The 72,089-nt window shown below is 37.2% G+C and overlaps 3 protein-coding genes across 5 annotated transcripts; 2 read left to right on the forward strand and 1 right to left on the reverse strand.

Moving 5' to 3' along the window:
- Positions 1-11,480: 11,480 nt before the first annotated feature.
- Positions 11,481-16,872, forward strand: LOC111898193 (probable sulfate transporter 3.3). The gene is made up of 13 exons (XM_023894118.2): positions 11,481-12,066; positions 12,167-12,215; positions 12,581-12,788; positions 13,048-13,219; positions 13,315-13,380; positions 14,058-14,171; positions 14,334-14,450; positions 14,536-14,662; positions 14,838-15,124; positions 15,355-15,545; positions 16,062-16,150; positions 16,285-16,361; positions 16,483-16,872. Exons 1-13 carry the CDS (start codon positions 11,740-11,742, stop codon positions 16,639-16,641), a joined length of 1,983 nt encoding a protein of 660 aa, XP_023749886.1. The 5' UTR covers positions 11,481-11,739; the 3' UTR covers positions 16,642-16,872.
- Positions 16,873-17,883: 1,011 nt separating this feature from the next.
- On the reverse strand, positions 17,884-24,027 carry LOC111898192 (uncharacterized). Of its 3 annotated transcripts, none has more exons than XM_023894117.3 (23): positions 23,668-24,027; positions 23,011-23,123; positions 22,789-22,915; positions 22,602-22,700; positions 22,451-22,519; positions 22,239-22,373; positions 22,087-22,155; positions 21,935-21,990; positions 21,696-21,855; positions 21,441-21,605; positions 21,054-21,363; positions 20,864-20,964; positions 20,549-20,749; positions 19,815-19,994; positions 19,564-19,707; positions 19,402-19,476; positions 19,154-19,333; positions 18,990-19,075; positions 18,847-18,901; positions 18,648-18,773; positions 18,443-18,556; positions 18,232-18,357; positions 17,884-18,151 (listed from the first exon to the last, which is right to left on the reverse strand). In XM_023894117.3, the coding sequence occupies exons 1-23, from the start codon at positions 23,779-23,781 to the stop codon at positions 18,086-18,088; spliced, it is 2,871 nt and encodes a 956-aa protein (XP_023749885.2). In that variant the 5' UTR covers positions 23,782-24,027; the 3' UTR covers positions 17,884-18,085. The 3 variants fall into 3 exon arrangements, with proteins under 3 accessions (XP_023749885.2, XP_023749884.2, XP_023749883.2); XM_023894116.3 differs by having other exon boundaries at positions 18,232-18,354; positions 22,590-22,700; XM_023894115.3 differs by having other exon boundaries at positions 22,590-22,700.
- A 2,002-nt stretch (positions 24,028-26,029) lies between these two features.
- On the forward strand, positions 26,030-26,998 carry LOC111898196 (uncharacterized). Its single transcript, XM_023894122.1, has one exon. The coding sequence runs from the start codon at positions 26,030-26,032 to the stop codon at positions 26,996-26,998; it is 969 nt and encodes a 322-aa protein (XP_023749890.1).
- The last annotated feature ends 45,091 nt before the right edge of the window (positions 26,999-72,089 follow it).

Raw genomic sequence — 72,089 nt, forward strand, 5'->3', positions numbered from 1 at the left:
TTGGAAAATTAGGCCACTAGTGGGCCTTTGTGGATCTTTTGGTTTTGGACCTATTGGTTATTGAAATTGGGCCTTAGTTTTGGTTCATGTTGGGTCGGGGGTAAAATAGTCATTTTACCCCAACTATGGATGGTGGGCCTTAGAACAAAACCCAATTGCTAATTGGGTGATATTTTGATCTGCCAGATTGGAGGTATCGTTGGTGCAGCAGCTAAGGATTCTTGTAGTGAACTTCAATATTCGAGGTGAGTTTTCCTCGTTGTACTTGTGAGTCGAAGGCACCAAGACCGGCCCACTAGATTGTTATCTTGGTTTATCGTATGATGGTGTACTGTAGTGATCTGTTAGAACTATATCCTGATATGTAGGATGCTGCTATGCTTAGTGATCTGTTAGAACTGCATGTTATCTGCTCTGGCTATATGTTTACCGATTGCATATGTTGATGTAGTGTAGTTGGGTTGAGACTGTACTGCTTTGTGTTGCCAGTCAACAAACCCGGTAATATTTCTATCGATATTTTATATGTATGCTTATTTGTTATGTATATGTCAACATGGTTATGTGTGGTTGGGTTGAAGCGGACCTACATTGTGCTGAAGGCCAACAGACCTATAACACCTATTCCCTGGCACCCTAGATATTCATCAGGCATGTATCCCTAGGATTTACCCGTGTTTCTGTGCGTTTTGGGGCTGAACGTTCCTAGCTGAGTTGTCCTCTTGAAGACGATTCTTAGATCCCATCGTGCATTGGTTCTATCTTTCTTCTCTAGGGGCGAGTGTTTTTCTTTTCCTAACTGTGTTCGCCTTATCACAACTCTCAGACCTCCCCGTGTGTCATTGTTTAGGGATTGCATGGGTTTGTCTCGTATGGATGGTGATCTAAGTGCGATTTGAACCAGTCGGAGATTTCTGTGGCCTTGGCGATTTTTTTGTGTTGATTTATTTTTTGGTTTGCTTGTTGAACGATTTTGTGTCGGCGTTCGTAATTTCCACTTGGGGAGCTTGTTCGACCTTGGGATCCCTACATGTGTGTGTCAATCTTTTCTTTGTGTCTCAGTGACTCCGGACCTTCTGGTTTTTAGACTTGTGGGTGAGAGGGGGTCCACTAAGGGTCGTCAAGCATCTTACTTCAACTTCTTGTTCTTTTCAAGGGTTCGTCCCAAGCTTTTCTTCGTTTTTTGTGTTACTCGTTGGGTATGGTTCTTGGACCTTGGTCTGTGTTCTTGCCAGATCTAGGGGGTCTTTTGGTGTTGCAGGGTGTTGCGTCCTCGCTCGAGATGGGGTGACTGATACATTCCTGCTGCCACCCATTGTGGCTTCTTACTGCTGGATGGTGTGTAAGTAAGCTTAAGGAGATCAAACTCTGGTGAGTGTTCACGCTAACTGTCTTTACGACTTCTGACATAGTTGTGTTGCTGCTATTGTGCCTTTCCCCCTTATTTTCTTTGACCAGAGCGTTTTCTCACCTGCCGTCTCAGACTCGTATGATAGTCGTCGTGATTAGATGCTTCTTCATGCAGCGGCTCGTTCTTCGTTTCTTTGGAACCTGCGATGTTCCCATTGTAACGATGGCTTGGTGACACTATGTGTGGGGTTTGAAGGCAACGATTGTGGATGACCTTGTACTTGTACTAAACTTCACCATGCCATGAATTGTTGATGGTATGGCCTGGATCTAGAAGAGTGTCGGTCGTCCGAGGAGCATATCATCGTCAGTTAGGCGACGTACTACCGAGAACTCTATTACTATTGTGGTTTTTTCCTTTCCTTCATGGATGACTAGGGTGAGTGGAAGGTTTATAATACCTAACGGCCATAAATGATGTCCTATGAACCCGACAAGTGGACCTCTGGTGGAGGGTTTTAGGCCTTCTTTCCAGGGTCTGGGAGCTGGCGGAAACAGTGCATATAAAGAATGTCGGTGCTACTATCATTATCGATTAGTAATCAGTGAATTTTCTATTGGTGTACGAAAGGCAGTTATCACGATTGGATCCTTGTGGTTCCAGTTGGGCATTCGTGGATCTTTTTACGAGAAGCTAATATTGAGGATGTTTTTAGGTATTACCTCGATATTTTCATCTGTTTCTTGGCGCTTGCTCCCTTCATGGGGCCCCATGATGGTGAAGGTTTCTTCCTTCTTAGGCCTTATTTGATAAGCTTTTTACTGGTTCCAATAAGAGGTTATGTCTGAGCCGGTCCAAGTCATAATGTTTGATAATGCCCCCTTAAACCTCTTACTCGATCCACACATCACTTACCAATTCATCCAAAAATTATTGTTGACTGGGAAATTAGACCTCGTTGCCCCTGCTACGCCTCTCTTCTCTTTGCTCTACTCTTCTTCCTATAGATGCTAAAATCATCTTGAGCTAATGGACACGATCTGAAATCATCTTAACCTTGGCAACACTATCTGAAATCGATTATGAAATCGCCCCTTTTCCACTACCATCTAAAATTGATGTTGAAAAGGTTTCATTATTTTCCCTTGCCTTTTTAGTTAGATATGATCCATATCTTTATCCATGTGCGCGTGTGTTTAATTCCCTATGTATCGGTTTGTGTTACAAATGATATTCGTCCCCTGAAGACGATGGTAAAAATTAATTTTATGTTTTTTGTATAATATGAGTGATTTTGGGTGTTTAATTCATTAGTTTCTTACAAATGGAACAAGTTCTATTTAGGTTTTTAGGGTTTTCAAGTTGTATCTTCAATAATCCATTTATAATGACTAATTTCTTCTTGTTGTTATTCAATAATCCCAATTTTACTATGATCTATTGTATGAACTTCATACAATGCTAGAAGTAGACCCTGAATTTTTTCTTTAGATACCAAATCAGATCCATAACTCTTGGAACTAAAGCATGAAACAAGAAGCAATAAGAGTGAACCAATGGTAGATTCTGCCACAGCTGAAACAAGAAGCTGATAAAGTATTTATTGTAATTGATGAGTGCAAGTGACAGTAAAGATGTGGAAGTAAACTGTTTTTGCAGTGTCCATCGAATGTACTAAAGTTGTGGAAGTAAACGTTTTTGCTTTATCCTCATTTGTTAATGTGCTGTGAATCATTGTTGTTTTTCTTTAGTTTACATAGACAATGATATATCATAGCTGGTAGTAATAAAAAATTATAATATCTATTATTGAAATATAAAATAGCAATTTTGAATTGATAATGTTGTAAATGTATGATATATATTCATTTTATATTTGGATTTGAAATGATTTATCAAAAAGATACATTTTATCACACAAAATAGAATAGAAGGGTAATGTGGTCATTTTTATTATTCAGCACAGCCAATCAGATGCATCATCAGACAAAATGGTTTCAATCAGAACAGACTCAGTCAGATCTTCTAACTCAGTCAGGCCTAACTCAATCAGCAACTATCAGACATCCCCTTAGTCGGGTGTTTGTCGGTATCCTTTTGAGCTCGAACCTATTTGTGAGCAACTTCAAACTTGGACCCTAGGTGTTTCGTAACTTCTATGAGGTTGCTTGTCAGCTGTTTTTCCTCCACTTCTCTTTTCAGTACTATGCATTTGCCGGTATTGTGTTTCTTGCTTTTGTGGTATTCGTAATATATCCCTTTTTCTTTGTCTAGCTTTAGTGGTGGTTTTTCAATAACATGCACCTCATTCCTACTGCTCCGGAGCTCATCCTTGCCGAATGGACGGAATTTTCGATATGGGAGCCTCGAGTGTCAGATATGTTTATCATTTCTCCTATCATGGAAATCCCGGTGGTTGGGGCTAGAGTGGGAGTTTGCTTCCGCTTGTTTTAAGTATGCATTCGCCATAATTTTGAGGTTATCTTCTTTTCATTCTTCTCCCTCGATTTGCCTAAAGTACTTTTCCACCTGATACTTGAGTTCATCTCTGGTCTTTGGCGCTGTTCCTTACATCTTTTTGGATAGAGGTTCGGGGAGCATCCCTTCGGTGAAGGCATCCGTAACGAGGAACTCTTTGTGGCCTGGGACACTGAGCGTTGCGAGTGTGAACCTATCGTGGTGTGCCCGTATGGACTCGCCCTCCTTTTGTTTGCATGTCATTATGGAGTTTGCATCCCCTTTCCCCTTTCTAAGATGCATGAAGTTGTTGAGAAAGAGGTATCACAGTTGTTCAAAACTTGAGATGCTCCTTGGGTGCAGCGCTTTGAACCACTTGCATGCGTTCCCTGATAACATGACAACGAAATATGTGAAAGTGAACCTCTTGTCCATTCTAAGCGATGTCATCATCCACTCATAAGTGTTGATGTGTTCATCCGATTCGGTTGTGCCATCGTATTTTGGTATGTTTGGTATCATAGCTGAATATGGTATCTAGTATTGCAGGAGCTCTTAGCAAAAGGTCGAGCTGGCACTTCCCACTGAGCTTTCCATCTGGTGGGAAAGGGAATCTGTTATATGCCATGAATTGTTGGGTCTGGTACGGACTGTTGTACCCCTGGTCATATCTATAGTTGTACCCTTGATTGTCCATGGGTGTTTGGGGGATATATGGTTATTGTAATGTGTTTGCATACATGAGCTGATGAGATTATGAGTTTAACTCCGTTTGCTCCAGTGTGTGCGAGTTCGTCCCCTACGTCGGCGTTGTTTGGGCATTGTGCCCTTACGATTGCGCAGCTTGAGGGAATGTTCCCTGGAAAAGGTGGGAGTATGGGTTGAACATCAGTTGTTGCATGAAGAACGGGATGTGTGGCATGATTTCCATAGGGGAGAACTGGTAGCCCATCATCAGCTGTTGCAAGGAAGGAAAGATGGTGCTTGGAGACCAAGTACTCATCCCCGTTTGTCATGGTGGAGGTTGAGGTCTTTTGGTAGCTAGTTGCGATTGATGGGTTGGTGTCTCTTGTGGCGCTGTTGTGGTCGTTGTGACCAAATGCTTTGTTGCGGTGGGTGGCGGACGCCATAGATTAGCTATGAATTCCGCCGCAGAACCGACTGTCGTCATCGCTGGTGTTTGAGTAGATGTTTGCCCCTCTGGTGCAAATCAACCAATGTCGTCAAGGGACAGCATGGGTCTGACTGGGTTGATTTCACCATCGTCCGACGTCACAAGTCCTCCATAAGGCATCCTTCCTAGATCCTTATCCCTAATCTAGCATGCAGTTCTCATAATCATATCATATCATAACATAACATGTATGGGTATCTTGGGGAAAACTTACTTGAGCTCGGTTGATTGCACGCATCACACACCTTGTTCCTTTCAAACTTCTTTTCTCTTTTCAAACTTCTTTTTATAAAATGATATTACTTTTGAAAAAATTTCATACGAAGTCCTTAGTTTGAGTCCATACACACCTGAAAGTATATCTGAATCCCTCAAACCAAGGCTTTGATACCAACTTGTTACATCCCAAAATTTAAGACCAAAAATTTCATTTTAATTAAGTTATTATATAAAACCAATAGTATAACATATTTATAATAATATCTCAAGTCAAAACCAAAGTGTCAATAATCAAACCACATTATCATAAAACCATATCAGAGTGTAATCCCAAAGATCTCATGTGCGGAAAACATAGTGTGATGTGCTGCGATCAAGCCGACTCCTTTTCTTTGAAAACGAGTACCTGAAACCAAAAATGTAAACCGTAAGAACGAAGCTTAGTGAGTTCCCGCATCATACCACATACCATACAACAAACATACTGTCGAGCAATTCTAGGGTGCCCGACCTACCCTGCCAGGCAGTTCTGGGGTGCCGGACCTACCCTTGTCAAGCAGTTCTGGGGTGCTTGATCTACCCATGTCAAGCAGTTCTCGGGTGCTTGACCTACCCTCCTGTTTATCTCAACCGGCTACAGGGACTATTTCACCCCTACTACTACCACACAATAACATAGCATAACATATTGTCAAGAATATCTGGGGTGCCCGACCTACCCTTCGGTCCTAACGATCGTAACACGGGGACTATTCCCCTTACTGCTACTATCACATAACATCATATCAGGCTAGCACATAAAACACATCAGGTAGTAGCAAACCTAGATAATTATCACAAAGACAATCATCTAACATACAACTCCTACTAGTGGGTCGGCATTGTGGCCGTAGACCCACCACTACTGGAAGGTAACTCACCTCACATTGCTGAAGTCCCGTAGACAAAACTCTAGCTGCTGGATGACAGGTTCTCGAACTGTCAATCATCAAAATAACACCCAGTCAGCAATTGGGTCCCAACATATCCATGAGTCCATACTTGGCGTAAAAAACTAGTTTACCCCCGTCTTAGCTTGATTCAAACTCAAGGCCCAATCTAAAGGCCCAAAAGTCTAACTATGAAAGCCCAAACCTTTACATGGTCTTATTCTAAGGCCCAACCATTTATTCCAGTCCAACATTTGGCATTCTAATGGCCCAATATCATATAATCATTAAGGCCCGAACTATGGCCCATATATGGTCCAATTTTCCAAATTGGGCCCAAATCTTCATATAGGCCTTACCCTAAAGCTCATCTAATTATTCTAGTCCATTGACTGTTCTTGGATGGCCCATTGTTGGCCCAATCACCAAAGCCCAATAGAAAGGTCCAACTCAAATCCCAAGTGAAATTAGGGTTCCACATAAAATGACGATTCGGGTTAAGTGTTTCTCACTTAACCCATTAAGGACTTAATCCATTAAGTCCATCACTCTACTAGACAAGTCATATGGTGTGATTGGGTGTAATTTACAATTCCATTCCAATGGCCCAAATGTGAGTCTCGATAAGTCCAAGGCCCATATATCCAAAATTAGGGTTTTCTAAACCCTAATTAGGGTGTCCAACCCAATCATAACCCAATAGGCCCAAAAGTTAAGTCCTTAGATCCATTAGTGTTCATTAGGCCCATTAGGGTTTTAGTCCCTTTGTCATCCCAACGAATCAATCAAAACAAGCACACCGCCACCCAACACGGCGGCTGGTGGCGGCAGGAGGTGGCAGCCACCACCTCACGGTGGTGGTTAGGGTTTCTTTTCATTATTCCAATTCCTAATTACATTTTACAATATTAAATCTCAAATAAACACACATACCCACTAAGAAACACACACACGGTTGTACATGGTGGCGGTGGCTTTTCTGGCCAACTAAACACCCACACAACACCCTCTCACTATAGAAATGAACACAAACGCACCAAAACACACACACACAGCCACCTTTCACGGTGACTGGTGGCGGAAGATTAAGGTATCATGGCGGCTGCGACGTCCTAGTGGTTGGCAGCACCCTTGGCGACCAATCTGAGCGGTGGCAGACGGTGGCTATGGCTTGGAACGAATCACCGACGAAGGGACAAGAGGGATGGTGGAACCGTGAGCGATAGAAGAGGCGTCATGAGGCGCTCCATCCTCTTCTTCAGCAGAGACGGCTATTGGCGGCTTCACCTTCTCATCGGAATTGACCATAGCGGTAGCAGCGAGGCGGCAAGGGGGTTCGGCGGCACTGGGAAGAACGACGATGTTTTTCGATGATGTAGCAGGAAGACTAGGTTGTCGGACTCAGTGATGCCAAAAAGGGTGGCTGAGGAGGGCTTCTTTGATGGTGGCGGCTACCGGAAGTGAAGAATGAGGTGGCAGCCGGTGGGAGACATAAGGGTGGAGAGTGTAAGTGATGGCTGCTATCCATATTAGGGTTAGGGTTAAGAGGGTAACAGTTATATACCCCGTCCCTTATCATATATTTTCCATAATGACGGTTCCAGCCCCTCCTCCATAAAATCTTTCCAAGATAAGTCTATAAATTACCATTTAAACCCTGCCCCTTGAATTCCTTTACAAATAAAGTCCGGACTTTACTAAACAGCCCCTCCCTCAACAAATCCTTTTCAAATTGGTCCAGAATTTACTCTTTAGCCCTCATCATTCCAAATCCATTTCAATTTAAGTCCAATGATCAAACTTCATCCATGTTAACATTTTTAGTCCCTCCTCCTCTCATTCTTTTCAACTTAAGTTCCAAAAATTACCAAGGATCCCCTGTCTTCGTAAATATTTACAACCTGAACCCGGATTTTACACTTTTAACCCCCGATCTCTAAAACCGTGACAATTAGCTCCTCGAGACCAACACCTTGCTATATAAGTATTGATTTTAGGGCTACTATATATTCATTAATTTGTTTATTTATTTATTAAATAAATGGAGTGTTACACCTAGTGGGATATGTTAACAGTGGTGCATAGCATTGGTATTTATGGCAATGAGAGCAGTAGCACCAATTTCGGCCCACTAGATTGTGTTAGGATTGATGATAGTTGTCTTTATGACCCTTGCATGTGTATGATGGGTTGGGCCTTTATCTTTATGTTTGGGTTGGGCCTATTTTTCTTAATGGGCAGGGCCCCTATATTGTGTTATGCAAGATGTTAGTTGTCTTTGTGATTATTTCATGTTATGTATGTTAGGTGGGGCCCATTATTATATTGGGTGAGGCCCGTTATGTATGTTGGGTGAGACCTGATTATATGTTGGGGGCCCGAGGTTATGTATGGTATGGGGTATTTTGGGGAACTCGCTAAGCTTTGTGCTTATGGTTTTATGTTTATTGTTTCAGGTACTTCTGGTTCCAGAGGGAAGGGCCTGGCGTGATCGCACTGCATCCCCCAGAGTTTATTCTGCATTGACTATTTGTGATTATTACTCTGATGTTTAATGTTATATTCACTTTGAATGGTTTTGGAACAATTTGTTTGTATGGTTTATGGTTTTAAAAATAAAAAGATTTCACTTTCAATTTTCAGGACGTTACATATGACCTCATCTATTTGTCCCTTTAACCTCTAACAACTTGTACAACATTCCACATCTATTCTTTCAGCAGTGATGTAGCATTAACTGACTATGTGGCTGCCTATGCAAATGTGTATGTATCGGTGACGGAGAAAATGGATCTTAATTGCCATCTAAAATCAATCTTTCAAAAATCACAAACCGGTTAAGTTAAAATCACTTGATTTCAATCAATAAAACCCTTTTTGAACTCATCATTTCAGTTGTATTCAAATTTCTAGTTTCAATTTGACAATCACAAACATGTATACATCTATTATATCTCTCCACATTACACCAACCTCTCGTTACCTTGTCCGCATTCATAAAAACCTTAAAATATCCCTCAATTTTAATGCTCGGAATCCCTCATAAGATGACAACTAGAGAAAGCAATTCATATAGAAGGATAAACTAGGCTCCAATAAGCAACCCTCATGGGATAAACTAGACTCTGATGAACCACTAACATGGGTTCGTAATGAAACCTAACAAAGTTCATCTTCATCTACTTCTGAGCTTGCATTCTTTGTTTGCTTGCTTGTCTTTGCTATCACCGTCATTGCCACTGTAATTACTAATTACTAGTACTTTGTGATTGATTTAGTGATAAAAAATTATTTGGGTTTTTTGGGTGGACGTAGGGTAGATCCGTATTTGATTATATGAATCAAAGACCTATTTTTGTAGTGTTGAATTTAGATAGCATATTTCTTTGGCTACTACTCCACTCAAATTTCATCGCCTAACACACCGGCGCACCATATCTTAGCGTCAAACAACTCAACTCCTGTTACTGACAGATTAATCTCACCCGCAACATACTTTTGTCCCTTCTTCAACAGTCTCCAATACGACCGGTTCCTTTTTGTCCGATACCCCAAAACCCTAGGCCTTGCTCTAGAACCCTTGATACCTTTACTCTCTATCTATCGTTCAATTTCATACGTGAGCTACCTCTCTTTCTTATTTGCTTTGTTTATAGCTTGGTGGTTCCAATTTTGGGAAGAACACCAAAATTTCCTTTGATTGGTGATATGGCTAGCAAGCAATTTTGAAGAACATTCATAAGGGTAATCGGTTTACACCTTCATGTTGTCCAAAATGACTATTTAGAGCGGACAAAACTCACTTTATGCCCTCATAAAATCGGTCATAATTTATGAACCATTTAAACCACAACTTAAAAATTTGATCCGAGTATAATATCATTTCCCCAAACTAATATTATATACTATACTTTTAAATGAAAAATAAAAAAAATGATTAATTATTAGGGAAAAATACAACACTTTATCATGGTCAAAAAGAAAACATGGCTCCATGGCCTACTTCCCCTAGTGATACCTGCCAAGTGCCAAGTTGCCATATCCAACCTACATGTTCATTGATAGTCCAAATCCATAACATACATGTTAATTGGTGGTTCAAAAGCAAAACTTGCCCATATTAATCCCTTTACCTTTTTGCCAAAAATTAATAGATATTATTACAAAATGATACATTAGAATCTTATAACCATAACCGTAAATTCTTGTAATTATGGAGCCGGATTCATATACAAATAAAACTGAAACAACTAAACATGTCAATTAATTTTGCCATGTAGCTAGGAACTCACTCTACTTCGGACAATTATCCTTTCTAAATCACCATTCGTATTTCTTCACTTCACTCAGAAATCGAGTAACTGATTTGGGTTTCCACGTCACACCGTACCATATTCATGGTGAGATGTCATTGCATTTATATTGTAAGAACCACCTCCCATTATTATCACATATATATTAAACGAAATCTATTTTTATGTAAACCTAAAATGAACGATGTTAATTTTTGTAAAACTAAGTTTACACTTGAATTGTATATTTTAAATGCTTTTTGCTAGCCAAAAATCATATTTCTAGAATTGGTAGGTTACCGGGTTATTCAAATAAGTCGTGTTTTGCGTGGTTTTTCTGTTTTACAATTTCTATATCAATTCGCACAAGCGAAGTTGGGAAACGGATCGCAGAGCAATGACTTAGACTCGTGTCGGAGAACTTTTGAGCGTGATCTACCACTCGTGCATCAAGTTTTGCATTGTCTACGATAAGATTAAATATTAAATTATGAAAAATATATATACAAAAATTATTTTTTCGGTTGAAACAAAAATTAGATTTAAAATAAATACAAAAGTTTTGAATGATTTCTCTAAAAAAAATGTTAGCATCACACCGTTAAAGTAAAGCAAAATCACATTCGATTCACTCTTGCCGACTTAAGTAAAGCAAAATCACATAAAAAAAAAGACATTGAATTAAAATATACCATCATCGACGTTATCAAGAACCGTCGTACCGACCATCTTATTGCGAGACAACTATCATCTCTGCGTACATCAGAATTACATTTAAACTTTCTTCAACTGCACACCATTGAAGTCATAACCAACTTAGAGAAGGGCACCATATATACAAGCATAATTAAGTAAGCAATCAAGCTAGGAACACCTAAAAGCAATCTTTTTTTTCATACCCACTTTCCACATTAATTAATCAAACATTTTCAATTATTGTTCCACTCATGCATCAAACAAACAAAAACCCTCTTGTTTTATGTCCTTTTTGAACTTGGCCAGAATCCTAAAAAGTTCCCAAGCCCTCATCCATACACTATCGTCTATACCGACCCTTCTTGAAAAATAGAGGAAAAATCAAGGAAATCTCTCTCTCTTTCTTTCACTCTCTCTCTCTTCCATTTGGAAAGTTGATGGATGTGTGGGGATGCATGTCTCATAAGATGACATACACAACACCAACCCATGATTCTTTATAAGTGCAAACACCCCCTCATGTTGATTCCATCTTCTAGTTCATCCTCTCATACAATCCTTCAATTATCTTGATCTTATAAGTCTTTGAAAAAAGATTCCATCTTTGTAAAAACAAAAAGAATGGAGGGAAAGGTCGAACAAGAGTTGGGTTCTCAAAATCATCATCATCATCATAATCATCCATGTGTAGAGATATCCATGGAGATTCACAAAGTTGAAACACCACCAAAGAGAAGTAGTTTACAGAAGTTAAAGAATAGGCTGAAAGAAACCTTCTTTCCTGATGATCCTCTTAGGCAGTTCAAAGGCCAATCCGCTAAGCAAAAATGGTTGCTTGGTTTTCAGTACATTTTCCCTATACTTCAATGGGGTCCTCATTATAATCTTAATCTACTCAAATCTGATGTTGTTTCTGGTCTCACCATTGCTAGTTTAGCCATTCCTCAGGTAAATCTTTGTCTTTTGCTATCACTCTGTTTAGTAGAGTACTATTTGTTTAGGGTTTTCTGACATATATTGTCTTTTTGGTTTTATTATTGTTTTTTAGGGTATAAGCTATGCAAAGCTTGCAAATCTCCCACCTATCGTTGGTCTATGTAAGTATTCTTTTTTCAATTCAAACTCATCAACTCTAAAAGACTAAAAGAGCTAGCTAGTTATTACTATTAGCTAGTGATTCAGTTTGTTAACCAGGTGAAGATGTCAAAAAGACACCATACTTTACACAAATGAATAACTTTTTAATTAAGAAAAATATAAATGCAAAAAGAATCTTTCTTTGCACCAACACTTTTTGTCCAAAAGATTCCACATCAAGTATCGGTTCATCATGAACTCATTTCTAGAGAAGAACGGAAGAAAAAAAGTTAACCCCACACAAATTAAATATGAATAAATTGTTGAAAATATATATATATATGTGTTTAATTAAAACATGATTTAAATGATTATATATATACAGATTCAAGTTTTGTGCCACCACTAGTATATGCTGTGCTAGGGAGTTCAAAAGATCTAGCAGTTGGACCAGTTTCAATAGCATCACTGTTAATGGGGTCAATGTTAAGACAAGAAGTGTCACCTGCTCAAGACCCTCTTTTGTTTCTTCAATTAGCCTTCACTTCTACCTTCTTTGCTGGTCTCTTTCAAGCCTCTCTTGGATTTCTAAGGTCTATTTTCTCTCTTTCTTGAAATAATTAATCAACCGTCAACAATCATCCAAAACCATTATCTAACGGCTGAAAATTGAAATCAGATCAAACATATATGTTAAATTTGATTTCAGTGGTCAGACGATGTTGACCTCTCTAAGTCTTAAAACATTCCATGGGACATGAGGTTGATGACTTTACAAGTTTTAATGCATGATGTATAAGTGATTAATTATAACATTTATAACATGGATGTATATAATATATATATATATAGGCTTGGGTTTATAATTGACTTCTTGTCAAAAGCTACACTTATTGGATTCATGGCTGGGGCAGCTATCATAGTTTCACTTCAACAATTGAAAGCTCTTCTTGGAATCACACATTTCACTAAAGAAATGGGATTGGTTCCTGTTATGTCTTCTGTTTTTCACAACACTAAAGAGGTAAAACTTATTGTAATTTTTTAATATTCTGGAGTATAATATATAGAAAGAATTACATATCTAAAATATTAATTTTAATATTTCTTTGGGTGCAGTGGTCATGGCAAACAATCTTGATGGGATTTTGTTTTCTTGTATTCCTGCTTGTGACAAGACACATTGTAAGTATCTATACGTGTACATATACGTGTATACATAAATATGTGCTCTATTGTTTATTTTTTTTTTTATTATAAATTTTCATAAAAGAATAAAATAAAGCCGCAAAAAAACACACAGGGGTGAGGGGACAACACTTCACGAGTCTCTCCAAAAAACATGTGACGCGGAAGGGTGGTACGAAAGTAGAGAGCCTTCCTACTAAAAGACATTTATCCCCACTATTTTTTTCCATGAAACAAAAATTCCTTTTTTCCTTTTGTTGTACTGTTTATACATTTTATACTAATATTTAAATTCCGTTCACATCAATATCCAGTTATCCACTAAGTAATTATTTAGCTTCATAATTATTACGAGAAAATAAAAGAATAGGGTATAATAAGTTTCAGTCTTGAAAATGATTGATAGGAATTATTTTTAACTTTACCGAGTTAAATTAAAAATTGAGCAACTGGATTCGAAAGTCGCCGATATTTTTATAAAGGTTTAGAATCTCCTTTTTTTAAAAGAAGGTTAGAATATTATGTTACTAATATAGTTTTTAAAATTATATTAAATATCCTAATCATTTACGAATTTATTTTTTTTAAATTAAAAAAAAAAAAAACGATAATCGTTATATAATTTTTCAAGATTTAATTTAATGTAACTAATAAATCCTGTTGACATGTCGCAGAGCATGAAGAAACCGAAGCTGTTTTGGGTATCAGCAGGAGCACCTCTGCTTTCAGTCGTCGTCTCTACACTTTTTGTTTTTGCTTTCAAAGCTCAACACCATGGCATCTCTGTGGTAAGTCCTATTATTATATTTTGTTTACTTAAATATTAAACGATTAAATACAAATAATAGATAACAAAAATGGACGAAAAGTATACATGCTATTATTAAAATAAAAAAAAAATTAAAAAAAAAAAACACTAACTATTAATGTTATTATTATGTGTTAAATAGATAGGAAAATTAGAACAAGGATTGAATCCACCTTCATGGAACATGTTACACTTTCATGGAAGTCATATGGGCTTAGTCTTAAAAACTGGACTCATCACTGGCATAATCTCACTCACTGTAAGTTACAACCTCAATTGCATAACATACAACTTGTTATAACCTCAACTTTCTTACAAGGGTACTTTGGTCTTTTCACAAACAGGAAGGGATTGCTGTCGGAAGAACATTTGCGGCATTAAAGAATTACCAGGTAGATGGTAATAAAGAAATGATCGCAATTGGTGTAATGAATGTCGTTGGTTCCACCACTTCTTGTTACATCACAACAGGTAAAAGACAATATATATTTTGTTTATACGAATATTCATCAATTTATGAATAAAAATTTCTTCGAAACTCTAAAATTTAATTTTCTTATTCCTTGAAGTAAGAAAAAAATAAGTTTTACAACTTGTACATCTTGAATCTTTACTTGTACTCTAACTGCTACCGTCATAATCCTAGGTGCATTTTCACGGTCCGCCGTGAACCATAATGCCGGAGCTAAGACAGCTGTCTCAAACATAATCATGGCGGTTACAGTTATGGTGACACTGCTTTTCTTGATGCCGTTATTCCAATATACACCCAACCTTGTATTGGGTGCAATCATTGTCACAGCCGTCATTGGCCTAGTTGACATCCCAGCCGCTTACCAAATATGGAAAGTCGATAAATTCGACTTCGTTGTGATGTTGTGTGCTTTCTTTGGTGTCATCTTTATTTCGGTCCAAGAAGGACTTGCACTCGCGGTAAGTGTTATCATAATGTGTTAACTTTTCACTAGTACCAGTAACTGTAACTGTAACTGTATAACTGTAATTATAACCATAACGATAACCGTATAACTGTAATTGTATAACTGTAACTGTAATTATAACTATACAGTCTCATAATTAAAATAGCTATAACTATACCTATAGAGTCTCATAATTAAAATAGCTTTGGAAAGGAAGTTAGTGATTGATTAATAAATTTTCAGGTTGGTATTTCGATATTCAAGATGGTGTTGCAGATGACAAGACCTAAAACAGTGGTGTTGGGAAACATACCTGGTACTGACATATTTAGGAATAGGCATCAGTACAAGGATGCTGTTCCTGTACCAGGTTTCTTGATTTTAAGCATCCAAGCTCCAATCAATTTTGCCAATTCCAATTATCTCAATGATAGGTATTGTATTAATTAATTAACCCTGTTTTCTTTTAGTATAACATCTATGTTTTTCTTTATTAAATATTATATATAGATAAATGATATCTATAAAAACTAAGAGAATTGACAATACTTTAGGAGAATTTAAAGGAAAAAATAAATGAATGTATAAATAAAACACTCATGTGTAACTTTCCTGATTAAGTTTAAAATCCATCAAGTTAAGATATCTATAGCATCTTCGTATCTATTTTTCAGTGATTTAGTGACTATTTAATGACTGAGTGGCAAATCTTTACTAGTTTTTAAACCATTAATAATGTATTTTGTTCCTATCTAATTAAGTAGTTGTGTATAGATGCCAAAAAAGATCATGATTTGATTGCAACGTTTAATACTTGTTTTTTGCATTTAAAATTATAGGAATGACGATTTTGTTTCTAACGATATATCAAGAACCAAGTATGTAGTATTTCCGATGTCGTTTTGCTTGACACGTGGATTTCTTTTTTCTTTTTCTATTGTTTCTTGAAGGATTTTGAGGTGGATACAAGATTATGAAGAAGAAGAAGAAAATATCAAAATGCATTCCAGTCTAAGATTTGTGGTTTTGGATCTCGCAGGTAACTTCTAATTTTTTATTTTTTTTGTATAATTAAAAAGTTATAGATGACAAATTTGATTCTTTTATGGGTACATGGGTCGATTTGACTTCCATTATCTAAAACAATTGTCTATCTTTTTGTGTAAATTTCAGCTGTAAGTGCCATCGATACAAATGGAGTGACATTTGTCCAAGAACTCAGAAGGGTTTTGGAAAAGAAGGGTGTCGAGGCAAGTTCTATTCAAGATGTTAATTCCTTTTAACAGTAAAACAGACATATATTATACTTATCTTTCTTTATCTTCTATGACATTTATAGTCATGGTTATTGTTATTTTGAATTGGTTGCAGCTTGTATTGGTGAATCCAGTTGGAGAAGTGATGGAGAAATTGCAAAAAGCAGATGGAACCCATGATCTTCTGCAACCGAATGTGCTTTTCTTGACTGTAGGAGAAGCTGTTTCATCGTTATTCTCATCAATGAAGGGTGTGTCATCAAGTCATGTTTGAAGGAATGAATGTGTGGATGGTGTTCCAATTGTGAACGTAACATAAGTAGGAAGGAAGGGGGGTGGGAAAAGAGGTTGTAAGCACTCTAAATTAATTAATCTCAAATACGTGAATGTTGTAGGGTTTTTAGGTTTTGTTAGAAACCAAATATTGTTTAAGGTTCCTGGAAGGAAATGGGATAACCCCTTGAAGTATATTTTTGGAACATCAGTATAATACTTAATTTGATCATTGTGGTCTTAATTGTTTTGGAACTTGGATTTTATGAATATAACATTTTTATTTTAAGAGTCCAATATATACATCAAAAGAAATAAACCAGAATTATGACTAAAAATCACCTTCCACACATTGTTTTGCATCGAATAGAACATATATATGGAATTCAAAAACTATATATGTGGATGATTCATTCTAGACTCTTCTAATACCGATTTTGAAAAATACAACTTAAAAGGCCAAAATGACATGTACACTTCAGTTACCAACAATTTCAAAACTATCACACAAAACTAAGAAAACTGATATCTTTAGTGACCAAATATTATTTTTAGTGACAAAATATTATTTTTGGGGCAAACCCGTGTCATTTTGACAACTAAGGTTTAAAATGCTTTGGCAAGTTGTTAACTTACTATTTATTTCGAGAATATAATATTTTTATTTTGTTAGACGTAAGAAATTAGTGAATTTTATAATTGAAGATCACATTTTGATCATATTGTTTTGTCACAGACGAAATTCACAAGCTCTAAATAAACCATTTTTTACTCAAGAAACATGTCATATCCTAAACTACTTCAATTAAAGCCGGCAAAAACTGATACGACATGTTAACCCAACACAAAATAAACAATAAACAGGTTTGGTTAAAAGATTTCAATTCATTTGATCAAACACATGACATGAAAATTAAACATGTAAAATCAACCATTAAAAATATTTATTTATATGCACATTTTTTTAATTCTTTTTAGATAAATGGATCGCTCTTACAAAACCGTATAGATTTCATTTCATTTCTTTTGTCCAAATTCACTGTGAAATTTTGTGGAGGTGAAAGGGTACCGGGTGAGACCCACCTTTGATAAATCAATAAAAGAAATACAAATGAGGACAAACTTGTCATTTTACCAAAGGTGAACGACCAAATCTAAATGACACATGAGGGGCGAAAAGTGTTGCAAAAAGTTCTATAAAAGACACAAAAGAGGCGAAATCAGTAACTTTCAGCATAACACATTGACGAAAACTGTACTTTGCCCTTAAATTAATAATTTCACTGTTTTGTAAAAGTTTCTTTCAATAAACAGAAATATTATTAAAAAAAAAAAAAAAAAAAAAATACTGCTATGTATGTAGTTAGTCTCGGGTTCTTGGTGTTAGCTTTTCAAATATGTTCATTATTTCTAAACTTTTCACCTGAAAACTTGTTAATTAAATTTTACTGATGCTTCCTTTGATATAGTGAATATCCAACAAAGGCAGACATCAGAAATGTCCATAGCACCTACACACAATCAGACGAGTAAAATTAATAAACCCATAAAAAATGATAAATGTTAAATGACCAAAATGCCCTTAACTTACTGTATTAATTGCCTGCCACCGTTCAAGTCTCTTGATTCTTGACTGCATATCTTCAATCACACCTTCAATGGGAGAAATAACCTCCCTACTTGGTGATGACTCAGATGATGAACTGCTACCCTGCTGCTTTTGATATATCAAAATAAATGAAATTATTTAACAAAATTTGATATATTTATATTTTTATTATTAAACAATTTAAAAATTAAACCTGTGATTGAATGTTTTCTACAAGTTCTTGCAACCGTGCAGCTTGTTGAGCATTGATCCCACTTGAATTTCTCTCTGATGCTGGTAATTTTTCCAGTACTATTTCAAGGTAACTCTAAAAAATGAATCAAATAATTAAATCAGAATAATAATAAAATAAATACTATAAATTAAATAAATAAATAAATAAATAAAGTAGGAAAAACCTTTGTGGTGTATGAACCATCAAGCTCAAGAGCCGAACCAGCAGCTACAACAACTTCCTTATTTGCCCCTTTAATTTGTATATATGGCCCCGGGACATCTTGCAAATGATCAACCTCCATTAAAAGCTACAAGGACAAAATGGTCATATTAAAAACCACAGGGACCAATTCTGTAATTTTACACATAAAAATCTTTTACCTTTCCATCTTGGTAGATATATGCAGATGCTTCAATGTAAGCTACAGCTTGATACCTGAAAACCATTTTAATAGATAAAATATTTATATAAAAGATAATAACTGCTTCACATAAATACAAAAATATAAAATTATGTTAAGTACCCAAGATTGAGAAGACCAGAAACTGTACTAATACTGATGTCAAAGTCCACCTTTGGTTGAATTATGAAATCCCCTTCTCTTATAGGCTGATTATTAGAAACAACAACATATATAATTTTTTAATGAAAAGAAAAAATAATTAAATATAAACTTTGACCACAGACCTCCCTTATGAGTAGTGCGAATCTGCCTTCACATATTCTCACCCGCATACAATCACTCTCTGTTAATTGTCCATTACTTGGAGGAATCCCAGAAAGCCTTAAATATATATCAATAAAATTTTGAGCAGAGCTGCAAATCTTTGTAGGATCAAGCAACTTTAGAATATCTTGATATGCCACCTGTCACATTCAATATTGAAAATATTTTATATTTTCATAATATGTAACGAGATTGAGCTTGAGCTTACTTGTTTGTTGCTTTTTAATACAAACAATGAGCTTTCAGGAGATAGCACAGGGTCAAAATCATTACGGATTTTCAGCTGCAAGATAAAAGTTTATAAATGTTAGAATTTTATTAAAAAAATAAAAATAAATAAATAAATTGTACATTAGTGTCATCTACTAACATGTGCATGAACAAGGTGGGGTTCAATGTGAAGCTGGAACATAGGAAAGACGGTTGTCATGATTTCATTTTGGGACATAAAGCATCCTGCTTTACTTTTGTCTCTTTGAACTCGAGAAATGAGATGTGAATGTACACCTCCAACCTGTATTTTTTTTTTTTTAAATATTAAAAAACATAATAATATTTTTATATAAAACCATGATTGATCATTTTACCAAAAAAAAAAAGAAAAAAGTTAATTGATCTTACAACAGCAACCCAGAGGTCGAGAGACTTTCTGATATCAGGGTGTAAAGCGTAAACACCTTCAATTATGACGACTCCACAATCTTCAGAAACTTCAAGTTCTTTAAACCCACTGCGGGCCCCACTTTCTAAATCAAATACGGGTACTTTTGCTTTCCTACCTCTTCTCATATCACCAATATTCTGCACCAAAAAAAGCATCAACATCTTTTGTCCCAGATGATGCAAATGGAAATATCACAAAATTACATTTTTGGTCCTTGAGTATAACTGAGTTTTGCAATTTTGGTCCTTATATGACATTCTTGTAACGTTTTTGGTCCCTAACTATAGCTGACTTTTGCAATTTTGGTCCAAAAAAGTTCTCTTGTAATTTTGGTCCTTATTCAAGGTTACTGTAACGTCTTTTGGTCCCTGGGTATAGCCGATTTTGCAAATTTGATCTCAAAAAAAGTTGTTACAATTTTGGTCCTTATTCAAGGTTCTTGTAAGTTGTACGTCTTTGGTCCTTGTACCAAATAAAATGACTATATTTCGGTTGAGTATAACTGATTTTTGCAATTTTGGTTCGAAAAATAGTCATTTTACTTGGAACAAGGACCCAAAAATGTTACAAACGCCTCAAATGAAGACCACAATTCAGAGAGAAAGCTTTTTGGGACCAAAATTGAAAAAGTGAGCTATACTCGGACCAAAAATGTAATTTACTGAAAAGAAAAAGATAGAATGTGTATTACCTTTGTGAGTAAAGGTAGATCAAGTGAGCGGAAGTCATCATATTTGAAGTCTTTTGATTGCTCAGATTTATAATAACTTTCAAGAGAAATAACTTCACAACCAACAATATTTGCCATTTTGCGGGCCAGACTAGTTTTCCCGGACCCACTTGGCCCTCCAATTCCAACAATGACTGGCATGCCCTTGTGCTCCAACAAAGCCTAAAACACACACACACACATACAAACAATCACTAAACCCTAATTTTAAGAAAAAAATGATTTCATCTTTCATCAGTTCATCCCCAAATCCTGTATAACTTGTAACACACTCACTTGTATTGCTTGTACAGCAAGTAACAGCCCCCTATCAAGATCAAAAGAATCAGGCATTGGAGCAAGCTGCAGTGTATGTGTATCCCTGAAAGAAGAAGGATCTGTAGATGCTTGATGAGAAGAACACCAAGACATATATCATTAAATTTAATTCTTTATTTTTTTATTTTTTTTTATTAAAATTACATACCAATTGAAGATCCATCTGATGAGATGAATTGCCATGGGGCTAAAACTGGCTCCACTTTGGACTTGGTGGGAGATCGAGTCCATGGTTGTGACATGTCATCATCCCTGTTCACAAGTTCTGGACGAATACGCAGTGGCTTTGGTGCAATTAATGGTGCTTCTTTTTGTGTAGATGAAGGTGATATTATTGTAGGTAAAAGTGGAGGTGTATTAAGGCGTGGAACACCTTTGGTGTCAAGAATCATTTCAAGATATGATCTTGTGATCCATGGTCCTGTTATCCCTAGCCTTAATGCCTCTGCTTCAACCATCTACACCCAAAAAAAAAAAAATCGGTTCTTTTTATAATTATGTTAACAAAAGAATGAGAAGTAAAGTAAGAACATACTTTTCTATCTCTGCCTCTGAGGACTAAATATGTTTCAGAAAGAGTATCGATTGTCTCCAAGGAGATTGAAAGATTGTCATAAATGATTGATTTTGATGCGCGTTTATAACTCACAACAACATTGTAACCCAAAGCCAATAACCCACCTAGGGTCATTCTTCCCACCTGTTAGGAAAACGAAAATGAAATTAATGTTAGTTAAGGTTGAATTAAAGGAAGAATCTTTTTTATGTTTATTGTTTATTGTTTATGCACCTCAAACTCGGCTTTTGGGCGAATAATGAAATTTTTGTCAACAATTCTTCGATCACCCAATGAAAGATAATATCTGATACCACTTTGTCTCACTTTAATCCAATCATTAACACGTGCTTCTTCACTTGCTGATGGAGGCCTTAAATACATCTCAATGAAACTGAAAAGGAATTTTAATCATATTTAGATTTTGAAAAGAAAAAAAAAATACCATAAGAGACAACAATTTGATGACTCACTTATCAATCTGTGCTTCCTTCTTTGGAAAAGAGTACACGGGTTGACCACTTTCTGACTGATATTCAAATTTCAACAGCTTTGACTTTTTAAAAGAATGACAATTGACATAAAATTATGCTAAGTCAAGTAAGGAAGGTTAGAGAAAACAGACCTCGCTTTTACATTTGAGCTTGTAAATTGAATCTCTAAATGATTGACCAAAACTATTGTTGATTCTGATCTGCAGCATTATAATTTATAAACAAAAGATTATCAGGAAACAAAAAAATATATAATTTAAGGTTGGAACCTTAAATGTCCTACCTGTGCATGGTGAAGATCTGGCTCAATATGTTTCCTAAACAAAGGGAAAATGCTATCAATTAGATTGTCCAATGAGCAAGACTCTCCAATATCATATTTCACTTTTGAAAGAAGACTAAAATGCACTCCGCCAACCTGTATAGATATTAGTCATTAGATATAACGGATATTTAGTTTGAATATAAGTAGGTTAGGGGTAAAATGGTAATTACCACTGCCACACGAATGTCTAGCAGCGAGCGTAGTCTTGCATGAAGAGCATAAGTGCCATCGACTATTACCTGAAACAATGTACAACATATAAGAGCAACCAGCTTAGTAAGCCTAGTCTACATGTAAGAGGGCAATTACGTCTTTACGCACCACCCCGAAAGAGGTACTCTTGATTTCTGTAGTTCCAATGCGTCTTTTTTGTTGGAAATCGAACACTGGTGTCAATATATCTTTACCCTTCAACAAATCCTATATCAAATCAAAGAGTTTCAGTAATCATTACGTAATAACTAATAAGTATCTTTTCAAGATTGATTTTAGAAAGAAATTTTTTTACCTGAAGATTCTGAACTAGAAGATCAAAATCTATTGAACTTAAATCATTTCCTTCATCAGCTCCAGTGCGATAGTTTTCCATTGATATGACACTGCAACCAATAACGGATGCCACTTTTTCTGCTAAGCTGTAGACATTATTCAATGTGCATCTTTAAGATCATTCCAAATACATTGTGAGAAAATTTATAAACAAAACATGAATTTGGAATATGAAAATTACCTTGATTTACCAGATCCACTAGGACCACCAATGCCAACAGCTACAATGCCCTCTTTTTTTGATCTAAGTTCTTGAATTGATTTCACCAACAAGTAATACCCACGATCAAAAGACTGCAGAAGTTCCAAACACCAAAATAGTTATTAGAAAAGTTATTAAGTTTATCAGTTTTTGCGTTTTCGGAAAGTAGGTATAACATTGATGCGAACTCAGTTTGACTTTTCTGTCTGAAACTTGTTTGCAGATAGAAAAGTAAGTAACAGTTTATATTAAGATCAACCTAAGATTGTTTCAAATGTGGAAACCATAGGGATTGATATGTTACAACTTACAAGTATAGCATAATGCAATGCAAGTATCAAAACTTTTCTCAAAAATTACGAAAGTTCACATTAATGACAATTTGGAAATCGAGAATTATGCCCCTTTAAGTTGAAATCTGGAAGTTTCTCTCTATATCTGAGACACGGAGAGATTAATTTACAAAACAGTCAAACTAACTATACAATCGAACTGCAAATTTCTTTTAATCGAAGTGATTGAGCAATGATCTTGTTGGTAGGGATCCAAACATAGAAAGATAAGAAATTGATTAGGTTATTTCATCAAGCACTTGGCATGCACGATGAAAACACAAAGAAGATGAAATCGGCCTACCGCATGAAGGGGAAGAGATTGGAGAATAGACGGAGACGATGAGGAAGTAGAGGGGGTTTCTTGGTAGTAATCCCGGCCACCTTGTAAAACTCGGTGCACTACATCATCATCCATGATGATAACTTGATAAGCAGCAAGAACAGGAAATTCTGAAGTGGGTTAGAATCCACCAATCTGAATTTCTTGTTGTTGCCGGAAACTAGAACTGAAGATGAGAGAGAGAAAGCGGGAGGGAATCTGATGAAGAGGGAGGATTGTTTTTTAGTAAAGGTTTTGTGTATACGCATAAACCATGTTTCTCTCTACTCCAACTGCCTTCGGCTCGCTGATCTCTGTAAACTATTTTGAGTTCTAATTTTTTGGGCCATAATAATTTTCATGGCTTCAAGATAAATGTTTTTCAAAGTGATACATATGACACAACTTTAATAGTATAACAATAGTCACATAATATAAGTTATTGATTTAAGCCCAAATGACTTATTGAAATAAAAAATAATGTCAATAATAAACTATAAAATTTGAGTCTCTTGGAGATGGGTTTTAACTTATAGGGTTTTTTGAAATATATATATATATAAAAAATATGGAGTAAATTTGTTAGTTTCATAAACTTGATGGGTGGACTATTAAGTTAGACATCACATCAACATAAAATATAATATAAAAAATAATAAATCAAAGTTATTAATCATATCCCTAAATTTCACTATAGTATAACAACGAATTTTGTAAGTTAGTTTTTTTTTATATAGCAAGAGATAACAGTTCTAATATATGTACAACTTTAATGCTAATAATATTTTATTCAATACCACAAACACTAAACAAGTATCTTTCTACTATTGCATAAAGTGTTATTATTATCTTGTAATCGAATAAACTATAGTCTAGACTTCTAATGATAACCAAAAATAGTTATTAAATTGTTTCTTGATGTTAGAAAATTACATACAAACGGTAAGCCATTTATAAATCACATCATCCATATATGCTTTTTGTACATGTATGTCAACTATTTTCCATACCTATATTTTTAGATGAATTCATATGAAACTTTACATGTATATTACCGAGTTGTCAAATACATGACTAAATTTTAGTTGATGTTAAGATATGTTTGAAAGTGACTGCTAGTATTTGAAAACCGAATACCGAAAGTAGTATTATTATTTGTATAGAAGTGTTCAAAAAAATAGTAGTATTTTTTTAGAATGTTATAAATAACAATGTAAAAAATAAAAGTTAAAAGTTTTGGAAAGTTACTAAAAATGGTTTTTGCATTGCCGATATTTTGTTTAAGGAGGTGTTTGGGATGGTTTTTTTTTTACTCTGTGGGGTGGTAAAATGAGTTGTAAAAAAATTGCATTAGCTTTTAAGTCCACAAATATATATATATATATATATATATATATATATATATATATATATATATATATATATATATATATATATATATATATATATATATATATATAATTGCAAAATGACAAAAAAATGGCATGGAAATATATATGAGGGAAGAAATAAATGAGTGGGTTCATTAAAAGATAATACAAACATTTCATCTCAAAAAGTCATAAGTTCTTTAAAAAAATAAAGAATAAGTTATTTCTTAAAAACTAATTTTTGAATAAATTAAAAAGTTGTTTTCAAAATCACTATTAAGTTTGAAAATATTTTTTTATTTATTTTCTTTTCAAAAAGCCGATAAATTAATAAGTTGTCTTGAAAAGTAATCTCAAACACACCCTAAAATAAAATATTTAAGCTCGAATAAAGGTTTTTTCTGTAATTTTTCTGTCAAAAGCTAAAAGTTCAAATTCTCAAAAACTTGTTAACAAATATACCTTTAGTAATATAATAATAAGTTTAATTTAAATTTTATATAAAATGAAATTTATAAAAATAGATTTTGGCATATTTTAAAGTTTCGAATCGACAACGCACCGTTTTAGGGGAAGGAAAGAGATTGTCTTTTAATGGAACCATTAAGAGGCTATCAGAGGCCTTAATGTTGATGGGCTAGGAGGTTATCTTTTAATTGAACCATTAAGGCCGAATGGTATACTAACCACGAGGCACTTCATGGTTGAGGTAGCCATGAACCACGCTCGTGCACACGGCCCCGGTGGTTCGTGGTAGGTCGTGGTCGTTGTCATTCATGTTCCTGACGACGGATTCAAACAAGAATGGTGATTGGTGTTCGAATTTTTTGGCCGTTGAACGGCTATTTTGGCCGTTTCTTTTTTTTTTCAAACACAATTTACTAATATAAATAACACTTCTATTATACCAAAATTTACACCCCATTCTATTCTCTAAAACCACAAAACACATACACATGGATCCCACAATACATATGGAGTTTTTAAAAAGTTTTGACTCGGATGACGATGTAGAATTCGTTGAGACATTCTTCAATGTTGTGCAACACGTTCACGCTGAAGAAAGTTCGAATGCAGCGCGTACAAGGGCGGTCATCAATCGTGATCGCCAAGCCGTACACGACTTATTGGTACGTGATTACTTTGCTGATAATTGTCTTTATAATGACGACTCATTCGAACATCGTTTCCGTCTGAATAAGGCTATATTTTTACATATTAGTAATGTTTTACAATCTCGTTATAATTTTTTCAAACAAAAACCCGACGCTAGAGGTAGAATGGGTTTTAGTAGTATACAAAAATGTGCGGTTGCTCTTAGGTATTTGGGATACGGTATAGCATTTGATGCATCTGATGAATACTTGAAAGTATCCGAGATGACCGCAGTTGAATGCGTAGATTGGTTTTCTACATGTGTTTATGAGGTTTTTCACGAAGAATATTTGCGTAAACCTACTCAACGTGATATTGAGAGATTATATTCGGCTCATGAAGAGAGGCATGGATTTCCTGGTATGCTTGGCAGTCTAGATTGTACGCATGTGGCTTGGGAAAAATGTCCAAGTGCATGGCGTGGTCAGTTCACTCGAGGAAATATAGGTGAACCAACTATCATCCTAGAAACTGTTGCATCTCAAGATTTGTGGATATGGCATGCCTTTTTTGGAGTACCGGGGTCTAACAACGACCTTAATTTTCTTGGTCAGTCTCCACTTTTCAACGATATTTGGACCGGCAAAGCACCTGATATGACGTTCACAGTAAACGGACACGCGTACAAATACGATTACTACATTGGTGATGGGATATACCCGGATTATTCTACATTGATGAAGGCATACTTGGTTCCTCGAAGTGAAAAAGCAAATTTTTTTACAAAAAAACAGGAATCGGCGAGAAAGGATATCGAGAGGGCATTTGGAGTCCTTAAGCAAACATGACATGTAGTGAAATATGTTACACGACTCTAGGATAAAGCATGAACGACGATTAGGATTTTTATATGTACGTTTGTTCGTTTTCTTATTAATGTAATGTTTTTTTCTAGATTAACTAAGTAATGTATTTTAAAGTTGTTATTTTATTTTTATAATTAATGAAAAAATAGTTTTAAAAAAATGAATGCTTTTTAATTATAAAAAATGTAATTTTATTGTAATTTTTGAATTAAAAAAAAAGTAATTTTATTGTATTTTTGAATTAAAAAAAATAAAAATAATGATGTGGAGTGGTGTGTTAGTGGTAGGTATCTCATGTTAGTGGTAGTGGAATGTGGTGCTGATGTGGCACCCACCACATATGTGGTATGTGGTGGGTATAACGGATGGTCTAATAGGGTAACAAAACAAACTGTAATCATGTGAATTCGCCATATGAGCACATACCTTAAAAGATGTTTGTAGGTGAATTCTAGGGATGTTCGTTTGGATGGATTGATTCGATTCAATCCAATCAAGTGAATCTAAATTGATTTCAGTTTTCAAACATGGTTCTGAATAGTCCAAACCAAATTCAAATCCGATATGATCCAACCAAATTTCAATTCGGTTAGATCGTTTTTGTTAATTCGGTTTCAAAAATTGAAACATTTTAAAACCACAAAAAATTAGAATATTAGTTAACTTTATAAAAGAAACTAAAATAAATTATTTAGTTATGGTTTAAAATTTGTAAGCAACTACTACAAAAATATATTATATTTTAATATTTTATAGATTAAAAAAAACTTTTGATAGAAAATGCATATTAAAGTTTTTTACTAGGCAAAACTTTTTAAATCTATTTGAAAAAATAAATAACTAAATTTATAAAGAATTATAGATATATGTTAAAAATAAATAAATAATACATTGTTATTCGGTTTTTTTGGACTATTCGGATCTTTTTTTATAAACCAAAACCATTCCAAAATAATAATTTGGTTTTGTTGATAACCAATCCAAAAATCTGAATATCCGAACCAAATAGTCTAATTCAAATTGTCTAATTGGACAATTCGATTTTATCCAAATAGTGAACAACTCTGCTGAATTCGTCCTAATATTTATGTTTGTTTATGTATTTGAACCTCTAAAATATCTTTTATTTGTTTTAAACATCTTTTCTTTGTCACTATATGTTCATTTTAACACCATCTGTTTACCAATTTTTGATGAAAATTTCAAAAATTAAAATAAAATTTGTCAAATTCCAAAATAAAAAAAATACATACTTTTATTTAGCAAATTTTGACCAAAAAAATCCAAATTCATAGGAAAATGAAACTCTACATGCAACCTTATATAAAAAGAATTTGGTCGTAACATGAATGTTTGTAAAATACAACATACATAAGTAATTGGAAAAATAAAACATTCTTGAAAGAGTTTATCTAACATGCTATAAGAAGAATCAACCGTGTTACACAAACAGTCGACCATGCTACATGAGCATGTATGATTTCAGCAACAGTGTAAAAAAAATACATATTAGTTATGGGTTTTCGACTATGCTACACAAGTGGTTGACCATGTCAAATGAGGAAGTCTAGAAACGACAATAAAAATGGGACAATAATTACTTATACCAAAATGACTATCTGTAATATGTTGTTTTGTAAAAGTGTTTATTTTGCATTTCAAAACTTCATTTTGATAAAAAACAAAATCAACTCAAAGATGGCCAATTAGTGACTTTATAAATCATTTTTTTTATACAAAACCCTTCACTTAAATGAGTAAAGATGACACAATATGAAAGTAAAACAAGACATATACTTAAAGTTGATTTTTATTGCTAAATTCAAAATGTCTATGAAAGAAGCGACATTCATAATCTTTTATTTTAATTATCTTATTGCGTTCCATAACTATCTCTTAGGTACCGTTTGGTATAACTGAATGAAGGATAAAATGGAAAATATCATTACATTCTTACTAGGAAGTCGTGTTTGGTTGATTAAAACATCCACATTGGAAAGTTCAGTGAGGGAATTATATGAGGTTGCAAGTTTGGATGTAATTTAATGTATGAAACTCTATCATTGCTATATGCCACCAGGCATTCAATGGATTTACAGTTCATTGGCTATTAAACCCTTTAATATGAAAAAATGAAATGTTTCTAATACCTAAATAAATATTTAAATATGTTTTATTGAACTTTGTAGAATTTAATGCATTGTAGGAAAAAATTAATAGAATTGTATGGAATATAGAATGACGATGTGGAAATCAACGAAACTCTATGGAGTTTAATGCACTGTGGATGATCTTATATGGAAATGAATGAAACATTTCAAAAGGAATGATGTTCCTTTAAAACACACAATTTTTATTTTAGCCACACCTTTTTTTCATTTATTCACCTCAAGGAATGATAATTCTCGATTGCACCCTTACATCGGTTCAGTTGAATCCATCGAAATCATGACCTAACAATCTCAAGTCATCGAAAGTGCAACATAGTAATCTTAATCCAATAAAATCTACACAAAATTATATATTTAATATAGACCATTTCTAGAAGTCATTCAATCAATTACAATACTAGTAGAGAATCATGCAATCAATTATAGTAAAATAATTGAATCAATTATAGTAACATAGTTGATGAATCAATTACAATAGTAACAACAACCAAATCATGTAAACTGGTTTTAGTAGTGTAAGGACACTCTTTGTTGATCATCAGTAAAGTGGAAAGGGGTAAACATCAATCTTGAGACATATATAAATTAAATGGTATGTAATGGTTTCTTTAATATTTTTTTGTCATTTAATTTCCAACACTCCATTTAGGTTAAATTGTACATGGGTGGTTTTCTTGAAAAAAATGGTCCATATTAAGTTTTTTATGGAATGGTTGAATGAAATATCTTGAAGATAAAGATATTTCTTAGGTGTTCCTTGATTTGTGTAGTAACTAGAATAGTCTTGACATGTTGAAATCTTTTTTGTTCCTTCCTTTTATTTATCTAGAGCTCATTGTAGTCTTAGTTTTTGAAAGTTTGAACGAGGATATCAATTCATCAACCTTTGCACCATTGAAATCCAAGATAATTAACTAAATTGTAATTCTCTGTTTCTATTGATGTGCACAAAAGTACCCACTAATTTTAATATTTATAACCTAACAAACTTAGACTATCTATGCACTTATTGGCAGTGTACCTAGTCAGATTACAGTATAGCTTAGGTAAGTCGGGTGTCGATCATAGGGAACGGTGGATTAATTTAATATATTTGATTATAGGTTACAGGTCACACGAAAATAATAAAGAAATATTTTAATAAATCTCAAACGAACAATCAATTAACAACTTTCGATAAACTAACAGGAAAGCAAATCTCTTCAGGTACTTTGGTTTAGATAAATTACACCTTAAAAACATTGATAATTGCATACACAAATTCATTTATTCATGTTCACCGATTTCTAAAATGATTAGATTCGCGTTCACTATAACTAATCCTTTAGCAAACAAGTCAATTCAAACAGTGATCAGTTGATTAAACTAACATGCTTCCTAGTGTTCAGTTCGTATCAAGCAAGACTTGTAAAATAGTTAATCAAATTAGTCATTCAATTAACCTCTTGTTGATGGTCATCTAACAAGGCTCACACATTAACTTACTTATTCCCAAGTTAATCCTAGTTTCACATTCGTTATTCCTAGACTTATAATCTCGATGGTCATCAAAATCATAAGAGACAAGCAATCAAGCAGTTGTTCATACAACTCAATTTACTTAACAATTAACAGCAAATAATTATCATTAATACGTAAGGATCTTTTAACAAGCTTGGCAAGATAAATTAAACATAAAAAAACAATTCAATATAGCAATTAGTCTAATAATCAAAGCTTCATTCAATCATAAACACAAAATAAAAGGTTTTTACACCCAAATCAGAAACTAAATACATAATAGTATCATAGTGGAATGCTAAGCATGGTCACGTTAACAAACCACATGATTACCGATATGAATCCGCTCTCCAATCCCTTAGATCTTTGTTCCATATCAGCTTAACGGCCCTCTGGCCGCCTTCTAGACCCTCAAAACGGCAGCTATGAAGTTTTCTTGTTGCACAAGTCGAAGTGGAATATCATAGATTATGAAAATGGTGGAATGATATGGGGTATTTATAGTTGATGGAGATGGAATTATATGGAATATTAGAGTTGTATTGGAATAAGGAAACTAATGTGGCTTAGGGATTAAGCAAATAAAGATAAGGAAAGTGGTGCTTGGGGAATAAGTAACTTGGAGGGAATTTCCGTCCAGCTTTTATGCTTCATCTTCAAGGCCGATTTTGGATAAGATAAGTGTCGAATTAGCCAAAAGTCCCTCTCACATAAGTCGTAGGAAATTTCGTCTAGTTTTCAGAACATTTTGAATCTCGTCAATTGGACTTGTGAGTCATCAGATATACCCGAAACACTAAAGAGGGGTCAATCTGCCAGCAATATCCTTTTTGCATCTTTTCAGCTCCATTCTCTTTCTTTTGCATTCCATCTCCCATTTTAACTGTAATTAAATATTTCAAAGCATATTAAGTATATTTTAGTTCTAAATAATAATAATAAAGGCTAAAATATTAAGATATGTTATACATAAATATATATATATATAAAAATACACATATCAAAATACCCCACACTTAGCCTTTGCTTGCCCCTAAGCAAATTTACTTTTAATTTTATTTTACCAATATCGCACTAAACAATCCATTTAAAACTTAGCCATTATGTCAATACCGCAACACATGCATTTTTGTCTAAAATTTTCCTAAAGTACCCCCATACTTTAAATACTCGCAATCTTCATAAACACTTGCCCACTTTTTCCGAACAATGCTCATTTTATGCAACCCTCCGAATCCATCCGCAGAAAACCTCCTAACCTCAAGATATTTTTAGTTGAGCAACCTAAGCATACATAATCTAGAATTACAACTTTTCGATACCACTATGGAGCTCTTTTGGAATTCTTCAATTCTTTGACATTTGATCTTTGATTTCTTTGAATTCACCACCTTTGTTGATTTGATTTCTGGTATCTTCAACTTTTTGGATTTCTTCAGAATTTTGATCTTTTGATCTTCACTTTATTTGCTCCAAAAATCTTCAAACTTTACTCGTAATTCTCTTTTTTTGTTTTACATGTACCTCACTTTTTTTTCACTCAAAACCTAGATGCTTAAGCAGAGGCGCTCAACCTCAACATTTATTGGTTAATGATAATAATTTTCCTGGATACATTTCAGGTTTAGGCTGCTAAACATATTGCATCCCTCAAACCAAGCGGGATTGTGTTTTTGTTCCATGATTTCACTAAAATAAGGGAGGCCACAAATGCACTATAACGTATATTGGCTCAACTAAACATTTGAGTTCTCATCGGATCATTTCATACAATATTAGCAAAATTTAAATTATCACTAGATTTTTCTAAATTAAACTATTGTTTCAAGTTTTTTAAAATTTTAAATTTCCTAAATCTAGCAATTTCCTAACTATTATTTTATTTTTTCTTATAATTTTAATTTACTTTTACCGACCCCCTACCCCACACTTATTTCATACAATGCCCTCATTGTATGCTAAAACGAATTAAGAACATAAAAAGGGAGAAAAAGGAACAGACTCCCCTGGGTAGTTGTGGCGAGATCGAATGGGGCTGCTACAAGCTGCTCTGAAAATTGTTGGAAGACTGGAAACTGGAACTGCTGCATCTGAATGTGCCGGAAAATACAAAAGAACATTGACTTCTGAAATGTGGTGCAAAAGATTGCAAATAAATGCAATGTATAGCGACCATGATGTGGGAAAGTGTCAACTACGTCGTGTCGTCGAGTGAGGAAAAATCCATATCGCGAATAATAGCATGGCCACGACGTAGTAAGTGGTGGTCACGTCGTGGTATGTAGAATAGCAACCTCCTCTCGTGATGAAAAACTCCCCCACGACATAGGAAAGTGTCAACCATGTTATGGCAGTCGGGATGATACTTCTACATTGTGTCAAAATAAAACTCCATGGTGTGGGAACAGCTTATCCATGCCATGGGAATCAATGTATAGTTAGAAACGCCACTCTTCGAAATAATAATCCCTCCAAATATCGATGCGCACCCCACACTTATTGAAAGTCATGGCTCTCAAGTGTCAACTTCAAACTCTCACACGGTTTTTTCTCTTGTGACAAATCAACATTCGACCTTAATTATTGAAATTTCTGAAAGCATCTGAAGGGTAAAAGTTTTGCAAAGATCTGAAGAATTTTAAAACCCAAATATAGGATTCTCATATTTGTGGTATAGCTAAATAAGCAGGGTATCGAACACAGGGAACGGCAAATTAAACTAAAAACTAATTTAATCTAAGTTAATTAAAAAGCAGGGGTTGTTCTCTAGTTTTACAAGACTAGAAACTTACTAATTATTAATAATTTAAGCTAGAAAATAATGACTTTGACTAGATTCAATAACGGAGAAGTACTTCTATTTAGTTCAACTTAATTGATCCTATGGTTGATTTCAAGGTAAAAGTGCAATGGATTAATTCTTTTGCTAGTTACCGATTCAATTGATTAGTTCCGTATTCACTTCATTAATCCTTAGCAAATAAATCAATTTAAACAATGGCCAGTTGTCTATTTCAATACGGGGAATGTGAGAGGGACTCGACGAATGCCTTGTGGATGAATTATTGTTTTGTTTGCCAAATGGATTCTCATATTTACCGGCCTTGGTGCTGGTAAATTCAGCTTCTTAAAGAATGAATAGGGCATCAAATTAATGCTTGCACCTGAATCAGCCAATGCTCGTGTAGAAACTTCATTACCAAATTGGCACGGAATTACTATGTTACCCGGATCACCCTTCTTCTCAGGCAGCTCACTCATCAATATCTCCGCGACTTCAGCCAAATCCTTCCTAGCAGCAAAAAGGCCTTTAAGCAAGTTAAAGTATTTAGGAGTTTGGAGCATTGTTTCCACAAATGGCATATTGACTTGTAAAAGCTTTAACATGCTCCATGAAGGTTCTATAGGCTTGAACTTTTTCTGCAGGCATGGCTCTGGTTGGGTATGGCAAAGGAGGATTGTATGGCTTTAGAAAACTGGCATTATCTTCATTCCCGACTGGACTCGTCGAGTCCATGAGAGTGACTCGGCGAGTCTGGTCGGGTTTTTCTGGTTCTGGTTTTTCTTCCTTTTCTGCCTTCTTCTTGGAGACCCTTAGTGCTTCTGTAAATTTTTCTTCACCGCTAGAGGTTATTACGCTCACGTTCTCCATTCTTGGATTGGGCTCGGTGTTGCTCGGAAGTTGACCCGGTCTTCTTTCATTCACTTGATGTGCAAGCTGTCCCAGCTGTTTCTCAATGTTGAGAATGGAAGCTTGCTGATTCCTCAACATGTTTCTGGTTTCTTGCATTGCTACATCGTGATCATTATGTCTTTTCTCGGACGCGGTTATGAACCTTGTGAGTATATCTTCTAAATTTGCCTTCTTTTCCGTCACCGGCTCTTCCTTTTGATAGAATCCCCTCTCCCTCTGTTTGTATTTCTCCTCCTTAGCCTTTTTATACTCTTCGTATGGGAGCCATTCCTTCTTTGGTTTCCTCCAGTCTTCATCGTATCTATCGCCACTGGAATAGAATACTTGAGCCTTTTTATTTCCATTCTCGTCTCGATCACAATCCTTGGTAAGATGGGGGCCGCCACAATTTTCGCATCCTACCCTAATAGCATGGATCGTTTGATCCATTTTCGTCATTCTTCGGTCTAGGCTATCGAGTTTAGCTATTACCGCTGCCATGCCATCATTCACCGAGTTTACTGCTCCACGACTCACTTCATTCCTTGGATTGTGGTATTCTCTAGAATGCTTAGAGAATTCTTCAATTAATTCCTTTATTTCCGGAGGTGGCTTTCGGGTGAGCGGGCCTTGTGAATCGAGTAGTTGCCTTGTGGTGACATTAACTCCATCATAAAAGATGGAGACCTCTTGTTGGCTATTAAGATCATGGTGTGGGCAATTTCTAAGTAGGCTCTTGTACCTTTCCCAAGCTTCATAAAGAGATTCTCCGGGTTGTTGCTCGAAGTTGGCAATGGCTTTCTTTAGCTTGGCTATCTTGGAAGGTGGGCAGAAATGGTCAATGAACACTTCTTTCATCTTGGCCCATGTGGTGACCGACCCGGGAGGAAGTGATTTTAACCAATCTTTTGCAGCGCCTTTAAACGTGACAGGAAGCATTCGAAGAAGTTGGGTCTCTCGTGGAACATTAGGCACGTTGAAGTAATCGGCCACATCATTTACTTCATCCAAATGCTTGTAAGCGTCTTCATGATCTCTCCCGTAAAAAGGGATCTCCTTGAGTTGAGCGAGAATATGGCCCTTTAGCTCAAACGTAGCGGTTGCGGGAATTGTGGGTTGCACAAGCCCCGGGCCGGTGTCATCACGCATCCTCTTCTTCCACTCCCCCATGGGGACTTCATCGATGTTAGCCATTGTGATAGCTAACTCTTCTTCGGAATCGGTTTCGTGCTCGGAAATATGCTCTTCTTTTTCCTCGGTCTCGTACTCGATATCTTCGTGAATTGGTTCTTCAATTGTTAATGAGGCACTGGATGCTCCTGATTTGCTGCCTTTCTTCTTGCTGAAAACGGATTTCAAGTTCTTGAGTGGTGAGTTCTTTGAAGTTGCGGTTTCTCCTATGACTTTTCCTTTGCTTCTCTTTAGTGCGGATTCCGGGTCTTCCAAAGGTGGTACTAGAGGTGTGTACGATCCTCTGGTCATGAAACAGCTGAAAAAAAAACGAAACAAAAGAAACGAAACGCGTAAAAGGAATAAAAACGAAATAATAAATAGGGACTAAAACTGCGATGGACTCGCCGAGTCTGCTCGAATGCACTCGGCGAGTTCAAGGCCAAAACAGAAAAGAAAATTTTCAAGTTATTCTAAAAACGGAATTTATTAAAACTAAATCTACTTACTGATTTGCTTTGTAAATAACTTTGTGTAAGATAAATCCCACACAAAGGATCGATTAAACTAGATTTTAATATTAATTTTAGAACCGTTCCCCGGCAACGGCGCCAAAAACTTGATGTGCACAAAAGTACCCACTAATTTTAATATTTATAACCTAACAAACTTAGACTATCTATGCACTTATTGGCAGTGTACCTAGTCAGATTACAGTATAGCTTAGGTAAGTCGGTGTCGATCACAGGGAACGGTGGATTAATTTAATATATTTGATTATAGGTTACAGGTCACACGAAAATAATAAAGAAATAGTTTAATAAATCTCAAACGAACAATCAATTAACAACTTTCGATAAACTAACAGGAAAGCAAATCTCTTCAGGTACTTTGGTTTAGATAAATTACACCTTAAAAACATTGATAATTGCATACACAAATTCATTTATTCATGTTCACCGATTTCTAAAATGATTAGATTCGCGTTCACTATAACTAATCCTTTAGCAAACAAGTCAATTCAAACAGTGATCAGTTGATTAAACTAACATGCTTCCTAGTGTTCAGTTCGTATCAAGCAAGACTTGTAAAATAGTTAATCAAATTAGTCATTCAATTAACCTCTTGTTGATGGTCATCTAACAAGGCTCACACATTAACTTACTTATTCCCAAGTTAATCCTAGTTTCACATTCGTTATTCCTAGACTTATAATCTCGATGGTCATCAAAATCATAAGAGACAAGCAATCAAGCAGTTGTTCATACAACTCAATTTACTTAACAATTAACAGCAAATAATTATCATTAATACATAAGGATCTTTTAACAAGCTTGGCAAGATAAATTAAACATAAAAAAACAATTCAATATAACAATTAGTCTAATAATCAAAGCTTCATTCAATCATAAACACAAAATAAAAGGTTTTTACACCCAAATCAGAAACTAAATACATAATAGTATCATAGTGGAATGCTAAGCATGGTCACGTTAACAAACCACATGATTACCGATATGAATCCTCTCTCCAATCCCTTAGATCTTTGTTCCATATCAGCTTAACGGCCCTCTGGCCGCCTTCTAGACCCTCAAAACGGCAGCTATGAAGTTTTCTTGTTGCACAAGTCGAAGTGGAATATCATAGATTATGAAAATGGTGGAATGATATGGGGTATTTATAGTTGATGGAGATGGAATTATATGGAATATTAGAGTTGTATTGGAATAAGGAAACTAATGTGGCTTAGGGATTAAGCAAATAAAGATAAGGAAAGTGGTGCTTGGGGAATAAGTAACTTGGAGGGAATTTCCGTCCAGCTTTTATGCTTCATCTTCAAGGCCGATTTTGGATAAGATAAGTGTCGAATTAGCCAAAAGTCCCTCTCACATAAGTCGTAGGAAATTTCGTCTAGTTTTCAGAACATTTTGAATCTCGTCAATTGGACTTGTGAGTCATCAGATATACCCGAAACACTAAAGAGGGGTCAATCTGCCAGCAATATCCTTTTTGCATCTTTTCAGCTCCATTCTCTTTCTTTTGCATTCCATCTCCCATTTTAACTGTAATTAAATATTTCAAAGCATATTAAGTATATTTTAGTTCTAAATAATAATAATAAAGGCTAAAATATTAAGGTATGTTATACATAAATATATATATATAAAAATACACATATCACTATCACATTGTTTGGAAACCATACCAAGAAGTTACTGCATATGTTCTTATTATAGGTCCTTGTTTAGGATGTATATCATTTCATAAAAAGTTTCATTTAACAGTACGATATTTTAACTTTTAGTTTAAACAAAACGCTCAAAATTTAAAAGTTACTTCATGTAGATTTTAAGAAGAAACTATTAAGCTTTTAGAATCAATTTCCATAATTGTCCTTATAAATATATTTATTTGTTTTTAAAACAAATTTTTTTTTATGTAATGTTACACATTTCAAAAGTTGTCACCTACTTTTTTCAAACACTCATGTAACAAATAAAAGTTACAGCTTCTAACTACCTGCCACCAACTACTAACTAGTTTTGCATGTTAGTGTATCCCATATCGGTGCGACAGTATCTTATAAGTGACTATATATGTTAGAGTTTCCCTTCTCTCCACAAGGGCTCTTTTGGAGAGACAATCTTGGGCTCCACATATATTTACATGGTATCAGAGTTGGCATACCGCACCCCTGTGGCTCTCATCCCCATGGCTCAACACATCTCGGCCTATCCTCATCGAGCCTCCGACTCTGAGGAGGAGTGTTAATGTATCCAACATCGGTACGACACGGTCTTAAAAGTGGTTATATATGTTGTAGTCTCCCTTCTCTCCACAAGGACTCTTTTAGAGAGATAAACTTGAGTTACACATATATTTACATTGTCAACACGCCCTAAGCTTTTTTCTTGATCTTTGAAGTTTTCGGTTATGTCGACAAAACCTTGAATATTTAATTGTATAAGATAATACACTAAATCTTGTGATGATTAGTACCTTAGATGTTACTGATGGGTTTTGAGCATTACAACATTCCTATTGTACACCTTATTGCTTTTGATCTAGTTTTTTCTCAAGTTATACATGCAAATCAATTATCCAAAGCAAAACCCTAGATCTAGTATATACAATTCGAAATTCATATATATATATATATATATATATATATATATATAGATATTAGGGCTAGAATATTACCTCATTTGTTATATTGTAATAACAAGAACAATCCTTGAAGTCCTTAACTCTTGAAAGCTTAGTGACCTAAGTGTTCCACCTCTAATGGAGTCACAAACACTCATCATAACAAGGATAACTTGGAGAGACAAGGATTTTCGGCCAGGGTAAGTATCATATGCTTAGATTCGAAAATCATAGGGTTTGAGGGTTTATGTATGGCTAGGTTGCTTAGTCTTGAAGCTGGAATTGAATAAGGAAACCCTAGTTCCTAACTTAAACCCGAAGCAACCCATAGACCTCCATAAGATGCCTTGGATGAAATCTTATAAGCCCAAGCTATAAATTTCATCCACTTCCATCAAGAAGTCCCTAGGCCCAGTTTCACAACTATCAATGATTTGAAAAACAACCCCCCCCCCCCTCATTATTAATCAGTTCCTTTAATCTTAAAATTAATATCAAATTAATTTCTGATTAATCACCAATCAATAATATGATTTCCAAATAATATATTAATAAAATCATTATGAGTACCAATTTATTATTCATATAACAAATCCTACTCTCTCTCTCTCTCTCTCTCTCTCTCCTCTAGTCATCCCATCAAGTTGCATGAATGAAGGCAACCTAAAAGGACCATGCTTATAATCAAATCAAGTACATACCAGATATAGTTATTGTTGGATTAGGTCTTTAGACCCATAACTATAATTGGTATGTACTTGACCCGATAGTAGCATGGTCCATTTTGGGTTGCCTTTATCAGGAAAATTTGATAGGATGGATATTTGAGAAAAGAGGTTATTTGTGATTTATTAATATATTATAAGAACAATATATTAATTGAGAAATCATATTATTTAATTAGTATTGGTCAAGAATTAATATTAAATTTATTTAGTGATCAAAAGAGACTAATTAAATTTGCAGGGACTGATTAGGTAAATCAGTAATATTTATAGTTTGGGCTAATGATCCATGTTGATTAGTGATGGGCAAATTCTATGTGAAAGTCCATGAAGATTTAGTCCAAAGGGCCTATCATATGGATCATTGGATTACCAAAGGTTTTAGGGTTTTATGTATGAAAACCTAAGGATTCCAAACTATAAATTGAACCCCTAAGCTTGTAAAATCGGCCACTAGTACTCCAAGGTTAATGCCTAGCAGATTTTGAGCTCCTAAACCTCTTTCTCATTATCCTCCACTTGTTCATGGTGTTTGTGACTTATTTGAGGCATCACACTTGAGGTGCTAAGCTCTTGAAAGACCAAGTTCTACAAGCTACTACAAAGAGGTAATCATCTAACTAGTTTTTTATGTTGTATATCTCCAATTGTATGCTAGTTGTAGGTTTCATGCTTTGGATAATATTTGTTGCATGTATAACTATAGAAAACTTATATCCAAAACATTACGGTTGTATGTGCACCATAAGAGTGTTATAGTACATAAAACCCAATAGTGGTATCACATCCATGGGTGTTTTCTGTTATATATGCAATTGTATTGTTTTCAAAGTTGAAAAATTATGATTTTTGTTGTCTGAGTGTTGGAATCAAAGAGTCCCATGAGTGGACTCGACGAGTTGACTCATATGACCATGAACTCAACGAGTCCATAGCCTGGCTCGATGAGTTGGATCATCAGTTGGCAGATTTTTCAAGTTTTTGGCTTGTTTTGGATTAGGATCATTACCACAAACTGTTTTGGCTCATAAAATTTGATTGTAAGGATATGATAATAATCATCCTCATCCAATAACATGATGATTGTCAATTTTTTAAGATAATTACTTGATTTTATGAAAAACTAATTATTTGTAGAATTTAAAATTATCTTGTCATATGAGTGTAACTAGGTCAAATTGGTAAAAGATAATATGATTATTTTGTTAGTTTTAAATTTGATCTAAATGTTTTTTAAGAGGTTACAAAATTTGTCATCAAGTTTTGGAACTCAAAGGTTTTTTTAAAGAGTTACAAAAATTGTTATCAAGTTTGGAATCCAAAAGGTTTTCAAGAGTTATAAAACTTGCCCTCAAGTTTTGGAACTTTAAAAGTCTCTTTTATTTAACATTAACTCTAGTAATTGAAAGGTTTCAAAAGGTGCAACTCTTGGGCTCATAAATTAAAAATTAATTAAATAATTTTTAAATTTGATTTTTTTTATATTTAGAACAATGATGTTTTTGAATAGTTCAATTACACTCTTATTGATTTTATTAAGTTAATTAAATGTTTAATTAAGAGAGTATTGTTAAATCCACAATCACATGGTTTAAGATTAATTAAATTAAGAGTATAATTTATTAATAGATTAAACCACCTAGTATTTTAAAAGTTTAAAATACACCCTTATACTATATAAAATTAAAAGTTTAATAAATTATATATGTATAAGTAAAAAGTTAGTCTTACCGTTAGTAGGCCTCATTCACGAAGCTGGTCTATAAGGGGTGTTTAAGGATGTGGCCTTGATCAGTGGAGGGTCGTTAGACGAACAGGTTTTACGGGACACTTAAATCCTCATTAAAATTATAATGAAATACAAAGTAACTAAACACCTTGTAGATTCTCAATCTTAGTTACTTTAGGAAAAATGTGAATTTGATGCTAACCCATGAAATTACACATTGCACCTTATTGGTCAGTCAGTGTAGCGTGTGTGGTTAACCGGCACACTAATGTGGACTAATGAAGGATAGCAATGGGTTTCTCGTAAATTATAATTGATCAATGGAGTGTGTGTGGTTAACCAGCACATTGATTAGGTGATTAATGAAATCGAGAGTACCAAGCTAATTTGCATGGTTATTCGTACCTTGTTTGTGATCCTCGGTATCCCAGTCACAAACTTGAAGGGCATAATCGAGATTAAACATGTCATTGAAAAGTTCAATGAATCTCAAAAGAATATAGGAATTTCAATTTATTTAAAACCTAATATTCATTTTCGTTTTTCATGGTGGAAATTGGTAAATCGTCATTTACCCACCTTCAAATATTTTGCAATTGGATTACGACATCCCTCTTCCAAATTGCAGAATATTATGTTGGGTCCTAGCCTTAATATTTCATTTGGGTGTTATATTAAGGAGTTAAATCAATTAACTTGAATTTATCCCTTGTAGATGTCTAGTTCTGGCAACTATGGTCTTCCCGAATCTTATGGAAAAAACTTTCCTCCAATGTTTTAAAAACCGATTTTTTAGTTGAACCGGTATGACGACCGGTTCCCGGTTCGACCGCCGAGTGAACCGGTTTTTATATTTTTCATGTTTTTTTCTATTTTCCTACACATACATACATATATAAATTATGAATTTGATGTTTACAAGTTGAAACATTAAAAATACACATAAAAATAAGTTGTAAATGAATCCAAATACATTAAAATAACACATAACCATAAGTTTTAATATTTTACATCAATCCATATACGCCAAAAAGAAAATAAAATATAATATCGAAACCAAATATATTTTAGATGAATATAACCACATAAAAAAACTTTATAACATTTACCATATGCTTTTATTTAGAGAAAACTAAATAGTTTTGAAAAATTAAAATCATCAAAGTTTATTACGTAAATGATTTTTTTTCATGTGTTTTTATTCGGTTTAACCGATTCAACCGGTTTATTTTAACCGGTTCAACCGGGTTTTTCTAAAGACCGGCCGGTTCAATCTGGTTTAGGAATCAATGTAAAACCGGTGATAGTTTAACCACTCCCTCCACCGGTTCCCGGTTCAACCGGCCGGTTTAAACCAGTTTTTAAAACATTGATTTCCTCATGAAGATGATGTTCCCAGAAATCATACTTCACTTCCTCCACCTCCTCCAATTATTCTCCACGACCCACATGTTCGTCGACTTGAAAAGTTCAAGGTCACTCAAACCCTATTGGTAAGCGAACACCAAGATGGAAGGTCTGTGTGTGCACATGTCTTGGAGATGAAGTCACACATTGACAGGCTAGGAGTGTTAGGTGTCGTTGTGTTGAGGAAGTTGGTTGTTGACTTGCTTCTTCAATCACTTCCTGAGTCATATAGTGAGTTCATTAAAGACTACTATATGACAGATAACGATGTGGCCCTTATTTATCTAATATATTTGCTTGTTGCTGCTGAATCAGCAATGAATTAGCGCACTGGTAAAGCAAATTTGAATAGAAGATCCACTTCCCAAACTTCCATCGACACTGACCATATGGTAAAGAGAAATGCTAAATCTGAGATAGTCTCGTGTACCATTCCCAAAGATTCCACATGTTTCTATTGCCAAGAGAAGGGGCATTGGATGCTAAGCTGTTGTATCTACCTGAAGGATCGCAAGGATGGTAAAGTCAAAATGTATGGCTCTAGTTCAGGTAAATTTATTATCTAACTCTATTAAGTACCTATTCATGAGATTCTTAATACATGATGTGATAAGATTGCATTTTTATGTTTTGCAGGATCGAAGAAAAGAAAGGAAGTTTAAAGGAAGAATAAGTTGAGTTTGATCATGAAGAGATGGATGTCGATCGCATGGTTCGATGATCAGATTTTTAAGTTGTTGCTAAGGAATTATGATATGCTTATGAATAGATAGCAACATAGTTTTCATTTGTAATTGCATTGTAAGGACAAGTTTTTCTTCACTTTTTTTTATAAATAAAGAAAAATTTTGAGTTTTCTTGTGTTATGTTTCCTTGCAATGGCATTTGTGAAAATTGTTGTTTATATATGTTTCCATTAATATCAATGTTAAAAATGGTTTGATTCTTAGCTATATCAATTGTGGTAGTGTCGTAAATTTCTAAGTAAGGAAATATTTGTTGGAATAGTGTCTAAGGCTGCAACTATATTAGGCAAGTATTTAATTCGGTTGTGCATGGTCCTTTTGGGTTGCCTTCACCATAGCAACTTGATAGGATGATTTATTAAGAGAGAATAAATATTATTAATATATTATGGGAATAATATAATGAATAATATATTTGTTATTTGATTAATATAAGTCATAGAATTAATTAGAATTAATTTGGTGACTTAAAGAGATTAATTAAATAAAGGGGTATAAACTGTCAATTGTTTGATAGTTAAGCTTTAAACTGTAAATCCATTTGGATATACTATGGACGAATTCTAAAAGAATTAGGATAGCTAAAATCGTCCATTAGAGTTATCTAGGAATGGATTTGGATAGCCTTAAGAGAAGATTATCTGATAGGGACTTATCTGTAATCCTTAAGGAGTCTACAAGTATAAATAGACCCCATGGCTGATGGAATTCGACACTTCTGAAAAAGCAAGAGAACTCTGGTCGAATTCCTCCCCTCTCCTCTCTCCTAAATCATTCTTATTGCTATTGGTGTTTGTAAGCCATTAGAGGAGTGACACTTGTGACTCTAGAAGCTCCAAGACCTCAAGATCAACAAGGAACTCAAAGGTATGATTCTAGATCTGTTTCAGTGTTGTTATTTAACCTAGTTAGTCATTAGAAGACTTGGATTCAATGCATGTTTATTAGAAAGCCTAGATCCAAGCATTAGGGTTTTGCATGCGCACATAGGAAAGTTCTTATGGCTAAAACCCATCAGTGGTATCAGAGCCTTGCTTGGTTTTCTGTAAATTGTTGCTTGATTAACTGAAAAAAACCTGCAAAATTCGAATTTTTGGTTTCTGAGTCATGGACTCGGCGAGTCTCAAAGTGGACTCGGCGAGTAGGCCTGACTCGGCGAGTCCATTTGTGCACTCGGCGAGTCCAGGCGTCAGGAATGGCCAGATTCGGGATTTCTTTGTGTTTATCTTATCTTAACTTACCATAAACTAATTAGATCAACATGAATTCGTTTTTCTGATAAATATAACTATTATCTTGATCTAGTTAAGGGTAATTATCAACTAATTAAATATTTAATTTCCTTATATGATAATTAATTAATTATTTTAATTATTTTGGTAATTATCTTAAAAGAAATCTTGAATAAATCAAATATAGATAATTAGGATATTAATTGTTAATTGGAATTATTTGTTATTTGATCCTCCATGTTTTAAATGTTTAAAACCTACCCTCATGTTTTGAAATTTACTTTTGTGATTAAAAGCTTTAATTTAGACAACTTAAATTTCAAACCCTAGATTTTAAAAGTTTTAAAATACAACACTATACAAATATGATATTACTAGAATAATATATATATGTATAACTAAATGCTAGTCTTACCGTTAGTAGACCTCATTCACGAAACCGATCTATAAGGTGGGTATAAGGTTGCGGCCTATAAAATGGCGCTTAATGGGTGCACACTCACACCCACCGCTTGCTTGATTGGTGGAGGGTCGTTAGCCGAACGGGTAGGATAGGGCAACCTCATCCTCTCATTAAAAGTATAATAAGAAATACAAAGTAACTACACATATCTTAAAATTTCCCAATCCTAGTTACTTTAGGAAAATTGAATTGATGCAATCCCATGAAATTACACTTTGCACCTTGCTAAGATGTTGGTGGAGCGTGTGTGGTTTACCGGCACACTAATTGGTTCTAAGCGAAGGTGGCAAAGGGTGATTCATTGTTTATCATAGTTCGATGGAGCGTGTGTGGTTTACCGGCACATCGAATAGGTGATTGTTACAATGAAGGCACCATGTGAATTTGCATGGTAATTCACACCCGCTTTGTGATCCTCGGCATCCCAGTCACAAACAAGAGGCGCATATCGAGATTTAAACATGCCATTGAATAGTTTCAATGAATCTCATCCGAACCTAGGAATTCTCAAAAACACTTAGGACTAATAGTTTAGGTTTTTGTGATGGAGAATTAGTGAATCGTCATTCACTTACCTTCAATTTATTTGCATGTTAGATTACGGCATCCCTTTTCTAGTATGTAAATGTTATTGTTGGATCCTAGCCCTAATTTTCTTATTGGGTGATAATTAGGGATTCTTATTCTAATCTATCTTTGTCCTTTTCTAATTATAGATGTCAAACGCAAACAACGCTGCTGCTAGTTCTTTCACGTTGATGAGCCTTTGCCAAAAGGTCACCTTCGATGGAACGAACTTTAGCGAATGGATAAGATACATTCGCACCATTGCTCGCTATGAGGATAAGGAGTATGTCCTCGATGAGAAGCTCGAGAAAATCAACCCCGAAATTGCTACTCCCGCCGAAATCACCGCCTTTGAAACTCATGAGCGAGATGCAACGAAGGTACATTGCATCATGATCGCCACCATGAACTCCGAATTCCAAAAGTCCTACGAGGACATGTACCCGTACGAGATGCACCAAGACTTATTGGAAAGGTACCACCAAAACGCGAGACAAGAGAGGTACGAGATTTTCACTAACATGATTTCCGCGAAGATGGGTCATGGAGAATCTCTTACCGTGCACTTGCAAAAGATGCAAAGGTATGTTGACCGCCTCCGCAAGTTAAATGTTGACTTCGGTGAAGACTTGGCGATCGACATGGTGCTTCACTCTTTGCCTCCGATGTACAACCAATTTAGGATGACCTACCACATGAACAAAGAAGAGGTCACCCTAAGCAAGCTCCAAGGTCTCTTGAGGGTTGCTGAGAGCAACTTCAAGGACAGGTCTGTTGCACCCACTCCAAATCCGCCCGCTGCTCCTGTCTTGGCTATTGGACAAGGGAAGGGAAAGAAGAGGAAAGCTTCATCGAAGAACCATCGCAAGGTGAAAGCCCGAGATGGTGCCTCTTCTAGTGGGACCAAAGTTGATCCCGCCAATCCCTGCTCTAACCCGAAGGAGGCAGAGTGCCACCACTGCCACAAGATAGGACATTGGAAGAGAAGCTGCCCGGATTACCTGCAAGCAATCAAAGAAGGAAAGATCAAGCCATCTTTCGCAGGTATATATACAATCAAATCTAACGATTCTAATCATGCTATTTCTTGGGTCCTTGATACCGGTTGTGGTTATCACATTTGTTCTAATGTGCAGGGACTAAAAAGAAGTAGGGATGTGGAGCAAGGAAGGATCAATCTAATCATGGGGAACAGAAGATCGTCGCCTGTGACCAAGATTGGAGTGTATTCCTTAGTGCTTAGGAATAGTTTAGTTTTAGATTTGAACAATTGTTGCTATTCGCCAGAAATGGCAAGAAACATCATTTCATTTCATGGTTTATATAGACAAGGATTTAGATTTTCTTTTAATAATGAGAATGGTTCTGTTTTGGCTTATCTAAATGGTGTCTTTTACTTTGAAGCTATACCATGTAATGGAATATATGAAACCGTTATGATTGTTGATAACTTAGGAAATGATGTTTTGAATATTGATTCTTCCACTAGTATGGATAAAGCATCCTTGTGGCATTGTCGTCTTGGACATGTCAACAAGAAACGCATAACCCAACTCCAAAAGGATGGAGTGTTGGAGTCATTTGACCTTAGGGAAGATGACACATGCGAGTCTTGTTTGCTTGGGAAGATGACTAAGTCGCCCTTCACGAGTACATGTGAGAGGGGCGAGGGTCTATTGGACCTAGTACATACCGATGTGTGTGGACCATTTAGATCAACCACAAAGGATGGGAACCGCTTCTATGTAACTTTTACCGATGACTATAGTAGATATGGGTATATCTACTTAATCAAGCAAAAGTCAGACACCTTTGAAAAGTTCAAAGAATTCAAGAATGAAGTGGAGAATCAATTGGGCAGGAAAATCAAGATGCTTCGATCCGATCGAGGAGGAGAGTACCTAAGTCTTGAATTCCACGATTATCTCAAGGAGTGTGGAATAGTTTCGCAATTGACGCCTCCTAGGACACCGCAGTTGAATGGTGTGGCAGAAAGGCGTAATCGAACCTTATTGGATATGGTTCGCTCTATGATGAATCGTGCTTCGCTACCAATCTCTTTTTGGGGGTATGCCTTAGAGACTGCCGCCCATATCCTTAACCGAGTCCCTACTAAGAAGGTTGCCAAAACACCTCACGAGATGTGGACAGGGAAAGCTCCCTCGTTGGCACATATCAAGGTTTGGGGTTGCGAGGCTTTCGTAAGACGAGATACTCACGACAAGCTTGAACCTCGAAGTGAGCGATGTATTTTCATCGGCTACCCGCAGACATCCTTTGGATATCTCTTCTATAGACCGAAGGACAATGTTGTCTTCGTTGCAAGGAGAGGAGTTTTCCGAGAGCGAGAACTCATAAGTCAAGGAGACAGTGGGAGGCAAATCGAACTTGAAGAGATTCAAGAGTCGATGGATGAAGGAACCTCTACCGCTGGCACTCAACCCGAGGAGGAAACTCCGGTTGAACCGATTGACGAATCCTTACCTCTTAGACGTTCCGATAGAGTTAGAGTTCTGCCCCAGTTTTATGGTTTTCATATTACTACCGAAGGGGACACGTATATTAGTGATGGTACACTAGTAAATCTTGATGAACCTAATAGCTACAAGGAAGCCATGGCAGGCCCGGAGTCTGTAAAGTGGAAAGAGGCAATGGATAGCGAGATCCAATCCATGTATGATAACCAAGTTTGGAATTTGGTTGATTTTGTGCCCGGACGTAAGACCGTTGGGTGCAAATGGATCTTCAAGAAGAAGACCGACGTGGATGGAAACGTACACACATATAAAGCACGATTGGTTGCGAAGGGCTTTACTCAAACTCCTGGAGTTGACTATGATGAGACCTTCTCACCAGTTGCGAAGATTAAATCTATTAGAGTGATGCTAGCTATTGCCGCATTTCATGATTATGAGATTTGGCAAATGGATGTCAAGACCGCTTTCCTTAATGGGAAGCTGGCTGAGGATGTGTACATGGCTCAGCCCGAGGGGTTTGTGGATCCGAAGCATCCGAATAGAGTGTGTAAGCTTGAGAAGTCCATTTATGGACTTAAACAAGCGTCTCACAGATGGAATCTTTGTTTCGATGAGAAAGTCAAAGAGTTTGGATTTGTACGAAGCGAAGACGAGTCTTGTGTATATGTCAAAGCCAGTGGGAGTATAGTAAGCTTTCTCGTCCTATATGTTGATGACATATTGCTCATAGGAAATGACATCCCGACTCTGCAGGAAGTTAAGTCCTGGCTCGGGAAGTGCTTCGCTATGAAGGACCTCGGAGAAGCTTCTTACATTTTGGGAATAAGGATAGTGAGAGAAAGAAGTAAGAGACTAATTGGACTTAGTCAGAACACTTACTTGGAGAAGGTACTGAAACGTTTTAGTATGGAAAACTCAAAGAAGGGAGAATTACCGATACAAAGTAATGCCAAATTGAGTAAGACTCAAAGTCCGAGTACCGAAGCTGAGATAGCAGAGATGAGCCGAGTACCATACGCTTCCGCAGTTGGCTCAATCATGTACGCTATGACTTGTACTCGCCCTGATGTAGCCTTCGCTTTGAGCATGGTTAGCAGATATCAAGGGAATCCTGGCAAAGCACATTGGATTGCGGTGAAGAATATCCTTAAGTACCTTCGGAGGACAAAGGAATGGTTCTTAGTCCTCGGAGGGAGTGATGACTTGAAGGTGCGAGGGTATAGTGACGCCAGTTTTCAGACCGACAGGGACAACTACCGTTCGCAGTCGGGCTGGGTCTTTACCCTAAATGGAGGAGCAGTGACCTGGAAGAGTTCCAAGCAAGAAACCGTAGCTGATTCAACGTGCGAATCAGAGTACATTGCAGCGAGCGAAGCGTCGAAGGAGGCAATATGGCTAAAGAACTTCATCGGTGATCTTGGAGTCGTACCTGCCATAAAGGAGCCCATGGAGATTTTCTGTGATAACGAAGGTACGGTTGCCTTAACCAAGGAACCGAGGGATCATGGTAGATCAAGACATATCGACAGAAAATATCACTTCATCAGACATCGTGTAGAAGAAGGACAACTCGTAGTAAAGAGGATATCATCAGAAGATAACCCAGCAGATCCGCTTACGAAGGGACTGAGTAGGGTTAAGCACTTACAGCATGCTAGGAGTATTGGGCTGAAGGATGATATTAGCATAGATTAGATAGTATTAGAAACATGTAATAGATAAATGTAAATTGACATTTGATGATTAAATAAAGGAGTTTTATTTATGAGTAATGTTGCTATCTTATGTTGATTGTTTAGCTATTGTTTCACTTTGCATGTTTTAACTTCCAGAATAATTGAGTTTATTAGGAATAATCGAATTATTTAAATGGTCTACAATCGTTCATATGTTGGGAGTAGATATGAAAGAAGATTGTCATGAATTGGTGTGTAGAGTGTCTAAATGGTGTTAGACATAGCAAAGGATTGCTGCAACGTTCATGAGTGCTTATGAACTAGTTTTGAGCATTGGAATAAACCCGCGCTTGCTGGAATGACCTTATGGAATACGATGTAAAAGGTGATCGCAAGACGATAATATCATATAGTCTTAAAACCTAGATATATGGTTTATTATTTGTTAATTGATTGTACATTGATAATGCGAAAACGCATCAGTAACTTGGTGTTATAAAACGTATTGTTGTGTATAGTTGGTTAATGAATAAGTAAATGCATATAAGTCGAAGTTTATCTGTAACTTTTATCTAAGAAGGTAAAAGCGATATCTTGGCCGCTCGATGATTTGATTTGACTTATGTGCCGGGCCCGGTCAGAACTGAATTGATGTGTTCGATTAAGTTCTATGTCGAATAAATCAGAGATCGAGAAACCTAAATGCTTGACTAACCATTCCATAGGATTGTCAGCATGATATCTAACAGAGGACTGTATGTTCCCTTATCTAAAGGACAAGATTGATTAGATCAGAGTTGACAGCGTCTTTGAGAGCTACGATTGCAAACCAAATTGTACTTGTATAGTTACTAGACTTATCCAAGTGGGAGACTGTTGGAATAGTGTCTAAGGCTGCAACTATATTAGGCAAGTATTTAATTCGGTTGTGCATGGTCCTTTTGGGTTGCCTTCACCATAGCAACTTGATAGGATGATTTATTAAGAGAGAATAAATATTATTAATATATTATGGGAATAATATAATGAATAATATATTTGTTATTTGATTAATATAAGTCATAGAATTAATTAGAATTAATTTGGTGACTTAAAGAGATTAATTAAATAAAGGGGTATAAACTGTCAATTGTTTGATAGTTAAGCTTTAAACTGTAAATCCATTTGGATATACTATGGACGAATTCTAAAAGAATTAGGATAGCTAAAATCGTCCATTAGAGTTATCTAGGAATGGATTTGGATAGCCTTAAGAGAAGATTATCTGATAGGGACTTATCTGTAATCCTTAAGGAGTCTACAAGTATAAATAGACCCCATGGCTGATGGAATTCGACACTTCTGAAAAAGCAAGAGAACTCTGGTCGAATTCCTCCCCTCTCCTCTCTCCTAAATCATTCTTATTGCTATTGGTGTTTGTAAGCCATTAGAGGAGTGGCACTTGTGACTCTAGAAGCTCCAAGACCTCAAGATCAACAAGGAACTCAAAGGTATGATTCTAGATCTGTTTCAGTGTTGTTATTTAACCTAGTTAGTCATTAGAAGACTTGGATTCAATGCATGTTTATTAGAAAGCCTAGATCCAAGCATTAGGGTTTTGCATGCGCACATAGGAAAGTTCTTATGGCTAAAACCCATCAATATTCTCATCACTCAAGTTTGAATTGGACAGAAACTTGGAATCATATGATTTGAATCATGTGATGTATGAAAATCTTGGTACTTAGGAAATTGGTATTAATTCCTTGTTTACATGTATATGTAAGTCAAGTGAAAGATGGAAGGATCTAGTACACAATGATGTTCATTGGTCAGATCCACCACAAAGAATGATAAAGACTATTCGTCATGATTTACTAAAGGTTTAGTAAATATGGTTATACTTACAAGACTAAGTGTAATTATGGATCATTGAAAAAAGTTTCAATCAATAGCAGAACGAATAAGAAGAATCAATTAGGCAGAAAGATAAAAGTTTCTCCAATCTGAAAGGAAAGGAGAGTACTTTAGTATCGTGTTTTATGATCATCTTAGTGATTATTAAACCGTGTCACAATTGATCCTCTAAGGACACCTTAGTGCATTTGTATGGCTAAGAAGAGGAATCGGGAATTGTTCAAATGATTAAATAAAAAAGGCGAATCATACTTCGTTCCAAAATCAAGTCTTAAAGTCATACTCCGAGATTGTGCCTTGAGTGGCATATTTTAAGTAGGTTTATAGCACCTCATAGGATGTGGAGTAGAAATGGTTCTTGCTCTTGCACATTTAAAATTGGTAGTTATAATGTTTAGATAAGACAAAGACCAACTAAGACCAATTATATGAAGTGTCATTCTTGATAAGAATCTGCACTAACCCTTGAATATTTGATTATTAATGAATGTATCCTGATAAGAGAATCTTATATGCCAAGAAGTCAGTGGGAGTCTTAAAAAATCTTACAAAGTTCAAGAACTAATCAAGAACAAACCTATCATTTATCATTAGCACACGACTTGAGGCTTGTAACCTATCGTATTGACATATTCTTGTTTATGTGCTCATTCTGGTTAAAGTTGACTATGCATGTTAGTTCTATGAGTTCTCAATTGTTTGCATAAGGCAAGGCACCTTGATCAGTTAAAGTTCATTGATTAATAAGGGTGATATGTTCAACAACTTAGAAGACATTGTAGGCCCTTGTGCTGCCAAGTGGTAGGAAATTAAGATTGAACAGGTTCAGTCCACATGAGTTTAAATTTGACATAGACCTTGCCTTGTGACAATGACAAATTCACATGGATAGGAACACATACACCATAAAATCTAAGTAACAAAGGTTTTTCTCCAATTCATGAAAATGATTGTGAGGAAACACTTTCACTAAGTAGATTTTAAGGAGATAGAAGGTGTGTTAATTGTGTTCTCAAATTCAATTATGATTATGACATCCCTCTTCATAGTTCGAATTGTGAGAAATGAAGAATAGTTTGAACATTCGGGACTTACTGTCATAAGTTCTGAAATAGTTTAGACACGCATATGAGCTTTCTTATAAAAGGTGTATGAGCTTAGATAAAGGCTTATCGAAGCATCTCGTATAAGAAATCTGAACTTTGGAAAAAATTCAATAAGTATTGATTTCTAGAAGTCCAGCTGATTTCTGGGTACATGTCAAAGCTAGTGGGAGCATAAGTGTTATGTTGGTAAGAATATAATTATCATGATAGTGGAAGCATGATTATTATGTGAAGTGTTGCAAGTTAGCAATACTGGTTATAGGAAACAAAGGTTAAGAATTTTGCAAAGTTGCAGAATTTGAAAAGTTGTTTCGCTATAGTAAGGGAGATGATACTTATACTTTATTTCGAATCTAAGAGTTTAGATTGAAGTATTAATCAAAATTAGTCATGAGCATATATGAATACCATGTTGAAGTGGTTCAACATTGGAAATTCTATATATGGAAATATTATAGAAAAAGATTGGTTAAGTATCATGTCTTTATGTAATACATTATGAATCGTGTCCCATATGCTTCAGGTATAGGATCGATTGCATATGCTATAATATTCACGTGTTATACTTTTCAAATGCCTAGGGAATTAAAAGGACTAGAACTAGATATGACTAAAGCTATTAAGCAACTGTCAAGGACGATCTGAGGTTCGCTAAAGATTGATCGCTTATAGTTGGAAGTATAGTAATGGATGGACTGTTTTGACATTATTATGAATAGGCAGAATTCTATTAAAAATTATTTGTCATATGGCATACATGGGAATGTTTACATAATGGGCGATGGATATTAAGAATATATTGTTTTTTTTTAACATGAAAGTTCAATACATATCGATTGAAGGCAAACGGGCAATAAGCTGCACTGGTAGCTTGGAATATATTTGTGCAAGAAGGATGTTCAAAGGAATGTACTTTGAATTTGAGACTTCGCTTCCTTGGAATTGTTTTATTATCAATCTCCAAAGGAATACTTTGTAATATCTTTGGCAAAATCTTTGTGACTTTTGTACCTCGACATTACAAAAGGATCATTGCATGATAGTTTAGAATCTAACACACTCTTATAGTGGCAATAATTAGGTATTTTTACACTAAGGATTTGGAATTGTGAAATGAGCATCATTGAAATGTTTTAATTGATCTATTTCACAAAGTAAGGACCATAGGTAAACATAGTTTGCATGCTTGGAGCATGGAATAACTATTGTTTTAATTCAAGTATTAAGTTGATTAATCGGAACATTATACAATGAATAATTTAAAATCAATATTGTGATTAAATAATAAATATTTTATTTATACTCAAAAGTTTTGAAACCATATTAGATTAGATTATTCTTGTGTTTCACTTCGCATGTTTTGACTTCCCGAATAATAAGATTATTCAAACATCCACAGTTAATCATACTTTAGAAGTAGGTAATGAGGTAAGACTGTCATGAATTCGTCTGTAGATTGTCTAAAGTGTTTAGACATAGCAAAGTTTGTTGCAGTGTTCATGAGTACTCCTGTAATAAGATTTGAGTATTGGATTAAACCCACGCTCGTCTGAATCACTTCATGGATTTCATCACGAGTGATTGTGAGACGATAATATCTTATATTCTTGAAACGGAGACACATAGTTGCACTTTACAAGTCGGTTGCATATTGATGATATGTAAATGCACCAATAACTTGATGTTATAAAACGTATTGTTATGTGTGATTTGATGAGTAAATAGAGCAAGCATATGAGTCGAAGTTTATCCGTTCCTATTACCTTAAGAGGGATAAAAGTGATATATGTGGGCCCCTCGATGATTTAGTGATGACACCCTAAGCGCTTGGCCAAGCCTGGACTGATTTGATTTGTTCAATTAATCAGTCATCATAAATCGGAAATCGGAAAACAACACATGAACAGAGAGAATGATTATAATCCATGTCTCAGTTCATATGATATCTTGTAGAATAGAGGAATATGATCCCTTATCTAATGGACGCGTCAGAGTTCGACAACGACTTTTTGAGAGCTACGATTGTTGGTCGGTTCTTTAAGTCGTACTTGCAATTATAGTTATTAGACTTATCCAAGTGGGAGACTGTTAGATTAGGTGTCTAAGCCCATAACTGTAATTGGTATGTACTTGACCCAAGAGTAACATGGTCCATTTCGGGTTGCCTTCATCAGGACAATTTGATAGGGTGGATATTTGAGAAAAGAGGTTATTTGTGATTTATTAATATATTATAAGAATAATATATTAATTGAGAAATCATATTATTTAATTAGTATTGGTCAATAATTAATATTAAATTTATTTAGTGATCAAAAGAGACTAATTAAATTTGCAGGGACTGATTAGGTAAATCAGTAATATTTATAGTTTGGGCTAATGATCCATGTTGATTAGTGATGGGCTAATTCTTTGTGAAAGTCCATGAATAGTTAGTCCAAAGAGCCTATCATATGGATCATTGGATTACCAAAGGTTTTAGGGTTTTATGTATGAAACCCTAAGGATTCCAAACTATAAATTGAACCCCTAAGCTTGAAAAATCAGCCACTAGTACTCCAAGGTTAATGCCTAGCCGATTTTGAGCTCCTAAACCTCTCTCTCATTGTCCTCCACTTGTTCATGGTGTTTGTGACGTGTTTAAGGCATCACACTTGAGGTGCTAAGCTCTTGAAAGGCCAAGTTCTACAAGCTACTACAAAGAGGTAATCATCTAACTAGTTCTTTATGTTGTATATCTCCAATTGTATGCTAGTTGTAGGTTTCATGCTTTAGATAATTTTTGTTACATGTATAACTAGAGAAAACTTAGATCCAAAGCATTAGGGTTATATGTGCACCATATGAGTGTAACGACGTGAATTTTACAAAACAATTTTTCTAAAACACTTTCATTCACACGATAATCATAAAAACATAATGTGTCCACTGTAACATAACATAGTGTGTACGAATCATGTCGGCGCCTTCCTGTGATCCTCGCTAGTACCTGAAACACAACACACAACAACTGTAAGCATAAATGCTTAATGAGTTCCCCAAAATACCACATACCCCACATACACCTTTCCAGGCCATAACTCTGTAGGATCTTCCGATCCATGTGTCTCAGGGGACTTCCATCCCAAATCCCGGTAGACTTTCCGGTCCTACCCATATCGACCTTCCGGTCCGTAACCTCTTGACCTTCCGGTCCTTATCATACATAACATACATAGCACATACATATCACATAACCGCATATAGCACATACACCATAGCATACAAGACCTTCCAGTCACACATAGGTACCCTTCTAGGTACAGTATAATGAGAAGACTCACCTCAATGAAGTCGGATAAACTCTCGTGCTCAACGTCCGGACTTAGCCTCCTCCTATTATTCAAATAATATTTCCGATCAATACACTCTCATGATCTCATCTCTACAGACTGGGTAGAAGGCCATTCTACCCTTCCCTAAACTCTCCTGAATCAGTCTTGACCAGAATCCTAAAGTCAATGAAAGTCAACGAAAGTCAACGGTCAAACTTTGATCCGACCCGTCGAGTGCACATGGGCGACTCGGCAAGTCCATGCGGTTTTTTGGAATCCTTTCAGCCTCTCTTGACTCGTCGAGTCATCATTCCACTCGACGGGTTACACCTGTCACGAATCGGGGGGCAACCCCGACTCGACTCGTCAAGTCCACTTATGAACTCGGCGAGTTTCCGCCATGCTCAAACTCAAATGGCCTTCTAAGGTCGGATTTTTTCCTCTAATCCATAGATCTAACCTTCCCAATCTCAATAAACACATAAAGGTTTGATCTTGATACTCATGCAATTTCCAAATAACTCTACTTGAAGAAATAGCCCCAAATACAACATCCTAAGTTCATTTCTTCCATAACTCAACATAAAGAAAGATGGATAACATCCTCTGGACCACTATGGGTCCAGATCTAAAGTCTAAACATGATAAGAGACCATATTCCCAACAAATCAACCCAATAAAGGGTATAGAAAACCCTAGATCCATGGATTCTTTAACAAAACAAAAAAGGATCGATAAGCTACCTCAAGGATGGTGTCCTTTGCTTGAAATCCATAGATATGAAACCTCCTTCGCCTCCTCTAAGCTAGAACCACCTTCTTTGTAACACCCGGATTCCCAGGCATGCTATTTTGTTCCTTTATTTTTGGGTTTTGTGGGGGAACTCGGCGAGTTGGCGTCTAGACTGGCCGAGTATGGTCGTGGATTCGTATGCGAGTTCACAGCTGGACTCGGCGAGTCCACGTGGTTTAATGAAACCCTAATTTTCAGGGTTTGAGACCTATTTAAAGGGGCTTATGGCCGTCATTTGCGGCCACCAACCCCCAAAGAGAAGCCCTAAAGAGATCTAGAGCGTTTGTGAGGAAGGAGAGGCCAATCTTGAACTTTTGTGGGTGTTTTTGCAAGAAGGAAGTGTTCAAGGCAAGAGGAGGCTGAAGGAGGTGCGATTTTGGTGGTTTTAAGCTCATAGAGATTGTTTTGAGGTATTATTCTCGGACCTTCTTCAGTTTTGGTGTTGATTCTTAGTGTTAGGGTTTTCTAACCCTTTTTGAGGTTGATTAAGTGGTGTATTTGGTCCCTTCTCGAGTTTGTGTTCTGGATCTGGACCCAAAGAGTTCCAGAGACCTTAACCCTTGGAGCTTTATGAGTCATTTTGGGAGTCATGAGCATGGAATGTCATTTTTGGGGCTAAATCACCATTTTGGACCATTTAGATGTTATATGTGTATCAAGGTCCAGACTTTATGTGATTATCATGCTTGGGGAGGCCAGATCTATGATTGTATGGAACAGATCTGACCTCATAAGTCATCTTGAGTTTGTGCATGGCATGAACTCGCTGAGTCCGAAGAACAGACTTGGCGAGTAGTATGAAGGTTGCCCGATAATCACTCAGTGAGTGGACTTGCCGAGTTGGGGGAATGACTCGGTGAGTTAAGGATAGTCAAGGGTCTAAGTTCAAGTTGGAACTCACCGAGTTGAGTCAGAGTAGCCCCGCGATTCATGCCAGGTGGAACTCGTTGAGTCAAGGGGAGTACTCGACGTGCCATGAGAGGATCTAAGAGAGTCGGGTCAAAGTTGACCGTTGACCTTGTTGACTTTTAGGGTTGAGTACAGTTGTATTTATGAGAGTATTACTCTATGTGATTAGGCGGAGGCTAGATCACACTTCTTCCGAGTCAGATATTTACCGAGGCATCGAGGTGAGTCTTCTCACTATACGTTACCTAGAGTGGTACTATGCGATGACCAGAGGGTCTTATTTGTTATGTATGAGATTATGTGCTATGTGATATTTGTATGTTGTATGATGATATAGACCGGATCGGAGGGTCCAACGAGCCATCATCGGACCTAAGGGTCTAACGAGCTACGGGACTGGAGGGTCCCGCCGAGACACATCGACCGGAGGGTCGTATTATAGCCTCGAGTGGCGTATGTGCTGTATGTGGTATTTTGGGGAACTCACTAAGCATTTATGCTTATAGTTGTTGTGTTATGTGTTTCAGGTACTAGTGATGAGCACGGGAAGGCGCCGACATGATTCGTACACACACGCGCATTGGAGTTTTTGTAGAGATTCTGGGGAGATGTTTTGTGACAGTAATATTTGATACAATATGTTTGACAACATTTTATGAATGAATGAATGTTTTAAAAATGAAAAATTATTTTGAAAATTTACGTTGTTACAAGTTGGTATCAGAGCCTTGGTGTGAGGGATTTGGATGCATCTTCGGGCGTATCTGAACTCAAACTGAGGATTTGAGGAAAAATCTTGATAATGAAGTAAAACTTTTGAAAAGGGTAAAAAGAGTTTTGAGACTAACAGAGCAGAGCCGTGTGTACGATCAGCAAGCGCCCGAAGGGTGAATCCCCAAAAGTACCCTTACATTATGTGTTATGAGATATGTTATGTTATGCATGCTAGAGTAGGCTAGGTATACATATTAGGACTAGAGTGGCCTAATTTGTGATGCCTTAGCCTTAGAGATTTCTGCTGCTGAGATGCTTTGAGAATGAGTAGATAGCAGTTAGTTGCTCATGAGAGTAGGGTACTTGTAATCCAAGATCCAAGGAGGAAGACTTGGAGTGAATACTGATGCGGTGTGGTCAGTAGTATTGGGCCCGTACTACTGGGGACACCGGATCAGTGGACATTCCAACTAAGATCCTTTTGGACAACGGAGGACAAGTAGGGTTGCGTCATCGAGTATGTGTATGCTCGATCGAGTCTATTATAATTTCTTTGTTGTATTTCAGAGGCATCATGGTTGGGACTCGACACACACCTGAGAGCAGTGGTGTCAGCGACGAGGAGATCCGTCGATTGATTCATGAGGAGGTGGCTTCTACCATCCGGGCTGAGATTCCCGAGATGTTTGGAGACATCAAGACCACTTTGATTGAGATTTTTGATGAGCGATACGCAGCGTTGACTGAGGCTGCTGCAGCTGTAGCTACTGCTGCTGCCAGACCTCAGGGAGGTGACTCGTTGTTGTTCCGGGAGTTCATCAACACGAAGCCACCAGAGTTCGACGGGACGTAGGACCCGATTGTCGCTATGAGGTGGATCTCTGACATCGTGGGATGTTTCTATACGTGTTCTTGTCCAGAGCACCTAAGGGTTCGGTTCGCCTTGCACCAGCTCCGCCTGGGAGCGAAGGATTGGTGGAAGTTCGTGACGTCGAACTTCACTTTGGCTGAGATTTCCGAGGTAACCTGGGAGAGGTTCACCGCTATGTTCAGAGAGGAGTATGTTCCCCCGGTAGAGAGGGAACGGTTGATTCAGGAGTTCTTGACCCTCTAGCAGGGTACTGATTTTGTGGCAGTCATCACCAGAAAGTTTCATGAGAGGGCGATGTTTTGCCCTGAGCAGGTGTTGTCTGAGCAGGCTCGTATGAGCCGTTATCTGAGTGTGCTGAGGAGAGATATTTGGGCGTTCGTGGCGAACTCAACCTACCGGACATTTGCTGAGCTCCAAGTAAATGCCCGGAAGAGGGAGATCGAGTTGGAGACTCATGCCAGGGAGGAGGCCGAGTCTCAGAGGATGGATCGGCGGCCGGCTCAGTCTCAGCCGGCAGCCAAGCGGGCTAGACCTGTTGATTCGAGATCTGGAGGCGCGAAGGGGCGCACTTGTGGGAAGTGCAGTAAGAGTCACGAGGGGTCGTGTAGGGCTGAGGTATGCTATAAGTGTGGGAAGGAGGGGCATATCGCGAGGGATTGCCCCAAGGGATTCTCGGTTTGCTTTCGTTGCAACCAGACCGGCCATTGGAAGGCCGAGTGCCCGCAGCTTCTTTAGGGATCAGCACAGGGATCTGCACATGCTGCTAGGACTACCGAGGTTCGGTCGGTGAAGGTCGAGGCCCCAAAGGCTCGTGGGAGAGCATTTCAGTTGACCGCGGAGGAGGTCCGCGCGGCACCCGATGTTGTGGTTGGTATGTATTCTCTTTCATCTTTTATTTGAGTTGAGTTTTTATGCTTATACGATGATATGCGTAGGTACTTTTCTTGTGAGTTCGGTGCCTGCGTTGGTATTATTTGACTCGGGTGCGAGTCGGTCGTTTGTTTCTATAGCATTTAGTCAGCATCTTAGTGTCCGTCGAGAGGCGTTGGATCGGCCTCTACGAGTTTCCATAGCTGACGAGCGAGCAGTGTATGCTTAAGATGTGATTCGAGGATGTGTCCTTGAGATCTTCGGTGTGGAGGTCCCGATAGATTTGGTTCCGATCGCGATGGGGGACGTGTGTGTTATAGTGGGTATGGATTGGTTGAGCCGATATAGAGTTGTGATAGACCGCGAGCGTCAGTTGGTGACAATTCGAGACCCTAGTGGGGGAGTTCTTACAGTGCACGGCGAGGGTACACGTGCGGGGTCAGCATTTTGTTAGGCCGCTAGAGAGAGAGACAGAGTCTACAGCAGGGCTGTAGAGGATTTGTGGCATATGTGATGGATGTGAGGGTTGTTTCAGAGAGACCGAAGTCAGTTGATGAGGTTCCGATAGTGTGGGATATTCCGGATGTGTTTCCAAAGGAATTGTCGGGTGTGCCTTCGGAGAGGCAGGTAGAGTTCGGTATTGAGTTGGTTCCAGGAGTTGCGCCTATCGCTAAGGCGCCTTATCGCCTTGCGCCTCCGGAAATGCAGGAGTTATCCTCACAGCTTATGGAACTGTTGGGGAAGGGGTTTATCAGGACGAGCAGTTCGCCATGGGGGGCACCTATCCTTTTTGTCAAGAAGAAGGATGGCTCGCTCCGGATGTGCATTAATTATTGCGAGCTGAATAAGCTAACGGTCAAGAACCGTTACCCATTGCCAAGGATCGATGATTTGTTTGATCAGTTGAAGGGAGCATCTTGGTTCTCCAAGATCGATTTGAGGTTTGGGTATCATCAGGTGAGGGTGCAGGAGGAGGACGTCCAGAAGACAGCATTCCGGACTTGTTATGGGCATTACGAGTTCGTGGTGATGCCTTTCGGACTCACCAATGCACCGACGGTGTTCATGGATCTCATGAACAGGGTGTGCAGACCGATGTTGGATCGCTCAGTGATCGTGTTCATCGACGACATTTTGGTGTATTCCAGATCCAGAGAGCAGCATGAGGAGCATTTGAGAGAGATCCTCGGAGTTCTGAGATCGGAGAGGCTTTATGCCAAATTCTCCAAATGTGAGTTATGGCTACGAGAGGTTCAGTTTCTAGGACACCTCGTTAACAGAATGGGATATTGGTCGATCCGGCCAAGATTGGGGCGGTCATGAGATGGGAGGTGTCGAGGTCACCCACCGAGATCAGGAGTTTTCTGGGTTTGGCCGGCTATTATCGGAGATTTATTAAGGATTTATCCAAGATCGCCGTGCCACTCACCAAGTTGACCCGGAAGGGTGTTGCGTTTTCGTGGGGTCCGGAGCAACAGACCTCGTTCGAGATACTTCGCCAGAGATTATGCGAAGCCCCAGTGTTAGCCCTTCCTGAAGGGATGGAAGATTTTGTGGTATATTGTGATGCATCGATATCCGGATTGGGAGCGGTGTTTATGCAGAGGGGGCATGTGATTGCATATGCATCGAGGCAACTTAAGCCTCATGAGTCGAGATATCCCACTCATGATTTGGAGTTGGGAGCGGTAGTGTTCGCTCTCAAGATCTGGTGACATTATCTGTATGGGGTTCGGTGTACGATATACACGGATCACAAGAGCTTGAAGTATTTGATGGACCAGCCCAACCTGAGTATGCGCCAGAGGAGGTGGTTGGATGTGGTCAAGGATTATGATTGTGAGATCCTGTACCACCCGTGCAAGGCTAATGTTGTAGCCGATGCATTGAGCCGTAGGGCGGAGGGCGCCCCATTTCAAGGTGTATGTTTGAGATTGACAGTGATGACCCCGATGTTGGATGCTATTCGTGTGGCCCAGGCTGAGGATGTGAAGCCAGAAAGCCAGAAGAGAGAGCGAGTTGTCAGGTTAGTATCAGAATTAGTTACCGATGGTCGGGGGCTGATGACATTTTAGGGTCGGATTTGGGTACCGTCCGTGGGCGGCACGCGTACCATTTTGATGGAAGAGGCTCATCGATCGAAATTCTCGATCCATCCCAAGGCCACTAAGATGTATTTTGACCTGAAAAAGGATTATTGGTGGCCCTGTATGAAGAGGGATGTCGCATGGTTTGTTGAGAGGTGCTTGACCTATCGCAGGGTGAAGGCCGAGCACCAGCATCCACATGGTAAGCTGCAGCCATTAGAGATTCCCGAATGGAAATGGGAACAGATTACCATGGATTTCATCACCAAATTGCTAAGGACCGCGAGGGGTGTTGATGCAATTTGGGTGATTGTGGACAGATTGACGAAGAGTGCTCACTTCCTAGCCATCAGTGAGAGCTCTTCCGCGGAGAAGTTGGTAGAGATGTACGTGAGGGAGGTGGTATCGCGACATGGAGTTCCGATCTTGATTGTCTCAGATTGAGATGTACGTTTCACTTCCAGATTCTGGAAGAAGTTTCATGAGGAATTGGGTATGAAATTGCATTTTAGTACCGTATACCACCCACAGACTAACGGGCAGAGTGAGCGAACGATTCAGATGCTCGAGGACATGCTCCGGGCATGTGTGTTGGATTTCGACGGGAGTTAGGACACGTATTTGCCCTTGGCGGAGTTTTCTTATAACAACAACCATCATTCAAGCATTGGCATGCCGCCCTTTGAGCTGTTGTATGGGAGGAGGTGTCGAACCCCTATTTGTTGGGGAGAAGTAGGACAACGTGTGATGGGTAGCACCAAGATTGTGCTTCAGACGACAGAGCAGATCCAGCAGGTTAGGCAGAGGTTGTTGACCACTTAGAGTCGTCAGAAGAGTTATGCGGACAGACACCGGTCCGAGCTCGAGTTTCAGGTCGACGACTTCGTGCTCCTGAAGGTCTCTCCTTGGAAAGGAGTGATCCGATTCAGGAAGAGGGGCAAGTTGGGGCCCCGATATATTGGTCCTTTCAGGATGATCGCGAGGGTAGGCAGGGTAGCCTATCGTTTAGAGTTGCTAGCAGAGTTGGGTCAGATTCATGACACTTTTCCACGTGTCACAATTGCGAAAGTGTATAGCCGACGAGTTGGCAGTAGTGCCATTAGAAGATATTCATGTGGATGTGAGCCTGAATTATGCTAAGAGACCGGTAGCGATCAGGGATCGAAAGATCAAGGTTTTGAGGAACAACGAAGTGCCACTGGTGCAGGTCCAGTGGCAGCATCGGAAAGGGTCAAAGTTGACTTGGGAACCGGAGCGTGAGATGCAGGAGCAGCATCCGGAGTGGTTTACAGAGTGAGACTTCGAGGGAGAAGTCTGATTCTAGTGGGGGGGAATTGTAACACCTGGATTCCCAGGTATGATATTTTGTTCCTTTATTTTTGGGTTTTGTGGGGGAACTCGGCGAGTTGGCGTCTAGACTCGCCGAGTATGGTCGCGGATTCGTATGCGAGTTCACAACTGGACTCGGCGAGTTCATGAGTGGACTCGGCGAGTCCATGCTGTTTAATTAAACCCTAATTTCCAGGGTTTGAGACCTATTTAAAGGGGCTTATGGCCGTCATTTGCGGCCACCAACCCCCAAAGATAAGCCCTAAAGAGATCTAGAGCGTTTGTGAGGAAGGAGAGGCCAATCTTGAACTTTTGTGGGTGTTTTTGCAAGAAGGAAGTGTTCAAGGCAAGAGGAGGCTGAAGGAGGTGCGATTTTGGTGGTTTTGAGCTTATAGAGATTGTTTTGAGGTATTATTCTCGGACCTTCTTCAGTTTTGGTGTTGATTCTTAGTGTTAGGGTTTTCTAACCCTTTTTGAGGTTGATTAAGTGGTGTATTTGGTCCCTTCTCGAGTTTGTGTTCTGGATCTGGACCCAAAGAGGTCCAGAGACCTTAACCCTTGGAGCTTTATGAGTCATTTTGGGAGTCATGAGCTTGGAATGTCATTTTTGGGGCTAAATCACCATTTTGGACCATTTAGATGTTATATGTGTATCAAGGTCTGAACTTTACGTGATTATCATGCTTGGGGAGGCCAGATCTATGATTGTATGGAACAGATCTGACCTCAGAAGTCGTCTTGAGTTTGTGCATGGCATGAACTCACTGAGTCCGAGGAACAGACTCGGCGAGTAGTATGAAGGTTTCCCGATAATCACTCAGTGAGTGGACTTGCCGAGTTGGGGGAATGACTTGGTGAGTCAGGGAGAGTCAGGGGTCTGAGTGCAAGTTGGAACTCACCGAGTTGTTCTTAAGACTCGGCGAGTTGAGTCGGGGTAGCCCCGCGATTCATGCCAGGTGGAACTCGTCGAGTGAAGGGGAGTACTCGACGTGCCATGAGAGGATCTATGAGAGTCAGTGGACACGTGTGGACTCGCCGAGTCGCCCTAGTGCACTCGACGAGTCGGGTCAAAGTTGACCGTTGACCTTGTTGAATTTTAGGGTTGAGTACAGTTGTATTTATGAGAGTATTACTTTATGTGATTAGTCGGAGGCTAGATCACACTTCTTCCGAGTCAGATATTTACCAAGGCATCGAGGTGAGTCTTCTCACTATACGTTACCTATAGTGGTACTATGCGATGACCAGAGGGTCTTATTTGTTATGTATGAGATTATGTGCCATGTGATATTTGTATGTTGTATGATGATATAGATCGGACCGGAGGGTCCAACGAGCCATGATCGGACCTAAGGGTCCAACGAGTTACGGGACTGGAGGGTCCCGCTGAGACACATCGATCGGAGGGTCGTATTATAGCCTCGAGTGGCGTATGTGTTGTATGTGGTATTTTGGGGAACTCACTAAGCATTTATGCTTATAGTTATTGTGTTATGTGTTTCAAGTACTAGTGATGAGCGCGGGAAGGCGCCAACATGATTCGTACACACACGCGCATTGGAGTTTTTGTAGAGATTCTGGGGAGATGTTTTGTGACAGTAATATATACAATATGTTTGACAACATTTTATGAATGAATGAATGTTTTAAAAATGAAAAATTATTTTGAAAATTTACGTTGTTACATTCTTCTTGCACAAACCAACCCACAAATGTCAAATAATCGCTTCTTCCTTCACAAAACACTCAAGCACTTCCAGGGTTTCTCTCAAGGGTCTGGTAGCCGCAAATGGTGGCTATAAGGGTCCTTAAATAGGTCCCAAACCCAAGAAATTAGGGTTTCATTAAACAGTGTGGACTCACCGAGTCCACTCATGGACTCGTCGAGTCCCTCATTAAATCAGACCAAAAGATGCACGATCCCACTCGGCGAGTCTGTGCGCCTACTCGCCAAGTCCCTCTCATAAATTCAATATAAATACTTATCATAGGGTACCTGGGAATCCGGATGTTACAATGAGTTTATAGTACATAAAACCCAATAGTTATGGGCTTAGACACCTAATCCACCAGTCTCCCACTTGGATAAGTCTAATAACTAGTATTGCAAGTATGACGTCAGAATCTTATTAGTAATCGTAGCTTTTAAAAGCCGTTGTCGAACTCTGTTGTTATCAGTAGCGCGTCCTTTAGATAAGGGATCAAATATTCCTCTGTTCTATAAGATATCGTATGGACATGAGACATGGATTGTAATCATTCTCTATGTCTAACGTTTGTTTCCCGACTTTCCGATTTACAACAACTGACAACAGACTACAATTAAACACATCAATTTTGGTCAAGGCTTGGCCAAGCTCTTAGGGTGTCATCACTAAATCATCGAGGTGCCCACATATATCGCTTTTATCCTATCTAGGGTAAAAGGAATAGATAAACTTCGACTCATATGCTTGTACTATTTACTCATCAAATCGCACACAACAATACGTTTTATAACATCAAGTTACAGATACGTTTACGTATTATCAATGCGCAACCGACTTGTAAACAACAACTATATGTCTCCGTTTCAAGAATATAAGATATTATCGTTTTACAATCACTCATGATAAAATCTATGAAGTGATTCAAATGAGCGTGGGTAAAATCCAATACTCAAATTCTTATTTGAAGAGTACTCACAAACACTGAAGCAAACATTTGTAATGTCTAAGCACTTAGACAATACGTTTTATAACATCAAGTTACTGATTCATGACAGTCTTACCTCATTACTTACTTTCAAATTAAGGAAAAATTAATAACTAAAACCAACTCAATTTATTATTATTAGGGAGTGTGAAGGGCAAGAAGGTGCGAGTGAATTGTTGGTTGCTTTGGAGGCTACTTTGCTTTTGGAGGTGAGTTCTTCACTACACCGTGTTGTGTTATATCTTCTTTACATTAGATCGTGTGTGCTATGTATCGTATTATTTATGTGGGTATTACTAGGCGGGATAGAGTCTAGTGGTTTGCCTCACGTATTGAGGATTATGCATGGTAGGACTCGGCACATCCGAGTGGGGATCGGGTGTAGCCAATGTGTCCCAAAGGCTCGACGAACTGAGCAAGGGGGATCGGGCATGGCCAATGTGTCCCAATGGGTTCGGGTAAGGGGGATCAGGCTTAGCCAATGTGTCCCAAGGGCTCGATGTACTGAGCAAGGGGGATTGGGCCTAGCCAATGTGTCCTAGTAGGAGTATGTCTATTATTGATTTGTTCTTTGACATGCATGCGTGGTTATGTGTTTGATGCCAATTGTATTCGTGTATAGGGGTAATGATTATATGATATGATACTGTGTATGAGTGGAATTCACTAAGCTTTGTGCCTACCCCTTTTCCCTTAAAAATACTATTTCAGGTACACAAGATGGTCGAGCATGATTGTACACACTGGCTCGAGGCGGGTTTTTGGAATTGATATTGAATTGGTTACGTTTTCATAAATTTTACAATTATAACTACTAATGTTTGGAAATTGATTTGATCTTGGGGTTTGGTATTTCATTTGTTTTGAAAAAAAATACATTAAATGTATGATTTATGTTATTTTAAAAAGTTCAAATTTATTGGAAATTTTGGGATGTTACAAAACTAATTTCCATTTATCACAATTCGAGCTATGAAAAAGGATGACGTAATCATACTCGAATTTGAGAACGCAACTATCACAACTGCTAACTAAAATCTACTGGCGAAAGCGTTTCCTCACAATCATTTTCATAAAGTAGAAAGAAACTTATTCTCACTTAGATTTTGAGGTGTATGTGCTCCTATCCTTGTGAACTTTTCATTTCGAACAACTATGACAAATTCAAACTCATATGGATTGAACTTGCTTATTCTTAATTTCTTGCCATCCGGTAGCACAATGGTCTACCATTGCTTCCAAGTTATTGACCAGCTCACCCACACTGATCAATGTACTTTCACTGATCAAGGTGATTTGTCTTATGCAATCAAATGAGAACTCACAGAACTCACATGCATAGTCAACATAACTAGAATGGGCACATAAACAAGAATACGTCAACACGACAGATTATCAACCTTAGGTCGTGTGCTAGTGATTACTAAAAGGTTTATTCTTGATTAGCTCTTGAAACTATTCACGACCATTAAGACTCCCACTGACCTCTTGACATATAAGATTCTCAATCAATAAACATTCCTTGACAAACAAATATCCAAGAGTTAGTGCGGGTTCTTATCAAGAAACACTTCATACAATTGGTCTTAGTTGGTCTTTGTTTTATTCAAAACATCACAACTACCAATTTCAAATGTGCAAGAGTAAGAAACATTTCTACTCGACATTTCATGAGGTGCTGTAAAACTACTTAGAACATGTCACTCAAGGTAGTTTCTAAAGTATGACTTTAAAACTTGATCTTGGAACGAAGTATGACTTATCTTTTTGATTTAACCATTTCAACAATTCCTGATACCTCTTCTTATCCATAAAAATTCACTAAGGTGTCTTCAGAGGATGAATTGTGACATGGTTTCATAATGGTAACGCTCGTAGAACCGGGCTAGTTAATTTAGAGACAATGAGCATCAAAAATGAGTTTTTGATGGAAGATTATTTAGAAGGAATAATCTTAACCAAGTGATAGTATATGTTACAAGGGTTACGTACATATAAAGAACGTCGAAATCTGAGTTATAACGAAGAAGTTATGGCTCGTCAAAGTTTTACGGCAAAACCGGCACGGCACCGGGAGACGTAAATAGTGAATTTACAATTGAGGACTTTTTAGCCTTAGTGATCTAAACAAAAGTTGTAGTATACATTAAACCGATAACATACAAAAAAGAACGCCCAAATCCGACTTCATATGAAGAAGTTACGAATTTTCTAAGATTTGGCATAGTAGTACACGGCCTGAAACTCGAATTTTAGTTCGAGCGGTTTTTGGCTTACGCGACCTAAATGAGAGTTTAATATCTCATTAATAGGAACTAATTGATAAAAAACAGACGAAAACAGAGTCTGTATGAAGGAGTTACGAATTCTTCGCGGTCATTTAACAATCTAATCTCCTCCTACTGTTAAATTTAAGATGGGTCGAGAATTAGGCGACGGAGTCTAAACAAAAGTTGTATATGTTGGAATAGTGTCTAAGGCTGCAACTATATTAGGCAAGTATCTGATCCGGTTGTGCATGGTCCTTTTGGGTTGCCTTCACCATAGCAACTTGATAGGATGATTTATTAAGAGAGAGTAAATATTATTAATATATTATGTGAATAATATAATGAATAATATATTTGTTATTTGATTAATATAAGTCATAGAATTAATTAGAATTAATTTGGTGACTTAAAGAGATTAATTAAATAAAGGGGTATAAACTGTCAATTGTTTGATAGTTAAGCTTTAGACTGTAAATCCATTTGGATATGGTGTGGACGAATTCTAAGAGGTTTAGGATAGCTAAAATCGTCCATATGCTTATCTTAGGAATGGATTTGGATAGCCTTAAGAGAAGATTATCCAATTAGGGTTTAGGTTGTAACCCTTAAGGAGTCTACAAGTATAAATAGACCCTATGGCTGATGGAATTCGACACTTGACCAAAAGCAAGGAACCTCTGGTCGAATTCCTCCCCTCTCCTCTCTCCTAAATCATTCTTATTGCTATTGGTGTTTGTAAGCCATTAGAGGAGTGACACTTGTGACTCTAGAAGCTCCAAGACCTCAAGATCAACAAGGAACTCAAAGGTATGATTCTAGATATGTTTCAATGTTGTTATTTAACCTAATTAATCATTAGAAGACTTGGATTCAATGCATGTTTATTAGAAAGCCTAGATCCAAGCATTAGGGTTTTGCATGCGCACATAGGAAAGTTCTTATGGCTAAAACCCATCAGTGGTATCAGAGCCTGGTTTGGTTTTCTTTAAATTGTTGCTTGATTAACTGAAACAAACCTGCAAAATTCGATTTTTTGGTTTCTGTGTCACTGACTCGGCGAGTCCCAAGGTGGACTCGGCGAGTAGGCCTGACTCGGCGAGTCCCCTTGTGCACTCGGCGAGTCAAAGCGTCAGGAATGGCCAGATTCGGGATTTCTTTGTAATTATCTTATCTAAACTTTCCATAAACTAATTAGATCAATGTTAATTCGTTTTTATGATAAATATAACTGCAATCTTGATCTAATTGAAGATATTTATCTTATAATAAAATATTTAATTCCTTATATGATAATTAATTAATTATTTTGACTATTTTGGTAATTATCTTTCAAAGAAATCTTGAATAAATCAAATATAGATAATTAGGATATTAATTGTTAATTGGAATTGTTTGTTATTTGATCCTCTATGTTTTAAATGTTTAAAACCTACCCTCATGTTTCGAAATTTACTTTTGTGAGTAAAAGCTTTAATTTAGACAACTTAAATTTCAAACCCTAGATTTTAAAAGTTTTAAAATACAACACTATACAAATATGATATTACTAGAATAATATATATATGTATAACTAAATTCTAGTCTTACCGTTAGTAGGCCTCATTCACGAAGCCGATCTATAAGATGGGTATAAGGTTGCGGCCTATAAAATGGCGCTTAATAGGTGTACACTCACACCCACCGCTTGCTTGATAGGTGGAGGGTCGTTAGCCGAACGGGTAGGATAGGGCAACCTCATTCTCTCATTAAAAGTATAATAAGAAATATAAAGTAACTACATATATTTTTAAAATTTCCCAATCCTAGTTACTTTAGGAAAAGTGAATTGATGCAATCCCATGAAATTACACTTTGCACCTTGCTAATATGTTAGTGGAGCGTGTGTGGTTTACCGGCACACTAATTGGTTCTAAGCGAAGGTGGCAAAGGGTGATTCATTGTTTATCATAGTTCGATGGAGCGTGTGTGGTTTACCGGCACATCGAATAGGTGATTGTTACAATGAAGGCACCATGTGAATTTGCATGGTAATTCACACCCGCTTTGTGATCCTCGGCATCCCAGTTACAAACGAGAGGGGCATATCGAGATTTAAACATGCCATTGAATAGTTTCAATGAATCTCATCCGAACCTAGGAATTCTCAAAAAAAACACTTAGGACTAATAGTGTAAGTTTTATGATGGAGAATTAGTGAATCGTCATTCACTTACCTTCAATTTATTTGCATGTTAGATTACGGCATCCCTTTTCTAGTATGTAAATGTTATTGTTGGATCCTAGCCCTAATTTTCTTATTGGGTGATAATTAGGGATTCTTATTCTAATCTATCTTTGTCCTTTTCTAATTGTAGATGTCGAACGCAAACAACGCTGCTGCTAGTTCTTTCACGTTGATGAGCCTTTGCCAAAAGGTCACCTTCGATGGAACGAACTTTAGCGAATGGATAAGATACATTCGCACCATTGCTCGCTATGAGGATAAGGAGTATGTCCTCGATGAGAAGCTCGAGAAAATCAACCCCGAAATTGCTACTCCCGCCGAAATCACCGCCTTTGAAACTCATGAGCGAGATGCAACGAAGGTACATTGCATCATGATCGCCACCATGAACTCCGAATTCCAAAAGTCCTATGAGGACATGTACCCGTACGAGATGCATCAAGACTTATTGGAGAGGTACCACCAAAACGCGAGACAAGAGAGGTACGAGATTTTCACTAACATGATTTCCGCGAAGATGGGTCATGGAGAATCTCTTACCGTGCACTTGCAAAAGATGCAAAGGTATGTTGACCGCCTCCGCAAGTTAAATGTTGACTTCGGTGAAGACTTGGCGATCGACATGGTGCTTCACTCTTTGCCTCCGATGTACAACCAATTTAGGATGACCTACCACATGAACAAAGAAGAGGTCACCCTAAGCAAGCTCCAAGGTCTCTTGAGGGTTGCTGAGAGCAACTTCAAGGACAAGTCTGTTGCACCCACTCCCAATCCGCCCGCTGCTCCTGTCTTGGCTATTGGACAAGGGAAGGGAAAGAAGAGGAAAGCTTCATCGAAGAACTATCGCAAGGTGAAAGCCCGAGATGGTGCCTCTTCTAGTGGGACCAAAGTTGATCCCGCCAAGCCCTGCTCTAACCCGAAGGAGGCAGAGTGCCACCACTGCCACAAGATAGGACATTGGAAGAGAAGCTGCCCGGATTACCTGCAAGCAATCAAAGAAGGAAAGATCAAGCCATCTTTCGCAGGTATATATACAATCAAATCTAACGATTCTAATCATGCTATTTCTTGGGTTCTTGATACCGGTTGTGGTTACCACATTTGTTCTAATGTGCAGGGACTAAGAAGAAGTAGGGATGTGGAGCAAGGAAGGATTAATCTAATCATGGGGAACAAAAGATCGTCGCCTGTGACCAAGATTGGAGTGTATTCCTTAGTGCTTAGGAATAGTTTAGTTTTAGATTTGAACAATTGTTGCTATTCGCCAGAAATGGCAAGAAACATCATTTCATTTCATGGTTTATATAGACAAGG

Source organism: Lactuca sativa, chromosome 4 (assembly GCF_002870075.4).
Source record: "Lactuca sativa cultivar Salinas chromosome 4, Lsat_Salinas_v11, whole genome shotgun sequence".
In the NCBI taxonomy this organism is placed as follows: Eukaryota; Viridiplantae; Streptophyta; class Magnoliopsida; order Asterales; family Asteraceae; genus Lactuca; species Lactuca sativa.

What these genes read in the sequence shown, in the direction of transcription:
- LOC111898193 (XM_023894118.2), top strand. Translation starts at nt 11,740, where the DNA reads ATGGAGGGAAAGGTCGAACAAGAGTTGGGTTCTCAAAATCATCATCAT. An exon ending in TGCTTGTGACAAGACACATT is followed by an intron (nt 13,381 to 14,057) that starts GTAAGTATCTAT and finishes GACATGTCGCAG; the next exon opens with AGCATGAAGAAACCGAAGCT. An exon ending in TCCAATTATCTCAATGATAG is followed by an intron (nt 15,546 to 16,061) that starts GTATTGTATTAA and finishes TGTTTCTTGAAG; the next exon opens with GATTTTGAGGTGGATACAAG.
- LOC111898192 (XM_023894115.3), bottom strand. Translation starts at nt 23,781, where the DNA reads ATGGATGATGATGTAGTGCACCGAGTTTTACAAGGTGGCCGGGATTAC. An exon ending in GCCCAAAAGCCGAGTTTGAG is followed by an intron (nt 21,606 to 21,695) that starts GTGCATAAACAA and finishes TTTTCCTAACAG; the next exon opens with GTGGGAAGAATGACCCTAGG. An exon ending in TAGAAAACATTCAATCACAG is followed by an intron (nt 18,358 to 18,442) that starts GTTTAATTTTTA and finishes ATATATCAAAAG; the next exon opens with CAGCAGGGTAGCAGTTCATC.
- LOC111898196 (XM_023894122.1), top strand. Translation starts at nt 26,030, where the DNA reads ATGGAGTTTTTAAAAAGTTTTGACTCGGATGACGATGTAGAATTCGTT.